The sequence below is a fragment of the Gymnoscopelus braueri genome (assembly GCF_963280865.1).
Source record: "Gymnoscopelus braueri genome assembly, contig: SCAFFOLD_199, whole genome shotgun sequence".
NCBI classification, from domain to species: Eukaryota; Metazoa; Chordata; class Actinopteri; order Myctophiformes; family Myctophidae; genus Gymnoscopelus; species Gymnoscopelus braueri.
In genome coordinates, this window is record NW_027660559.1 from 67298 (window position 1) to 122754 (window position 55457).

Here is a 55457-nt window from a genome sequence, read left to right on the forward strand (position 1 = left end):
GGGGGTCCCCAGCAAAAGGTGTTAATACATTTTCACCCCTTTATCCATATTGTATACGTTGGCTATTCAAAAATAGCAGTTGTACAAGCTCACAGCGCGGCACGAAGTGACGCGCTGTGAGCTTGTAGATCTGCAATTTTTGATTTTTTTTCGAAGAAGAATTTTGGAGAGTTTTTTTTTTTTTTAACACGAATCTTCTCTTGTGGGGGTCCCTGGCACAAAACATTTTCAGATGGGGGTCCGCGGAAAAATGTATATCAATTTAGGGGTCCTTGGCATGAAAAAGGTTGAAAACCACTGCTCTATCCACCTGTTTCCGCGGGAATTTACTGGAGCAAAAATCCTGTGTGGGAAACATCCTGCGGGGGGACCGGAAGTAGGAAATAGCGGCTCAGTGTGTTTACATTTGCCAGCAGAACGTAGCTGTACGGGCCTTTTGCATGTAGTTGAAGCGCAAGGGGGCGGGGGGGGAGAGAGTCAGCGCACTGAAGTCAAGGCACAGACTACTGTGTTGTTGACGGACAACGGATGCACGCTTATGAGAAACAACACAAATAAAACCTGGCAAAACAGTTGCGTGCATTAGCGCAAGATGAGGATAAATGAAACATTCAGTCTAAATGTCCAGCAACTACTACCAATACTTTTGTATTTGAAACCTTACATTTCTCTAAATATTATAAACTCTTAGGACAGCCTAATACAAATATAATTTATGAAAAGGCTACTATAGGCTACAGTGAAGTCGGACTGAATGACTGAAACGTTTTTTCTTTTTTAACTCTCTTGGTGATTATCTGGCACAGTAGTTGTGGATTAGCAAACTGGACATTAATGTTTCCTTTTCGCGTGCGAATTACTGGACATTTAGACTGAATGTTTCCTTTACCCTCATCTTGCACTAATGCACGCAACTGTTTTGCCATGTTTTATTTGTGTTGTTTCTCATAATAAGCGTGCATCCGTTGTCTGTCAACAACACAGTAGTCTGTAGTGTGCCTTGACTTCAGTGCGCTGACTCTCTCCCCATGCACCGCCCCCCCGCCCCCTTGCGCTTCAACTACATGCAAAAGGCCCGTTCGCCAGCTGCGAACGAGCTACGTTCTGCTGGCAAATGTAAACACACTGAGCCGCTATTTCCTACTTCCGGTCCCCCCGCAGGATGTTTCCCACACAGGATTTTTGCTCCAGTAAATTCCCACGGAAACAGGTGGATAGGATTTCACCTGTTCCCCTTTTTCCTTATGGTAGTTTTCCCACGGTAGATGTACAGTGAGACGGTGAGCAGGTAGGTCAGCGGTGTTCAGTATCGCTCTTCACTTCACAACTGGACACACGTGACATCGGAAACGATTCCGCCCTACTCCGCGCGTCAGCAGTCAGGGGTTCGTTTTGGCCGTCAATCACGGCACGTCTTTTCCGGGACTTGTCAGAATCTAGTCGTATAAAAAAATATCCCATAATATTTTTATATACGATTAGATTCTAGCCAATTCCCTTAACACATTGACCGCCGGAGGTTAATCTCATAATGTACTCACCAGTGCCAACGTTTTATTGTTGTTTTTTGTTTTTTTCACGTCGCCATAGACCTCATTAAAATCCTTAAAGGGTCTACACCATGAAAATCAATTTTTCTTGTTTTTTTGTATTTTTTGGGGTCCCCAGTGTCTCTTGTACCCAAAAAAACGTTTTTTTTTTAAATTCAGTCATTCCTTCTCATTTCATGGATTTCCAGAATGGGCGTGTCTGAACAGGCGATCTCAGAATGGAAATGTTGATGATGTCACAAACATTTTTGATGGCAAACCCAATGTTAAATGAAAAGTGCCCGAATCGCTCCGAAACTTTTTCTACCCCCCCTAAGTGGGGGTCTACGAACAAATACTTCGGGCTCGGATTTTGGCTCCGCCCCCCGGAAGTGGGTGAAACAGGCACCTCAAACACTTGGTGGAATTGTTCAAAAATGTTCAAAGTGTTTTTTTTTCTTAATAATTTTTTAATAATTTTTAATAATAAAACAGACAGAATTGCTCAGTAGCCCCCCCCTGCCCAAGAGGACGTTTTGGTATTGCAGCTGAAAGTGCTGTATAAGCCAGAGACAATTGACTTGGGATGAGTATATCTGAGTGATGATTTAGGCTCAAACCTTTTGAAAAAGGTTTGAGGGACATACACCATATGATATTAAATATCAAATATTTTTTTTAAATTCATGGTGTAGATCCTTTAAGATTGAGCTGTGCACTGTTGTGTTTGTAAACATCGCGGAGATCTCCCTGCGTCTACCAGTGAAAACCACGTGTCAAACGGAGCCGCCATGTTGTAGTTAGAACGGTTTATGTTAAACAGTGATCAGCGAGGAGAAAAACTACAAACGAGAAAATGGCGTTATAGTGTGCGCTTTAGAATGGAGGCCGACGGGATCGGCAAAACGTGATCCCGAATAATTCCGTTTCCGGTGGTGTTACAATGAAATGTGCCGTATAGAAAATTGAAAAAAGTTTTTTTTTTTCGAAAAAAAGGAAAAAGCACCACAGCCCGTAGGCTACGGGATCGGCGCTATACGGTTGGATTTATCGGCCCGTAGGCTACGGGCCTGGCGGTGGTAGTGTTAAAAGACGCGCCGTGAGTCAGGAAGCGTGCCTTCCCAAATATGGCGGCCCGCGATACAGACGCCCCCAGAGTCGGAGGAGGCGTCTACCTTTATATGTCTATGTCTCTAACCGCCAGGTCCTGGCGAACTGTCTCCCACCAGTGTTGCCAGATTCTGTGAGAGAAACAAGCAACCAGGTCTAGGACAACCAGCCCAAAAGAAGCGACTATGGGCCACATGAGCACTTTAACATATACCTCAGCTATTTGAAAATAGCCGATCTTACAAGCTCACAACGCGTCGCGATGCGACGCGTTGTGAGCTTGTAGATCGGCTATTTTCAAATGAAATCTTGCGGGGAAATTATAATAAGCAGATCTGGCAACCCTGTCTCTCCCCCCCCCCCACTCCTTCATTTTCACCTAAGCGTTTTATGCCAGAGGTCGAAGCAGGGCACCACGTGCAGGCGCACGTACTTGCAGGGGCGGATTTAAGGATCTGGAGGCCCTAGGCGAACCAGAGAATGAGGCCCCTATAATATGTGACTCTCTACCTCCCCCTACAGGCTGGTATTATAATATGTTACTCTCTACCTCCCCTTATAGGCTGGTATTATAATGCTACTCTCTACCTCCCCCTACAGGCTGCTATTATAATGTTACTCTCTACCTCCCCCTACAGGCTGGTATTATAATATGTTACTCTCTACCTCCCCCTACAGGCTGGTATTATAATATGTTACTCTCTACCTCCCCCTACAGGCTGCTATTATAATGTTACTCTCTACCTCCCCCTACAGGCTGGTATTATAATGCTACTCTCTATCTCCCCCTACAGACTGGTATTATAATATGTTACTCTCTACCTCCCCCTACAGGCTGGTATTATAATATGTTACTCTCTACCTCCCCCTACAGGCTGGTATTATAATATATAACTCTCTACCTCCCCCTACAGGCTGGTATTATAATGCTACTCTCTATCTCCCCCTACAGACTGGTATTATAATATGTTACTCTCTACCTCCCCCTACAGGCTGGTATTATGATATGTTACTCTCTACCTCCCCCTACAGGCTGGTATTATAATATATAACTCTCTACCTCCCCCTACAGGCTGGTATTATAATATGTTACTCTCTAACTCCCCCTACAGGCTGGTATTATAATATGTTACTCTCTACCTCCCCCTACAGGCTGGTATTATAATGTTACTCTGTACCTTATAATTCAGGCTGGTATTATAATATGTTACTCTCTACCTCCCCCTACAGGCTGGTATTATAATATATTACTCTCTACCTCCCCCTACAGGCTGGTATTATAATATGTTACTCTCTACCTCCCCCTAGAGGCTGGTATTATAATGTTACTCTACCTCCCCCTACAGGCTGGTATTATAACATGTTACTCTCTACCTCCCCCTACAGGCTGGTATTATAATATGTTACTCTCTACCTCCCCCTACAGACTGGTATTATAATATGTTACTCTCTACCTCCCCCTAGAGGCTGGTATTATAATGTTACTCTACCTCCCCCTACAGGCTGGTATTATAACATGTTACTCTCTACCTCCCCCTACAAGTCTTGTTTCCATTGGGGTCCTTGGTATTCATTTCATAGACATATAGAAACTAAACAGTTCAAATATCAACACAAAATACAAAATAAATACAAACAAAACAAAAATGCAGAAAAAGGGAAAAATGATTCTCTCTCCTTCATTTTGAGGGACATTGCAGGACTCAGGAGATAGCTTAGAACAGTGGTTCTCAAACCATTTCATGTCAAGGACCCCAACTTGACACTATATTACCAAAATATTAATTATCATTTGTTGTGTAATTATTTCTCAATAATGCATGTGCATGATCAATTTATGAGAATACATTTTCTTCAGAACAGTCAAAGGTACTGCCTGTTATTAGGTAAAGACCCTTCATCATTTCCTTCATCACCATTGCTGTCGTCGTCGTTGTCAGCATCATCATCATTGCAATCATGGAAAGAGGTGTCATCACCACCACTGCTATCATTACCATGATAGGCTCTAATTTCAGTTTCATCAAAGGCACTACTAGTACTAGCATCTGCACTAGTTGACACTAAGTTAATGTTACAAACACCAACGTTTGTGGCACTAGCAGCAGCACTTAAGCTGGTTGTTGTTGTTGCTGCTTTAACAACAGGTGTGGGGGAGGAGGGCCCAGGGGAGGTGAAAAAATTGAATGAAGTTAATTTCGGGAGTTTATTTATGAACTTCTTATTTTCCTCCTTCTTCCTCCGTTTTTGTGCACCACTATCAAAGCGTTTTTTCATCATTTTCCACAATCGGCCAGTAAATCTCTCACTTTCTGTGTCTCTCTCTCTGTAATCTGAGTTCCCAGAAGTTTTCACCAGCTCTGGCTGCGAGGAACACTCTCTCTGTGCTCCACTCTCCAACTCACTGAGTGACTGACTGCAGTCAGTGAGCGAATGCGCTTATTTCCTTCCTACCTAGAATGTGACCATGTGACCTTGTGTTGCCATGTCCATTTATTATAAGCACATTTTTTTAAAGGTATTTTCTGCTAAGTTGCTTGTAAATATTAATAGGTTGACGTTTTTTCCTGGTTGCTTATCTTCTCTTCAATCTGGCAACACTGAATGTAACGTCACTTTCTGGGCAGCTCGGCTTGCAATTGGCTGGCATATGGAATAGACCATTGTAGTGTGAACTGAGGGGGCGCTCAGAGTGAAATGAAGTGAAGCTTATAAAATAAGCGGTCTTGTTGTGGTATTTTCACACGGGATTTTTGAGGGGCCTCAAAAGGAATGAAAAACAGTTTATTTATATTTAAAAAATAATAATTTGGGTAAATCTCATGAGGCCTCCTGACTTGTGGGGCCCCAGACGGTCGCCTAACCTTGCCTACAGTTAAGACCGCCAGTGCGTACTTGTGGCCGCCGGAGGTGCACTCCAGGCACCCGTAGACCGTCTCCCGCTTCTGGTTGCCCATGCCGCAGAGCGCGCAGGCGCCCTTGGGGATGTTGTGGTTGAGGAGGTTGACGCGAGCGTGCGAGCTGCTGTCCCTGCCGTAGGTGGAGGAGAGGTCCGTCATGCTGGCGGCCTTCTCGTAGTAGTCGGTGACCACGTCGTCCATGTAGGTGTCGGAGTGGGTCAGCTCCTGGAACGTCTGGTCGTCTGGGGGGCCGGGCGGGAGGCGGGGGGGGGGGGGGGGCGGGGTAAGTACATTTTATTTATATAGCCCTTCTCACATGAGATAACTCACAAAGTGAGTTATCTCATGTTGAGATTAAAAACAAAACAATGTCTTAACCCACTAAGACCTGAAGCCGATTCTACAAATGGCTTCTAAATCCCAACAGTGTTCTTTCTATGTCAGCGGTGCTCAAACTTTTTTCATGTCAAGGACCCCCCCAAAACGATATGAATTTGGCCGCGGACCCCCATCTCAAAACGTTTATTTCCAGGGACCCCCCAGAAGCAAAGATTTGAGTTTAAAAAAAATAGCTTTAAAATAATGTATATTCAAAGATTTGCACACATTTTCACGATTTTTCTAAAATAGCAGATCTACAAGCTTGTAGCGGTGTACTTTTGGCTCCGCCCCCTCAGCCAAAAGTACACCCTGCGTATGTCACTGATCACATGACCTCAATTAATTATCCAGTTCTAGGCAACATAGAGGGGGGGGGGGACTTTTTTCTTATTTCCACACAACAGCTCTAAGGTGTATTAAAGACATAGTTCAACGTTGAAAATGAGTGGTATTCCCCTTTAAGAGGAGTTTTTTGCCTCGCTAATAACAGGGCTCCATGGATAGCCATGTCGGTCGCACACAGCATATCTTGGAAAGTACTGGCTGGATTCCCGTGGGATATGCTGTGCACCTCCACGCTCGGTGGAGGATCAACCTGACCATTTGAGTGACCCCATGACCTTTCCCAGTGGTGGAAAAAGTACTCAAATGTTTTACTTAAGTAAAAGTATCAATACTGCAATGTAGAAGTACTCTGTTACAAATAAAAGGTCTGGAATTAAAATTTTACTTGAGTAATAGTACAAAAGTATTGATATCAAAATGTACTTAAAGTACCAAAAGTAAAAGTACTAAAATGTTTGAAAATAGCCTAGGTATAAAATAGGACTAAAATGGTTAATGTGTGTTTTATAGTGTAATAATTTATATCTGCAAAGTAACTAGTAACTGAAGTTTTCAAATAATTGTAGTGGAGTGAAAGTACAATATTTGCCTCTGACACTGCGCAAAAAACAAGGTTTCCGGCTATGAAAACAGATGAAAATTAGATGTAAATTCAGTGAAAATTCCTGTATTTACATGAGCTAAACCACTCGGAAAACTCAAAGTTTTCTGAGTCAGTAAAGACTGGTATCGTACCAAATTAAGTATGCGTGACCCCCTGCTGGGGCTGCTGCCAGAAAATCACACCTTCAGCCCTAACCTGGATTTCCACAATTTGGGAGGGGGGAGATCTCCTAGCCTGGTAAACACCCCCTCCCTCCGGAAATCTCATGCATTGCATTGCATTTGGTTTCAGGAAGGAGGGTCTGGGATTGCTCACAGAGTAAAGCTGCCCGAACCGCTGCGCATACGAACCAATCAGCGGCTGCTAGGGGCGGGATCATCCAATCACCTGCCTAGTAGCTTGAAAAAATTAAACTCCGTCTGTCATCGATTCTGCGCCCGGAGTCTCAGATGCAAGTACGCTGTGAAACAAAATGTGTGTCGCAAGCTTCTTCCATTTGACGGAGTGAGGTTAGAGATCTCCCCCCTCCTCCCTATCTAGAGTAATGCTACTGAGCATGTGCAATAAGCCACCTATGATTGGCTGTGACCTATACTAGGTGGGCAATCATCCCTCCCTTATTTTGGGGGTCACATTGTGAGGGGGGGGGGGGATGGGGGCTCACAAGGTGACCCCCCTCCTAGGGATCTAGGGGGGTGGTGCCCCCCCTTATTTTATTTATATATATATATATATATATATATATATATTTATTTATTTATTTATTTAGTTATATACACACACACACATAATATACATACATGATTCTGAAAACAAATAGGCAACAATCTCAGTCAGGTAAATTGTGTTTATTGATAAATAAAAAAACAGTATACAGTATACTTTGGCTATTCAAAAATAGCAGATCTACAAGCTCATAGTGTGGTACTGAGTGCAGCGCTGTGAGAATGCCCGACTTGCGGTTGGAGTTAGTACAGAGGCCTTGATAGGGTACAACCAAAAAGGTGTATTTATTTTGATTGTTCACCGACAATACAAACAATACATGAACACAGGAAGCTCGCCACACAGGTGACATGGTGGTGTCCAGCTCTCATCCTACCACCCTCTGCCCTTCTAACTTGGTCCAGCCCAATTACTCTGGCCACAGGCACAACTTACAGGGACATGTTAAGCTTTCAATAATCACCCAGCATTCCCTATATTGCACTACTCAAACATATTGCTCTCTTATCACACTCATACCCATTACACATTGCACTTGCCCTTCATGATTATAATTCAATAAATACTTAAAATCATTGTGCAAAATTCAACTGTGCAAAACCTCAGTAACAGAGGACCTCAGAACAGAGAGATGTTACATTTCCTCTCTCCTCTCTCCAAGCTCTTCAATCCTCATGGTGCTGGCCAGGCTATGGGAGAATCTCAGTCACAACAGTCCTCTCCTCTCCAAGTTCTTCAATCTTCTGGACTTGAACAGGACACTCTCACACTTTCCCCCTCTCAGGCTATGGGAGGAGGAATGCATATAAATACACATATATTACCCCTCTCCTCAAGACCATGGGGACACTCGCACCCCCCCCCCCCCCCTCTCTCCAAGCTCCTCAATCAACATGGGCTTGGTAGAGGCTCTGGGAAACATCTTCACACTTGGTTGTAGTTCTTGTTCACTTTAGTTCATAGAGTCAATGTCCATTAAAATAATATTAGGCACGTGCTGCTGGTGAGCGGGGGAACCAGGCAAACTGCCCACTCATCTGTCCTGCTGACATCCAGTAGGCCTATGTGCAATTTGCTCAGATGTGCTCACCCATTGTTCAATGTCATATTGTGTGGCGATAAAAGCAGCCTGGGCTCTGTGGAGTGGTGGCTCCCCACCCTGGTCTCCTCAGCTCCTTCTCGACACTGCTCTCGACACACGGACTCTCTCCCCATGTGCTGGTCTTTGGCTGCCCGACGAGAGGATTCTTTCTCCATGGGCTGGTCTCTGGCTGCCCATGTCTGGAGTGGACCACAGACCTCCACATCTCGGCACGCTCCTCCAGCCTTCCCTCTGGCTTCGCTGCTGCCATGGCCCCTGGTCAGCTGATGAGCCCACTCTGTCCTCTGGCACCTCCGGCTTGTCTCCCTCCTCTGAACTTCTTAGCATGGCCTTTCTCCATCAGTCTCCAGACATGCAGTCCTGGTGGTCATCAACTGTAAAACATAGAATAGCAATTAAATTATGTATTAAATTACCATTATTACAGGAACACAGAATGTAAAACAAAAAACATCTTACAAACAGTTCCATATAACTTAGCCTCAATCTTCTCTGTCGGCTCTTCATTGAGGCATTCATCTTTTTCTTCTGGTCATTATTCTCTGGCTGGTCCAGGCGATGGCTTCTTTTCAGAGACTCAAGTGAGTCCTGCAAGCAGCTAAAATACAAGGAAAATACAATTAGGATCTATTTAGTTGTTTATCTACACAAACAACACAATTCCACATCTACACTGCTCTAAAAGAGAACTTACATGTGACTGCAATTTTAACTGGCCAGTTGCAGAGTGCAGACTGCAGCCACCCCCATTTGGAACTCACACCTCCACCCCCGTCCTGTTCAAAGCCTATATCAAACCCCACCTTCCCCCTCCCCCTAATTCAAATCTCCCTTAGTCTTAGCTTAATGTTTTCTTTTTAGCCTTTTTAAGAATTTCTCTCCTGATAAAGTTGTTTGTTTTGTTTTGTTTTGTTGTAAAGCGACTTTGGGTACTAAGAAAAGCGCTATATAAATGTTATGCATTGTTATTATTTAGCTGGGGTAAATTACACAGTGATACAAACAAACAATTCATTACCTTTCTTGTGAATCAAGTCTCAGGGCATTGTTTTCAGAGTTGTGTAAACGGCTCACAGTCTCCTGCAAACAGAATGATTCACAAAGTTAGTTGGGACTATAAAAGCATAAAGGCCTTCTCTCCTTGGGTGGACACACACAGCATGCATGAATCAGTGGAATTCTCAGTCCTTAGTTCTGAAGTAGCCTAAAAACTAAGTAAAACCCAAAGGAAATGTATGTATTAACTCAAAGATAACAAAGGGGAAACTGTAAACTTAATACATGTAACAGAGGATTTTTTCTTTCAAAAAACAAATAATCTGACAACTCTGCAGACATGTAATTGATAAATGCAAATTCAGTTAGTTTGCAAAAACAAACAAATTTCACAATTACGACATAAAGTGTTCCAGGTTTCCTGCTACAGTAATCCATGGCATATAATATTATGCTCTTGTGATACTAGTGCAATACAATATAATGTATCCTACTAACAATTTATAAATACGTCATGTAGGCTTGAAGCTTACCTTAATTCAAGTATGTTGAGTCAGTCAGCTAGTCAAGTCAACTGATTTTCATCTGGCTGCAGTGGATGGCAGTTAAGATTTCAAAAATGTGATAACCTGATTGGCCAAACTGAGAAGGAAAGTCATTGGTTGTGAATGGCTGTGCTGTAGAGAGACACTGCAGCATTCACATGATAATTAGCAACTTTGGTCAAAGCTGTCTGGAATGGGAAATGTTGTTATACTTTATAACATCTCAGAGGCAACTATTGCACTTTTTACTACAATGTAATTAATTAAAAACTTTAGTTAAGATACTTAGATTTAGATTAAGAGTATACATAAAAAAACATAGATTAACAAATTAAGCCCTACATTATACAAAGCATTGCAATGTGATTTTTTTCAAAAGACCATAGTTAAGATTTAGACAAGTTAAATTACTTTTTAGATTTAGATTATTTAAAAAACATAGATTAACAAAGATATTGAAAAAAAATTATATAGTTTTGTTCCATTTTTGCAACGTAAACCTGCCAAACCTGTGTTTTATTGCTGATTAAGCTCATTTGGGGAGAGAGAGAGAGAGAGACTCTTTATATGGCAACATTCCAACAGCAATACACATCTTCATGTTCATTAAAGACAAAACTAAGTGAACCCAAAAAAAAGAGGACCCAGCACAGCGAAGGAACCCAAAGTCAACACTCTGCACCAATGTTTTAAACCTGAAAATCTCTTGCTTGATAAAACACCCTCTTCCTGTTAACCTGTCCTCATCACCCCTCATCCCGACATCTACATTACTATTGTATTCTTGGGAACAGATATGGGAAACGTTCTTATTCACTTAGATTATACAAAAAAAAAGATTAACAAATTAAGCCCTTAACAAAAATATTGAAAATTATATTTTAGTTTTGTTCAATTTTTGCTTTGGCAATGGGGAGAGGGAGAGGGAGAGGGAGAGAGAGACCCCCTCTTTAAACAAAGAGTTAATTTGGATGTCAAAGGAAATGGCCAGTCTCCTGCTGGGTCTTTGTCTGGCAGAGGAACGGTAAATCACTGATTTCCAAATGTATATAGACAAATTTCACAGTAAACATTTTCAACTGTAAATTTCCAATGACATACAAAAACACCAGCAAACTGCGGGTTTACTGAGCAACTGCAATTGCCAGAATTTGCCCATTAATGCCTCTTTTCATGCAGTGTGAGATGTAGTGGAGTAGAAGTACAAGTATAGACAATTGGAAATAATCCTGTAAAGTCAAAGTACCTCAAAATTGTACTTAAAGGGACACTTCACCCCAAAAAAACTTTGTTTCAATGGATTAGTCACCCCATGGAGACTTGAATTCATGGATATTTTTTTTGTTTTTTGTCTCATTCCTAAGACAATAATTTGATGACCGGCAGCGGTTCCGGTAGGAGACACAACGAGTCGTTGTGTCTCCTACCGGAACCGCTGCCTACCGGTCCGCTGGTCATCAAATTATTGTCTTAGGAATGAGACAAAAACTAAAAAATATCCATGAATTCAAGTCTCCATGGGGTGACTAATCCATTGAAACAAAGGGTGAAGTGGGGTGAAGTGTCCCTTTAAGTACAGGACTTGAGTAAAAGTATTTAGTTACTTTACACCACTGACCTTTCCTCTAATGCCACCTTTAGATCGAAATGTCAAATAGCAGATCTACAAGCTCGCAGCGCGGCACGAAGTGACGCGCTGTGAGCTTGTAGATCTGCTATTTTTGAAATGCCAACGTACACAAGTATTAACGTACACGTACACGTGTATTAACATCTTTTGCTGGGGACCCCCTGGAACCCCCTCGAGGAGACCACTGGTGGTCCCCGGACCACTGGTTGAGAACCACTGCTTCTAAATAAAGATCTGGAGGTCAGAAAAAGCAGTCTGTGGGTGCATAAGCAGATGCAGTACCATACCTGCCCTGAAGGGGTTGCCGTAGACGATACCGGAGAAGAAGCGACGGAGGCGACCCATGGAGAATCGCCCGATGAAACCTCCCAGCTGCTTCCTGATCTGTTCCTTCTCGAAGCCTCCGCACGACTCTGGGGCCACGCAGATGTCTGGACAAGGAACCAGTGGTGGAAAAAGTACTCAAATGTTTTACTTAAGTAAAAGTATCAATACTGCAATGTAGAAATACTCCGTTATAAAGTAAAAGTCCGGAATTAAAAATGTACTTGAATAAAAGTACAAAGGTATTGGTATCAAAATGTACTTAAAGTACCAAAAGTAAAAGTACTCATTATGCAGAATGTCCCATTTCAAGTTTTCAAATGTATGAAAGTCTTTTTGAAAATAGCAGATCTACAAGCTCACAATGCGTTGCGATGCGACGCATTGTGAGCTTGTAGATCGGCTATTTTCAAATTGCCGAAATGTATATAGGGCTGAAGTGAGTAATGTATGTTTTGTAATAATAATCAAAATCTACAAAGTAACTAGTAACTTGTAGTAACACTAATTATTGTAGTGCAGTAAAAATACAAAATTTGCCTCTGAGATGTAGTGGAGTAGAAGTAAAAGTATTGGAAATTGTAAATACTCAAGTAAAGTACAAATAACTCAAAATTGGAACCGATGGATTAATGGATCAATTAAGGGGAAAAAAACAAATCAGCAAAGCATTCTATAATTTATTCTGTCTGTATATGTCGTCTGTCTGTCTGTCTGTCTGTCTGTCTGTCTAACCTGCCTGTTAGTCACTCAGTGCATGAACAAATTAACCACATGAACCCTAGCGTCCATATATGTCCTAAGGGCGCGCTCTCACCGCACTTTTATTTAACCTCTGGGGCAGAATCTTCCAATGCATTGTCAATGTAAATGCGTGGATTAGGGCATTCACAACTAATGATTTTTACCAGTCGACTCATTTGACCACGTAGTAGTCGACTAGTCGAAATGTACATTAAAAAAAAATGGGGGGGGCATATAAAGTCAGGAGGATAATAATAATAGTAAGATGGGGCATTACTATGGCATTAAAACAAATTACTATATATATATATTTTTTTCAACTATTCGACTAGTACCAACAAAGTCGACTAGTGGTTATACTAGTCGACTAGTCGACTAGTTGGTGAAAGCCCTAGCGTGGATTCACGCAAGAGCGGATTTTTCCGCTTGTCGCGCAGACCTTGCGCTTATCTGCTCTACGCGACTTGTCCATTGGAAGCATATAACTGCTGCACTGTAAAAAAAAAAAATGTAAAAAAACAGGAAAATACTGGCAGCCGGGTTGCCATTTAAATTTTGTTAAAAATACAGAAAAACTTTGTAACTACTTTACAACACAATCCTGTAAAATCATTTTACAGTATAAAACGGTTTTATTTTACATTATTAACCAGTAAATACAACAAGCCTTTTCTGCTTAATTCAACCAATTATTAAGTAGCTTTTACATGCAGTTGTTGTAGATTTTGCATTATAAAATGTCTCAATTAACTTTTTTTTCTAAGAAATTTTAGATTTTATAGTGGTAAATACAGTAACTTTTACATAAAGTTCTTGTAGATTTTACATGAAATCCCATTAAATTACAAATAACATTTTTTATCTGTAAAAGCTGCATTATAAAATGTCTCAATTAACATTTTTTTCCTGCAAATAGTTAAAATAAACTTTTTTTTCGCAGCAATTTTTTGTTTTTATAGTGGTAAATATAGTAACCTTTACATGCAGCTGTATTTAGAGTGGTAAATACAATAGCTTTATTCTGCAGAAATTGCATTATCAGGGTGCTTTTACACCAATTAATTCATTCATATTTACATGCCGCTGTCGCTTATTGTACATTTAGTTCCATTCAATTCAATAACAGTGCTCAACTGTAAAAGTTGTATTAATGACACAGTGAAAACAAATTGTAAATACTGCAATAACTTTATTTTCAAGAATGAGCTTGAACTGCTATAAACATATACATTTTATGTACTTACAAATTGTGAAAATGTTGTAATGTAGCCTACAATATAGGCTAGGAATAACATCATTCCTTACAAGGTCTTAAAGATAGGTGCTGTAAATTCTGATGATTAAATTCTGATTATTATAGTGTATCAGTAACATGGGGTCTGACTGTCTCTCCACCTAATTAGCAAGACATTTTTCCCAGAACATTTAGACTGCTTGTACGAAGACAAATAAAAAGTATATCAAAAAAGGAGGGCAAGCTCCTAAACATGTCTTACATGTACTTTCAATTCAATTTTTCAATTTTATTTAAGTGTCAAATTACAACAAGTTGTATAAACAAAAATGTTATAAACTTAAACCCTAGCATATACTTTTGTGTACATCAAATCCAAAAACAAAAAAACAAAAAAAAGATTGGAGGGCGGTGGTGCAGTGTGTGTGTGTGTGTGTGAAGACACATCTGTGTGCACTGCATATTAAAGTTTAAAGGTTCCTGGAGTCAAGTTTCACGTGGGGGGGGGGGGACGACGACGACGTTTGTCTTCTCCACTTTATCTGCATTGGTTGATGGATGACACCTGGGAAAATATAAGAAAAAATATATTAATAATGGGTGTGTATATCTAAGTACTGTGTGTGCGTGCGTGCATCACCCAACATCCACACCCGTTCTAACTACGAGTGTTAATGTAGTCGGTGCAGATTTAGAATGCATTTTGCAATTCTGTGGCTTCGTGATTGATCACAATCAACAGGAAGGCACTACTGCCGATGTAGTCTATCGGCGACTGGCACCTGACCGTCCCTCCCGTGAACAGCTGCCGGGGAGAGGCAAGTGGACCTGGCGGCTTCCCTGCGGTGTGTCCATCCGCCGTTGGAGCAGCGGTGGGTGGACTTCCAGGCCCTGGAGGTCCATAGGAGCGGTTGCGGAGGGCACTTTGTCACCGGGCAGACTGGGACTCGGAACTATGCCTTCTCTGGTGGTCCAGCATGGGACATGCCCAGACTGGTTGTTGGAGGGTTTTGACAGCTTGGGCAAAAGGACTGGCGAAGTGTTGTACCGTCTCTGCCACCATATATGGCGGAGAGACTGCTGAGTGACATTCTTGTTGTATCGTGAAGACATGTGCCATGAGATTGTGAATGTAACCTAACTGCACCTGTAATGTTAGTGTACTTTCTAATCGTGTGGACATAAAATGTCCGTTAATGAGCGTGTACTTACCATATGCATGTACATCTATGTACGCATCTCACTGTGTGTTTGTGTGTGTGTGTGTGTGTGTGTGTGTGTGTGTGTGTGTGTGTGTGTGTGTGTGTGTGTGTGTGTGTGTGTGGCCAACAATCTTACCATTCAAACATCACGCCACTCATGGTCCGACAGAGCCTGGATCAAGGTAGACACCCTAGGATTGACACTGAGACGTGCTTTTTTGCTCTCCACTTTAGTGCCTTTCTCTGGGTTGATTGAGAACATACACCTGCAGTCACAGAAGAAATGCATAGATTATAAAACAGCTATGTAAAGAAAAAACAAAAGTTGATCCTTTTTCTATTCAAGTTATTATATTAAAGCAACTTCATATGGCAAAGATTTTAATCAGGCAGCACTACTTTCTTTCGTTAAATTAAGTGAAAATGCAGGAAAAAGCAAACCAAAAAATACACACCTCTGAAGAAACTCCAGGGTTGATGCCAGCGCTGATGGGTAGTGGATGTTGAAGCAATAGTAGCTTCCAAACATCATGCACACTGCTGACACGAAGGTGGGAATGTTGTCATGTACAATGACTTGGTCAACACTCAGCATATAACGTTTTGCTGAATAGCAGGACTTCCCTAAAAAAGGAGCAAAACAAAAAAACAAGTAATATTCAAATAAAATGTAACACAAACACATTGAGACGTTTTTAGATTTTAAAATGTGTGTTTTACACAATAGACAGAACCGTAGAATGAAAAAAGAAAAAGAAAAAAACTTACCACACACAATGATGGCTGGAGTCAAGGGAACATTGTCCATCTGAACTTCCCGTGCCAGGCATGTTTGCTCCACATAACGGAACATTTCGTCCTCTTTCTCTTTAAAGTAGGCCATCAGAAGGAGCACCATCTCTTTTACATCATCAGACATACCACCCTGCTCTCCCCTCATCAATTTGTACTTTGTGTGGGCGTCCATGTACCTTTGGCTGATCTTTAGAGGATTGCGGTTCAAGTACTTCAGGAGACGTTCTCCCTTGACTTCCAGATTCCGTCCGAAAACCTCTTTCAGCTCAATTCCAGTAAGATTCTGGAAATGGACCACCATGCCAAGTTCCTGGAACCACAATGGCCACTCTGCCAGAAGGTCCTTGATGCTTTTCCCCTGGTTTACCTCTTTTCGTTGTGTGTAGAAAGTCGCCTTCATTAGACCTTTGACTTTATCTCGATCCACATCAGTTTGCTGATCCTCCATCATCTTCATTTTAGCTTTCTTCTGTAGCTGGCTCTGTGTGGTCTCTCCTAGGGGCAATAATTTTTGCTGCCAGTTGATGCACCCATATGTGTCCTGGACTGCTGCTCTTCGTTCAGGACTGACTTCGTCTGTGGTAGAGCCAGAATCAGATTCACCAAGCTTTCGTTTCCTCATGTGGGGAATCTCAGGTCGCCTCTGATTATTTATCCTACATATCAATTGTTTTTTTATAGAGTCATATCCTGTCCCAGGGACATCTCCTGCTATTACATCTTTCAGAGATTTGGGGTATTTTTCCACCATTTTTTTGGCAACTACCTCTGCGTGCTTGGACCCTAACTGAGAACATTTTTTCTTCATTGCAATGACCAGAATCCGGATCATCTCCTTTCTCAGTTTACTTGATGGTCCTTCTCCTCTCTCCAATGAGTGGATAAGTTCATCTGGGAACTGATCCCACGGTATCATGAAGCTCTCCACCCAGTCTCTGTCAGGACTTCGGAAGATGATGGAATCATTTGATGATAAACTTCTTGGTGAAAAAGACTGACAGGATGCAGACAGTCCTGATGATGCACCAGATGATGCAGCTGCACGAGATGATACTGATGCCAAAGATGACGGACCGGGCCATTCTGGTGAAGCAGCACTAGCTAAGCATCCGGTTTCAGGAGTCTGGTCTGAAAAACACATTCATACAAAGGCATACACATAAAGTTACACAATATGAATGTTTGTATATCACCGAATTACTTTGGCACTTGCATCCTGTATTTCAAAAGAAACACTCAAAGTGTGTACCAGATGATATTGACGCCCCAGATGACGGACCAGGGCATCCAGGTGAACCACCACTACCTGAGCAGCTGGTTTCAGGAGTCTGGTCTGCAAAACACACATACATTTCATTTATATTAATGCATTTTACTGTGCGTCTTCATTTCAATTTACTGTATGTGCACATACAGAGACATACGTTTCCTGTGTACGTATATGTGCGCGTGCTATGGAACATAAATCAAGTTTAAGCCATATTTACAATGCAATAATTTACTTACATTTCTGCTTCCAAGCCTCAAGGAGCTTTCGGGCTTGAATTGGCCTCAATGATGACAGCAAATCGTCTTCTGAAAGAAACTGAAAATCATCAGATGTCTCCACCCCCAATTCCTGTAATTTCTCTTCTAGAATCTTGACAATGACCTCTGAAAGGTCAGGTAGGACCGCAGTAATGGCGTTGTGTAGGAATGTCTCCTCCATTGCTGGAATGGGAAGAAAACATTACATTTTTCAAAAGCATTAATGACAAGACTACAGTAATTTGACAATATATATCATATATGTACACACACACTGTATATGCATTTTCTTTTTTTCTTGTGCATGGCCTCCATCACAGTGTCTTAGATAATGTTTATTTCGACAACACACTGTGTTTCAGCGGAATGACTTGGTGCCCGTTAAGAATGTATGATGTTAAAGGATAAAAATCTACCAAGTCATTAATGTAAAGACATTGTAACTTTGTACTCGGTTTTCTCACTGAGTATAGATGGTATTCAGAATAATAGTGAGATTCATGGATTTCCATCACAAAATAAACAGTTGCATCATTTTGAATTAAAATCATGAGCAGTTCTCCAAACTCCATGGACTCATCATTTTGTGAGACAAGGAAATGCCCTTTTTTATAAGATGTGCCTTTATACAGTATGTCAGTGGAAACAATAGTATTGTTTTCTGAAAAACAAAACTCTCTCACTGCATGTTGAATTGTCTCACTGTAGAGATTTTGATAAAACCTACAACTGTCTTTAACTTGCAGAATTAATCCTGGCCGAGCTATGATATATGAATGAAACAGCTGATGTCGTTCAGATAAAGTTTGGCAGATGTTCTTAAAGTTTTTCAAATGCCTGGCACATCTCTTAAAGTAACAGTGTTTACTTTCAAAGCGCATCGTCCATAATCTTATCAAGGGTCCAAATTTCAAAATTAATGCCGGATAGTGGCGCAGGTAATGGTGTTTTGGTTTTAGTTTATTCTTAGGAAACAAAGTCTTTCTTGAATCCAAATATTCCTGTATTAGAATTTCAAGATAGGCTACCTCTGCTGACGAAATCTTTTGTGCACATATAAATTCAACGATATCTTTAAGCTGGAGAGTTAACTGCCAGACTTCATCATCTGGGTTTTTCACTTTGTCACCAATTAATACAGGCAACAACCGTAAAAAAATCCAATTCTGGACGGCTTGACCTGAAAGCTTGAATACCTTAGAGTTGACAACACAAGGCTTTGTCAAAGCATCCGACCCTTTGTATTTGAACTGCTTGATACGTCGGTTCAAATCTGAATAAGTAAGCCATTTCTTTTGCTTAATTAGATACTTCAAGTACAGTGCAACATCAAATGATAACACACCCTCAAACATGTCATGGCCTAAACAAGGTGGTAGACCTGGCTGGCATACATGATAAGATTTTAGTGCATTGAAAACAGAGTTTACCTTTATGCCTTTGATGTGCTCACTGCCTCCTGCTTCTAGGTCACCAACAGTAGTGTCATAAGATTCAGGTGTGCGCTGTGGACCAAGAACATTTGGGTCATCACTCTGAAACTCTCTTAGTGTGATTTCACAATACCTGCAAAAGTACTGGGCTTTACTGAAGTTTTCAACAAATCCACCAATGCCGTGTGAACCCAAATTATCCCCAAGAATACTAAACAGGGCGCCTTTTACTGTATCACCACCTACAATGATTCCATTTTCTTCCAAATCTTTTAAATCCACCAACAGCTCTGAGAAAACTTTAGCACTTTTAAATGTTTTCAAGTCACTTTCTATACAAAGTTGCACAAGGGACATGTGATCAGTATTGGATCTCAAATGAATAGGTAAATTAGCCAGAGTCACATAGACTGCAAGAATCTTGTGGTTTTTTTTTGCAGAGCCCAATGGATTGACTATTTCAAAAGCATCTTGGTACAGAATTAATTTTAGGCATCCAGGGTTTTTTATAAAGAACGGGTTGGACTTAAAAGTTTTTCCATCACTTACGTCATTAAAAACATCTGAGTCTGTTTCACAAGATTGCTGTTGTGACACTGAATGCTTCCATAGTTCTGATTCTAATAAGCCAATTAGTGTTTGTTTCACAGGTACATAATAAGCAAACCGTGGAATCATATTTTCATCAGTTCCTAGTGGTATTTTTTTAGGCTCCACATAATGAAACATGCTTTTGAATGCCTGGCCTCTTGAATATATTGTCCTCAGTGGTCCCTTATGACAGACAGAGAACAGATCTGACTGCTTCACACAGTCACTGATTTTAGTAATGACATCATCTGTTAGACACATGTCCTTTTTTAAAAGTGAATGTAATTTACTTAAAGTGTAATCCTGTCCCAACTCATACACATTCTGCATCTCTTCGACAATTGTCTGTATTGTTGAAGCTGGAAGAAGGAGTTGCCCTTGCAATTTTAGGTAGAATAGAGACATATTTCTAAGATAAGCCTCATTGAAATTATTTGGTAATTCCATGCTATCAATTGCATCATTTGAGCTCTGGGGGGCAGCATTCCCATTGTCACATGCTGACTCAGCAGATTCAGAAGGTAGAGATTCTGTAAGCATACTGTCAAACGTATATCCTTTGTGTTTCCTGGACATATGAGCAGTAAATGATGACTTCACATTAAATGTATTTTTACATCCAGTAACCGGACATGTCACAACTCTTCCCTCCAGCAAATGCTGTTTTAAGTGTGAAATATATTCTTTCACTGTCTGAAATTGACAGTCACATAGTGAAATAGAACATTTGAGATGTATATCAGTGGCTTTGGGAGTAAAAGAGGATGCAGGGACATTATGATGGCGGTAAAAATGACTTCTAAACGATCCATAAGTTGTAAATGTCCTCTTGCAGCCAGGGCCTTCACATTTGAATAAGCATGACTCGTTTCTATGTATTTTACAATGCAAAATATAGCCACGCAAAGTCTCTATATTAGAGCTGCAAAAACGGCATGTGATCATTTTGAGCTAAATAGGGTTTTACTGTACCTTGCTCAAACGTTGCCAAACATCCAGAATGGAAGGAGAAAACGTCAGCAGAATTAACACCTGTTTGTGTTAATATTACAGCAAATGAAGAGAATGACAGTTCACTAACAGTTAGTTAGTTAAAGTTTTGACAAAACAAACTCTTAAGAAAAATAAATCAACAGGTGCGTTGTCTAGGCTTGTCTGTGCTTCACTGCTTGTAAGCTAAGCACAGAATGGGCTGCAACCAGTTACTTCCTTCTGTTTGTTCTGTCTAAACCTCCCAGGTGTTTCTGATTGCTCTGCTCTGTGATTTGAGGAGGCAGTTTTTTGAATTGAACAGAGGAGGGAGGTTATTTTTACAGGAATGTAAATTGAATGGAAATCATATTAAATTGAAAATGGCCTCAAAGCACATGTATCAAATGACATTATTCTGTAATGGCAAAACTGGAACTATTCCTTCCATCATTTACAATTGATTAACAATTAATATAATGCCAAACAATAAGAATACAAAAAAAATTACAGCTATAGGCCTATGGAACAGATTAACCAAAGTATTGACCTGATTATTTCCATAATATGATACTCTACATCTCAGAGGCAAATATGTATTTGACTGGTTTAGTCACTAGTTTGTTTGCATATTCAGATTATTAATACAAAGTATAAATGATACATTCTATGTATTATTATAGGTTAATCCCCCCAGCAGCACATCAAGTAATCAGACACACTTTTACCACCTAAAAATGTATTTATTTAATTACAATGATGAAATGGGCCTCTCTGCATAATAAAGTATTTTTTTTATCTTTTGTACTTTATTTTGAGGACAATACCTTTTGACTGCAGGATGGATGGATGATAAACAGATACCACTTTCAACTTGGCATCTCTATTTTAGACCTGATCACTAAGCTTACAACAATCAGCTTGTAGATCTGCTATTTTCGCTGTGTAACAGTCTATGGGCCTCTGTGTCTGAGATGGCTTGGGCCTCCCACACATGCAGTATATAAATGCCACAACCAACCAGCCACCCAATGAATGTGCACACACTACACAACTGTCTGTTTTTATTTACAGGAAACCAACACTGTTACAATGCATAATTTCCATATGACTGAGGAGATAACATTGTCATGGAAAAAGTAATCTAAACTATAAACTGGCTTATGGAACAACACAAAACACATATTGACAACAAATGCCCTTCTTACCTACAGTGTAAAAGGGACTGGGCAACAACAAACATCCAGTATAGAATCATCTCTGGATGATGTTATAGTTAATGACAGGGGGCTAGGGTTTAATCGCGTTGTGAGCTTGTAACTCTGCTATTTTGGGTGAATGTTCCACCCAGAATAGGGATGCTGGAGTGTTTGTCAAGTATGAAGTTATTTTCAATCTGTCGTAATGGAAACTACTATTCTCTTAAGTTTTCCTTGTGACACATAAAGTATCTTAGGGGAAAGATTTACATATTTACGTAGCAATATGATATAAAATAAGGTTCTATAAAGTAACAATGTAATGCAGTGGTGCCTTAGATGAAAAAGTTATTTACAGGGGTGACCTGAGACAAAAAAGTTTCAGAACCACTGCTGTATCTGTCTGTCTGCCTGTGTCCCAATATATATTGAGATCTCTGTATCTGTCTGTCTGCCTGTGTCCCTTTCATGCACATACATGGAGATGTCCATGTCCCTTTTATGCCCATACGTATATGGAGATCCCTGGTTAATAATGCCCATATATGAGCATACCGGGGGGATCGGCGGTTCTGGAAAGTCCTTGTGCAGTGTCTGTGGAGAATGTGTGTTGAATGTCTGAAGAGTGCAAACTGACTGTGAAAAGTGGACTAAGTAATCAGATGGCAGGTGTAGGGAATTCAACAGGTGTAGGGAATTTTGCAAATCAAGCTTAGGGGTTGGCAATCAATGGACTCCAATGAGCCCTCTTGAACCTAAGGCTCTCAGATTTGCCTACTTTGCCTGTTCATGAAACATGCCTCTCTATACACTGACCTTTGGGCCCCTGGACCTGGGCCTAACAGGTCCAATCAGGGAAATATGGCTTAAAGGGGAACATCTTTTGCACATATTGGTACACTTTTATTTGACACACAGGCACAAAACCAACTCAACACCAAGGGTCAGTTAGAGCAGTGTTTCTCAAAGTGGGTGATGTGTCATTATTCCGACAGCCCATTTAGTCCGACCCCATTATAACTAACCCTATCCCTAACCCTAACTGCACGCAAACCTAATGGTCGGACTAATGGGATGTCGGACTTATGGGCAGTCCCCATGCACCTTAGGGTGCCCTGACACAAGTCCAGGGGTGCTGCAGAATACTTTGATAATATTTGGAATGTATCAATATCACTTCAGTTTAACGACAATCTACACCAAATCTCTTCTCCAAAAATAGCAGATCTACAAGCTGACGCGTTGTGAGCTTGTAGATCTGCTATTTTTGGTGAATGTTCTACCCTGAATATGGATGATGGGGCTCAAGTGGTTAAACGTCAAATATAAAGTTATTATCGGTCCTATATGGAAATGGATATTCTCTCAAGGCATACTCAAAGACATACTGTATATTAAGGGGAAAGATTTACCTATTTGCGTACTGTAATATGACATAAATGTAGGTATTTAAGATGTCCCTTGTGCTACTTTGTACAGAAAATGACAAACTATTTGGAAGTGCCAAGGTTTTCTCAGATGTCAGTGGATTTAAAAGATTCTAGGTGTTAAAAGATTCTAGATGTTTGAGGGTGTGTTAACTTATCATATGATGCTGCACTGTAATTGAAGTTGGAACTGCTTTGGATACATTCAACTCCATTTATATTTTACCAACCTGTCGAGAGAGAGAGAGATGAGTGAATCCTTGTACTTACTTGCCTGTCTGTCTGTCTGTCTGAATCCCTGTGGGGGGGATAATGGTTAGATTTATTTCACTATGCATACACCTTTACAACACTCATACTTCCTATCTTTGTTTTGAGCTAAATAAAACAATATATTAACTTATCTGCTATAAATACTGAATATGAAAATGAGAGAAATGTATCTTTGGAGAAAAAAAAAGAGAGGGAACTTACCTTTCTCAGGTCAATCTCTTTACAGCAGTATTTAGATGTTGCTTTCACTGTAAAACTCTTAATAAAAAATGGCCGCAGTGCAAACACCTTTGTATTTCCTAAGCTTGTAATAGGGTTTATTTTTGGAAAACAATAAATAAATCAGTTTCCTTAGCTGCTTTTACAGCTAAACGGCGTTAGTTGACCTGTATTTGTCAGTGGAATTGAGTGGAATTCAATGTCCAAAACACAACAACTGCTTGTAAATGTTACAGAAATGTTAGTTTTATGCTAATTCAGCAGTAAATGGTTGTTGTATTTACACGTTTAAAATGTAAATCTTGCAGAAACAAACCATTAATTTACAGACTTATATTGTGGATTTTACAGTAAAAAATAAGGAAATTGTTAGGTATTTTTCAGTGAAATTGAAAGGGATTCAATGTATAATATACGACAACTAATAACATATTAATTAGTAAAACGTAATACAGTTTATTTCTGTAAAAAGATATCTACCTGTTATAACATGTTTTTTTTACATTGTAATGGTGTAATTCTTACTATATTGTATAGTTTTTTCAAATTACAGTTTTTCAATGTATATATTACAATAATCTGTAAATTTACAGAGATGTGTTGTTATTTTAACAAAAAAACACTATAAAATGCTTTTACGTACACATTATTTTAATTTATAGAATAACACTGTAAATTAAACATTTTTTCATAGTTTTTTTAATTTACAGTTTTTCACTGTATAATTTGCAGCATTTCCATGCTTTTTTACAGTTTTTTTTTACAGTGTGGAGGCAGGAGCTGATTTTCTCACTCTGTCCAATCGGGTGAGTCGAAGGCGGACCGTCCCAAGACTCAGGAAGCAACATGGTGCTCTCAGTGGACCAACTTGAATGTGAGTGACAGGTGCGTCACAGCGTTTTTTTAGAATCCGCTGGCTGCAAAAAACTGTGGCCGCGCACAACCTGCGTTCAACAGCGGCCAGCCAACTTTTGGTGAGAGCGCGCCCTAAGACAGTAGGTGAACATTCTACGAAAATAGCCAAATACAAACTTTGCGACGCATTGCATCTCCTTTGTGTTGCATTGCATCGCATTGGGGGCTTGTAGTTGTAAATGGCCTATTGTTGCTATTTGACGTACAACTAAGGCTACACAGTAACTAAGCTATAGGGCAAGTGGTTAAGGAAATAAGTTTAACCCATTAAGACCTGAAGCCGATTTCTACAAAATGTCTCCTAAATACCAACAGTTTTCTGAAAAACCTATGTTTCTATATCAGCGGTTCTCAAACTTTCATGTCAAGGAGTCAAGGACCCCCAAAATGATATGTATTTGGCCGCGGACCCCCATCTCAAAATATGTTGTTCCAGGGACCCCCAGAAGCAAAGATTTGAGTTAAAAAATTTCGCTTTAAAAGAATATAAATATATTAATTTGCACACATTTTCTTGATTTTTCAAAAATAGCAGATCTACAAGCTCGTAGCGCGGCACTCGGTGCCGCGCTATGAGCTTGTATATCTGCTATTTTTTAATAGCCAAAGTGTAAAATAATGCTTTTTAGCTCAAATGAAAAAGTGACACAGATGCTTCTTCAGGTCTCAATGGATTAATCAATCAATCAATCAATCAATCAATCAATCAATCAATCAATCCAACCAACCAGGCCAATTAATCATTGATTTTAGTTAATGGTGAAGTGATAAAAGCCACCTCTCCATTACCCAGGGTGCTGTCTGGGAACACTATGGGCGTTAGCAACGCACTGCTGCACACTTATAGTGTTACACACCTGCTGCCTGCCACCTGCCACCTGCCCATAACCATCCCCCCCTCACACAGTAATATGTGTGTGTGTGTGTGTGTGTGTGTGTGTGTGTGTGTGTGTGCGCGTGTGCGTGTGCGTGTGTGTGAGCGTGTGCGTGCGCGTGTGTGCGTGCGCGTGTGTGCGTGCGTGCGTACCATGTCTTAAGTAACCTAGAAGGAGTAGTTCACCCCGAAAAAAATCTCATTTTCTACTATATTCTATCACCCCAGCCTAGAATTCACGGAGATTTTTTTGTTTTTGTCGCATTCCTAAGCCAATAACTCGATGACAGAGTGGCTGCTCACTAGGAAAGAGTCTCCTACTAGTGGTGACTCCTCCGGTCATCCAATTATAGGCTCAGGAATGTGACAAAAACAAAAAAAAACTCTCTCTTAAGCCTGACGTATCCATCAAATGGCGAAGTATGAACCAGGCTTCCCGCGAGTGATGGAGGTGTTGTCTTTGTCGTCATTAACCCATTAAGACCTGGAACGCATCTGTGTCATCTTTTGATTTGAGCTAAAAAAGCATTATTTTACACTTTGGCTATTCAAAAATAGCAGATCTACAAGCTCATAGCGCGGCACCGAGTGCCGCGCTACGAGCGTGTAGATCTGCTATTTGAAAAAATCGTGGAAATGTGTGCAAATCTTTGAATATGTATATTATTTTAAAGCGAATGTTTTTTAACTGAAATCTTTGCTTCTGGGGGGGTCCCTGGAACAACATATTTTGAGGTGGGGGTCTGCGGCCAAATACGTATCATTTTAGGGGTCCTTGACATGAAAAAAGTTTGAGCACCAGTGATATAGAAACATACGTTTTTCAGAATATTGTTGGGATTTAGAAGACATTAATTACATTTTGTAAAATCTGCTTCAGGTCTTAATGGGTTGACGTATAGGCGCCACTGTGACAAAATACTTAGCCAGACTGCGTACCAAGCCGCCCGTCCAGGCGGACGAACAGCTCACAGATGCTGAAGGCGATGGTGGTGTGGGCCGGGATGACGATGGCCTTGTCTCGGCCCCTGGGGTTGCGTCCGTCGTCGATCTGAAACTGCAGTGTGAGTGGTGAGTGTTTTGTCTTTTGTCTTTTTAATACAATGTCATTTAGTCAGTCTAGTTTTAGCTAGGACTGAAAGAACGAGCCCAATCGATGGTCTTTAAGGGCGGATCCAAACCCAGCCGGCGGATTCCTGCGGCGCTTCCTATTGCTTCACCAATCTATGTCCACCGCCTCCCCCCCCCCCCCCGGCCTGTGCACGGAGCACGCTGACGTCACCAAATTTAGAGCGACGCCCCTCTGCACTCTGATTGGTTAGGAGATAACAAGGTCCTATAAGACCAGTGTTCCTGCACGGTTTGCCCAGCCTTTTTTTCTTTTGAAACAAAAAAAAAAGGCTTGGGTTTCCGAGGCTAAGTTTTAGCTGACTAAATATAAGATTCTATTCAGTGGTGGAAAAATAACTAAGTACTTAAGTAAAATGTTGAGGTATTTTTTACTCTGCTGGAGTATTTCCAGTTTTCAGTACTTTTACTTCTACTCCACTAAATCTCAGAGGCAAATATTGTACTTTTACTCCACTACAATTATTTGAAAACTTTAGTTACTGGTTACTTTGCAGATATAAATTACTAGTACTACATTATAAAACCTGCATTAACCATTTTGCCCTATTTTATACCTAGGCTATTTGAAAATAGCCGATCTAGAAGCTCACAACGCGTCGCATCACGGCGTGTTGTGAGCTTGTAGATCTGCCATTTTCCAACCATTTTTGTACTTTTACTTTTGGTACTTTTTTTATGCCAATACTTTTGTACTTTTATTCAAATAACATGTTGAACACAGGCCTTTTACTTGTAACAGAGTATTTTTATATTGCGGTATTGCTACTTTTACTTAAGTAAAATATCTGAGTACTTCTTCCACCACTGATTCTATTCGACTAAATCCACAGTTGATTTTGTCGACAAAAATGTCGTAATGGCAGATTTTACACTTGGTTGTATGCTGAAAATAGCCTATCTGCGATGATCTATCAGCTTGTAGATCTGCTATTATCAGAGCTATTACCCGAGCGCAACCAAACATAAAATGACATAATGTCTTTTAGTTCTACTGGATCTCTTCTCCACTCGTCCCTCCCTAATATTTTTGTCTAGTTTTTATTTGTTGACAAAATTGTCAATATATTTAGTCTTAGTTTTTGTCATCATAGCTTAGTTTTTATTTAGTTCGTATTTAGTTTTCGTCAGTGAAAAAAGGTAGGCGACGAACATGTTTCGTCATAGTTTTAGTCGACGACATTATCGAGTGAGCGGCCGTTAATTTCGACTGATGTCACATGTAGTCGAGGCCATCAAGCATTCAGCCGTTACCCCCTAGTCTACGACGAGGCTAATGGAGAGTCAGGTGTCAAAGATGCCTCGTTAATGAATGTATGACGTGAGGGGAGAGAGATGGGGGGGGGGGGGGGGGGGCAGAGAGAGAGAGAGAGAGAGAGAGAGAGAGAGAGAGAGACTGAGAGAAAAAAATTGCTTTTATAAGAATAAACTAAAAAGAGAGAAATGCCTTTCAGCTGGGGCAACAGAGAATCAGGAGTGTGCCGCGCTGCGAGCTTGTACATCTGCTATTTTTGAACTTTTGAAAAATCTTGAAAGTGTGAGAAGAACTACTGATTTAGAAGGCAATGTGTGTGTGTGTGTGTGTGTGTGTGCGTGCGTGCGTGCGTGCGTGCGTGCGTGCGTGCGTGCGTGCGTGCGTGCGTGCGTGCGTGTGTGTGTGTGTGTGAGTGTGCGTGTGTGTGTGCTTACCCTCATGGTGGTCCCTCTCATCCCAGCGTGCACGGTGAGAGAGCACTGGCGCGTGGTGCGGATGCTCTCCATGACGATGCACAGAATGCTCCGCCCACTCTCCCTCGACTGACGAATCAGACAGTGATCCATGTCCACCTTTCTACCGGACAGAAAGTGGGGGAAATGGAACGGAAGAAGAAGAACAATAATAAGAAGCTGTTTACATGGCGTTTTTGAATGTTCTCAACGTCTGGTTTGGGGACCACCAGGGGTCCAAATGGACGCTTAATGGGTCCGTAACTCTGAGAGAGTGCAAATGGAAATAGCTGATCTACAAGCTGACAAGGTGTGGCAACCATAGACCGTAAAAAATATGGACAGTGTTACGCCCATATAGACTCTATACAGACCGTAAATGAAGCCGATTTTTCAGCAATTTCAAATCCGCCATCTTTCTATATCCTATGCACTCGGAAATTAATGCTATTGGTTGGGACCAGCCCATGGGAACATGACAGTGATGACACTGTTACCGTATGCCCTTGACGTCCTTCTCCCCGACGATGAAATAAATAATTCATCAAAAAATAGATCATTTTTCTTGATCATTAAAAAAACATCAGCACAGCACAGGACTGGCTGAGCTTACAGTCAGCCAATTAGCCTTGAGTGATGGAGGTATAGGCTGAGTGATGGAGGCATAGGCTGAGTGATGGAGGTACAGGCTGAGTGATGGAGGTATAGGCTGAGTGATGGAGGTATAGGCTGCGCTGATCAGATGAACAACGCCAGCCAGACGGTGTCGTCTGGACGCTAAGACGAGCATCAGATCAGGCAGATAGCAAGTTGCCATGTCTGCAGGGTCGACCGTGCAGAAGCAGGTGTCTACTAAAGCAGTGGTTTTCAACCTTTTTCATGCCGAGGACCCCTAAATTGATATACATTTGGCCGCGGACCCCCATCTGAAAATGTTTTGTGCCAGGGACCCCCAGAAGCAAAGATTTGAATTAAAAATGTGCTTTAAAAGATATATTATACTCAAAAGATTTGCACACATTTTCAAGATTTTTCAAAAATAGCAGATCTGCAAGCTCATAGCGCGGCACTCGGTGCCGCGCTATGAGCTTGTAGATCTGCTATTTTTGAATAGCCAAAGCTAAGTGGATAAAATGATTGTGAAGCTATGTTAACTCTGGCTGTCATAGAAGTTAAGAATCAAAGTAACAGGAACCATTGTATTCACGGATAAATTGTGAATGAAATGCACTAGGCAAACAATAAACATACCAGCATTTCTATCCACTGTTCACAACAGAAGGTTCTACTACCCGGACATACCAATGTCTGTATGTTCTGACACAGTGGTTCTCAACCAGTGGTCCGGGGACCACCAGTGATCCTTGAGGGGGTTCCAGGGGGTCCCCAACAAAAGGTGGTAATACATTTTTCACCCTTTTATCCATATTGTATCCGTTGGATATTCAAAAATAGCAGATATTATTATGCTCAGAGCGCCTCACTTTGTGCCGTGCTGCGAGCTTGCAGATCTGTTATTTTTGAACATTTTCCAAAAAAAATGAAAGTGTTTGAAGGAATTTTGCACTTTTTTAACACAAATCTTCTTTTCTGGGGGTCCAGCTGGCACAAAACATTTTGAGATGAGGGTCCGCGGTCAAATATATATCAATTTAGGAGTCCTTAGCATGAAAAAGGTTGAAAACCACTGTTCTAACAAAGTCACGAAAAACAATCCTACTGTGCTAGGCGACTAAAGGTATTGTGGCTCATCATTGTGGCTGACTGGTTAGGCTTCAGCAGTAAGCAGTGCAAATTTTGTCAGCAAATTTTGATTTAGTTCTAGTCATAGTGTTTTGAATAAAATTCCATTTTATATTGTATATATTGTACCTGGAGTTGAGCTCCCGCAGCAGGATGGGCACCTCCACCTCGTGCTTAGTGACGATGCCGAAGGAGGCCTTGACCGCCACGGAGTCGGAGCCGTCGATGTTGAAGCCCACGTCGTGGATGAGATGGTTCCCCAGTTTACCGTTAACGGCCACGTCCGACTTATCCTCATAGTTCAGGAGTTGATAAGAGGACACCCCTGGTGTAGAGACAATACATTGCGATGAAGTTTTGTAAATGAAGATATAGGGAAAACACGCACCAAATATCTTAATATTGAATCATACTAGACCTATACCCGTCGGCGGGGATATGAGCACCCAAAGTGCGTCATGGTTCCGTTTGTTTCACGGATGGTCCGCTTGTTTCACGGATGTGGCAACACCGGCGCTTGTTTCACGCACATGATTTGGCAACCCGGGAGCCAGGAACACAAAAATGCTAATAAACAGCTGACATTTGGGGAAAGCGGGAAACGGGCTTTGGTGTTCCATGCACATAGTAATGGTCAATGGCTGGGTGCAAATGCAGCTCAATTGCTCCAGCCACTGAGGAGAACCGGGCAGATTACATACCATATTTAATAAATACCCTTTTTTTTTGCGGCTTTCAAATATCTGTTGGCACAGAATCAAATGTTTTATGGTCATGACTCACCAGGAGCCTGGAGGGCCGCCCGCCACTGCTATGCCCTATTCTACAACTACCACTATATTACAGTGTTGGAAAAAAGTACTCAAATGTTTTACTTAAGTAAAAGTATCAATACTGCAACGTAGAAGTACTCTGTTACAAGTAAAGTCTGGTATTCAAAATTTACTTGAGTAAAAATACAAAGGTTTTGGTATCAGAATGTACTTAAAAATGTACAAAATGTACTTAAAGTACCAATAGTAAGTACTGAAATGTTTGAAAATAGTAGATCTACAAGCTCACAACGTGTCGTGATGCGACGCGTTGTGAGCTTGTAGATCGGCTATTTTCGAATAGCCTATGTATAAAATAGGACTATTTATGTTTTATAATGTAATAATGTATACAGTATCTGCAAAGTAACAAGTAACTAAAGTTCTCAAATAATTGTAGTGGAGTAAAAGTACAATATTTGCCTCTGAGATGTAGTGGAGTAGAAGTAAAACTATTGGAAATTGGAAATACTCAAGTAAAGTACAAATACCTCAAAATTGTACTTAAGTACATCATGTACTTAGTTACTTTCCACCACTGCTATTACTACTGCAACAACTACTACTACTACTATAACGCTGACTGTCACTAGCCTACTGCTATAACTATTACTACTGCTGCAACTACAGTAGGCTACCACTGATGTCACTGGGCCTACTAACATTTACCACCACCACCAATGCTACTACTACAGTACTACCACCACAATTACTCCTACTACGACAGCCATTACTACAGTACCAGCTATAACTAATGATAATATTACTAACTATTCACATGCAATAAAAACAAAAGAAAACGTAATCAAAACACATTAAAACGAGAACAAAATAACAAATGGAACGTGGAATTAATACCATAATAATTAATTATACGTTTCCATTCCTGAAATATGACTGATGTAGGCTGGGTTTTACCTTGACCTTTGACCTATTCAAGGGCCAATAATCTCTTCAGGGCAACCTACTGACATTTCCACCATGTTTTCATGAAAACAAGACCAGGAGACCTGGTTCTGCCAGACCCAGAATAAGTACTTTATAAGATCAGAGCACTACGTCACCGGACTTCACATGACGTGTCAGCCTGTGTCTATGCCCATGTATGGACGAAAGGGGGACAGACCTTTTTGGCTGGGGCCGGAGGACAAAGTGACCATGCCCATGTATGGACGAAACAGGTACAAAGCCTCATGTAAGCCCGACCCCTTGGGTCTGGCAAAAAAAGTTATTGTGTTCCCAGATATACACAGTGGTGTAAAATAACTAAGTACAAAGGCTACTTAAGTACAATTTTGAGGGATTTTCTCTTGAAATGTTTTTAACTTTTTACTTTCTTCAGTATTTACAATTTTCAATACTTCTACCCCACTACATCTCAGAGGAAAATATTGTACTTTTACTCCACTAAAATGATATGGTGCATCCACGTGACGTTTTTTATTTATAGTTACTCTATTTATAGTGGCTCATAGGAATAGACTATGTGACAACCAGGAACAGTCTGGTGACCACCGTAGAGTCGGTTGACAGACGGAATATAGACGGCACCCAGGAGCAGTATGGGTTGGCGCCCCAGCCTGTGTCTTCCGTGAGAAAGAAGCCCAAAAAACCCACAGTGAGTCCCTCCACGTGCCAGAGCCTCCCCCGGTCCCGGCAGAGTAGTTCCGGAGAAGCGGATTGAGTGGCCCTGTCTTGCCCTAAGAGGACTGACCGTGGGTAGATACTGGGACGTAAGTCGGGGCTTGATCAACCCCGGCTGGGTCACCTGGGCGAGGGTGTATGTTGCAAGACCCGAAACACCCGAAGACCCCAGGCTACGACACTGATGATACGTCCCAGGTGCATCCACGTGATGTTTTTTATTTATGTAAAACTATGATAAGCTCTTTCATTTTAGATTGTTTTACCCAATAAACACCTGAACATTCAAATACTGCACTACTACTGTAACAGACACATGCCCTCTAATGAGTCAAACAACATGCAGGTTCACTGGGTCCTAGGTGCCCTGGCTTTGTGTTAGACTCATTTTAACGATAACAGTCATTATCAAATTGTATCTTCTATACCCTTGTAGCCTAGAACTAGCCAAATTCTATCAATAAACAACTTTTTTGATCAACATTATAATGTCAAATTCTCACTGCATTACTGTACCTGCGGTGATCTCCTTCTCCCCGACCAGGATGTCCTTCAGGGAGAAGGCGCTGGACGCGTACTTGACCTTCTTCCAGAAGTGCTTCTTCCTCCTCCGTGTGACCAGGCTGAGAGGCTGGTAGTGGTCGGCCTCGCTCAGGCTGGGCACGGGGATCAGCCTGCCCGTGTCGCCCACCTGCTTCACAAAGTTCTTAGTCGCTGCGGCAAACATTTCATTTGTAAGTGTGTGTGTGTGTGTGTGTGTGTGTGTGTGTGTGTGTGTGTGTGTGTGTGTGTGTGTGTGTGTGTGTGTGTGTGTGTGTGTGTGTGTGTGTGTGTGTGTGTGTGTGTGAAAGGTTTTTATACTGAATAAAACAAGTGAATAAAGCTACAAAAAAGAGTCACTCCTCGTGTCACACAGTCTATTCCATCAGATGTGGTACATGTGTCTCCCTCAGCGATATGGTGCAAGGTGTGTGTGTGTGTGTGTGTGTGTGTGTGTGTGTGTGTGTGTGTGTGTGTGTGTGTGTGTGTGTGTGTGTGTGTGTGTGTGTGTGTGTGTGTGTGTGTGTGTGTGTGTGTGTGTGTGTGTGTGTGTGTGAACCTGATCTCCCATATAGTCCTCCTTGTACATGTTCCAGCTGTCACATGACATCAATTACAGGTGAGGTTGTCAACATTTGACTTGTCTGTCTTAAAAAACCTCAACCAGGAAATTACATTTTCCAAGGGATTATCCGTTAACGAGACCTGAGGCCGATTCTACAAATGCCTTCTAAATCGTTATCACACTTTCAAATGTTTTCAAAACATTTCAGCAGCGCTGTGTGAGCTTGTACATCTGCAATTTTTGAATAGCCAATGCAAAAATCTGAAATGTATACACAAATGCTTTCCCTTTTTTAATGGATTAAAACCTCAACTAGGAAATTACATTTTCCAAAAGGTGCCGAGGCATTATATCTTCTTTTTTTATTTTTTACTGCAAATGATTATGTCTGGTTGTGTATGTTAGATGTTGGGCTAATGTTTATCTTTTTTTTAAGTTGATATATTTTACTGTATGTGCATCTATAATAATTCTATATTAGATTCTATGAGCTAAAGAACAAATCATTTTCTGTAATTATTTTGCAGGCAAAAATAACACCAGTATAGCTAGTACTCGTGTATAATAGTCCAGGGTGCCCAAACTTTTCAGGCTGCGAGGGCGACCCCCCCAAATAATCATACCTGAACAGGGGACCCCCCCACCCTGACAAGCACTTGGAATTGTAGGCATTACATTTAGTTTGACTCGGTTCCACAGATAAATATTGTGAAAATAGCCGATCTACAGCAAGCTCACAACGCCTTGTAGATCGGCTATTTCTTTTTTACAACGTTTGCCTCTTTCTTAAGTAATATTTCACAATCAGGCCATTTTCGTATTTAAAGGGTCGTAAATCATTACGTTATTAAATTGCAACTTTAGAAATGAGCACTATACCAGGCATGCACTTATGCTGTATGTTGGTTTGTTTACTTCTTCTCCTTCTTATCGTGTCCACAAGTCAAGACAGTCAGTTACAAGGCTTGGTTCACCCACAGCTGAACACATTTGCTGTCCCTTCTCATTAAACTCTAGCCTGGTAAACCCTCCCTCTGGAAATCTCATTTCCATTTGATTTCACTCCAGGAATCAAATAGAAATGAGATTTCCGGAGGGAGGGTTTACCAGGCTAATTAAACTCTGCCAAGTCCGATGCTGTGCAGGGTTGCTCCAGCAGGGGGCATATCAGGAGGTGCTGCATGGTTTGTGGTTCAATGCTAGCTGTAGAATACAACTCTCGTAGACGTATTTATGATTCTGACGTTTTCAATCAACGAGAGTTGTAGGGTTCACCCCCCATGGACACAGGGACTTTCAGCACTATACACCGTAGACACTCCAAACATGTACAAATTTAAAATAAAGGTGCTTACCCCCACGCTCCAAATGTTAACTCTCGCTACGGGGTAGTAATTTAGTGTAATAATCCATATATTTCAATAAAGAAGTGTTTTAATGTCGTCTGTGGCCGAACGCCATTTTTTCACCCTCGTTTACTTCCTGTTTACATTGAGTGTAATTCCGGGTTTCACCAGATGGGCAGTACCGCCCCATGGGAACTTCCGACAGAATCGGCCAAAGACGGCATTAAAACACTTCTTTATTGAAATATATGGATTATTACATTAAACTACTAGCCCGTAGTGAGAGTTAACATTTGGAGCGTATTGGTTAAGCACCTTTATTTTAAATTTGTACATGTTTGGAGTGTCTACGGTGTATAGTGCTGAAAGTCCCTGTGTCCATGGGGGGTGAACCCTACAACTCTCGTAGATTGAAAACGTCAGAATCATAAATACTTCTACGAGAGTTGTATTCTACAGCTAGTTCAATGCCGCAGTCACACACAACGTCCCCGTCATTTAGGTATCCCCTTTTGGCGAGCGTTGCTTTTGCACGTCCAACACCAGATCTTATTCTGTTTAGGCATTTCCACACTGCGTAGTTGGTGTAGACTGTTGAGTTTCGATTGATTGATGTAGTTTATTTAGTAAGACATGAGAATAGTACATGACAGTACAACAGTACATGGAAGTACAAATTCACAATACAAGGTCTACTAAACTGGAACTCTCATTAAGCACTAAGCTTGTTTAAGATGAGAACCCCATGCACACAAATCATGATGAAATATAAGAGGCAGGCAGATATACACACTACTATACAGAATGTCATACAATCAGCTTTCAGCTTACTGGTATGAAGAGAGACAAATATATATATATATATACAAAAGAGGAAAATGAAGGAGGGGGGGGGGTAGGGGGGGTAGGTTAAGACTTAGACAGGGGCCATTTTCGAATTGCAGCCTCCTGAAGGTGTATCTTTAGGGCAGTTTTGAAAGTGAGTAGGGTTTTACACTCCTTTACTCCTTTTGGTAGGGCATTCCACATTTTTGATGAATAGCATGAGAACGAGTTCATTCCCTTAGTTGAGCCAAATCTGGGTTGAACATGATTTGTGGAGCTGCCTCTGGTGTTATGATCATGGACTGCATTAACATTTTGGAAGTATTTTGACAAATACAGGGGGATCCCAATGTTGTGGTGTATCTTGAAGACCAGGCCCATAGCAAGTTGCTGTACTCTGTCCTCAACCCTAAGCCATCCAATCCTAGCAAAATGAGCAGGGGTTAGATGGGTTCTGTGATTGAGGCCAAGAAGTAGCCTTACAAGTTTGTTTTGGGTTTTTTGGAGCCTTGTTTTTAAGGCCTTGGAGGTGTTGTGATACCATGAAGTGCATGCATAATCATAATGACCTTGAATGAGGGCCCCTGCAAGAATCTTCAGAGTATTCTTACTGACTAGGCGGTCAATCCTCCACAAATAGCGTGTTGTTTGGTTGACATTTTTGATCACTTTTTCGGCGTTTTTGTTACCAGAGAGGTTTGCCTCCAAGATGGAGCCCAGGTAGGTAATTTCATCCTTTCTTTTGATGACATCATCACCCACTTTGATCGTGAAACTCTCTGCCTTGCTAAGGTTAGGACTGGACCCAAAGAGGATGGATTCAGTTTTACCCAGGTGTAATGAAAGTTTGTTGTCAGAGAGCCAGATGCAGATCTTGTTGAGTTCGGAGCTGAGAGTTTTCTCAACCTGCAGCCTGTCTCTGTCCGAGACTAGCAGGGCCGAGTCATCTGCGAACAGGAACAGTTTGCAGTCGCAGGCCGATGACATGTCATTCACATATATCAGGAACAGTAAAGGGCCTAGTATACTTCCTTGTGGGACACCACAAGTCACAGGGAGGGGGGGGACTGGGTGCCGTTTACTTCCACCACTTGCTCCCTCCCTTCCAGGTAGGATCTCATCCAGTTCACTGACGTATCATCAAAACCTATTGCTTTGAGCTTATTGATCATAATTGGGTGATTGACGGTGTCAAAGGCCTTCTGGAGGTCCAGCATGACCATGCCGCAATATTTGCCCTTGTCGACATCTTGTTTGATAGAGTCGTTCAAATAGAGAAGGCATGTGTCAGTGGAGTGGTTTGTTCTGAAACCAGATTGGAATTTGTAGATTAGATTTTCTTCGGCAAGATACTTATCGACCTGTTCATAGACTATTTTTTCCATGACTTTCGAGATGGAGCTAAGAATAGAAATAGGGCGGTAGTTGCCAGGGTCTAATTTGTTTCCTTTTTTGTACAGAGGGGTCACCCTTGCTTTTTTGAAATCGTTAGGGACCCGTCCCTGTATGATGGAGAGGTTTATTATGTGGGTAATGATTGGAGCAATGGAGGCGGCCGAGTCTTTTCGAAATTTGGCGGGGATATTGTCGAGGCCTGTGGCTTTGTGTTGATGAAGAGCACTCAATTTTTTAAACACCTCTTCTGTTTTCACAGGGGAGTTTAAAATCATCTTTGCGTACACCCTGTTTTTCGTAAAATGAGTCAACATGCTCTTCACCATAGCACCCAGAGTGAGGGGGTAGTTTTTCAACCAAATCTGAGGTTATGGTCGTGAAGAATATGTTGAGGATTTTACTCACTTCATGTTTGGATATGACGAGAGTGTCATTCACCTTGAGGCTTATGTTAGTAAACCTGGTTTTCAATTTCTTGCTGCAGCCTAGTAGGTTGTTGAATAGCTTCCAAAGCTCTCGTGGTTTGCTTTTATTTTCCTCAATTTTGTCATCGAGGAAGCTTTTTTCTGCTAATTCGAGCATGCCATAACCTTGTTTCTTAGCTTGTTTCTTTCTTTTACAAGTTTAGCTACGTAATGAGTATTTTTACTTTTGGTACAGCATAAAACAAATACATATTAAAAAAGACAATCATTAATTAAAATAAATTAAATATAGCAACAGCAATTTATCTTTATTTTTTGACTAATGAAATACAGAGCCATATTAAAATAATACAAACTTTCCCAAAAAATAACAAAAACAAATCTTTAACTTATGAACTTTTTGAAATGTGGTTCTCTGCAAGAGACAGCAATCTGTCCCGACTCCTGTCTCTGTCAACAAGGTAAAGGAGTTCCAGTTCCACACTCTTTGATTACATCTGATCTGATAGTGCACAATCTGGGAACCCATCGTCCAAAAACAGCGCCCTCTGCTGTCGCAGCTCGGAATCTGTTCTTGAGAGATTAGATAGTGAGAGACAAATCAATGAATAACCAATTATCTCACAGACATCATTCACTTGGGTCAGATGAAATCATAAACTATCAAATATCAAGGTACTGTACATTTTTAATGACAATATTCCTACCAAAGGACAGAAAAGAAGTTGGAACAATCATCATTCCTTGGCCATTTAAACACAGATGTTAGCAGGTCACAGTGGTTCTCAACCTGTGGGGGTCCCCACATGATTTTTTTTTTTTTTGGGGGGGGGGGGGGTGGGTCCCCAGATGACAGTGAAGAGACAATTTAAGGACTTTTAATACCTTTTAAAAAAAAGAAAAAAGAAAAGAGACCATTACTGTGTCAAAAGTAATCAACAAATATACTATAAATATACAATATAAAAACTGGTCAAACATTGGTCAAATTGTCAAATAAAATAAGAAAGAGGCAAAAAAAAAAATGAAAATAGCCAATCTACACGCTCACATTGTGAACTTGTAGTTCTGCTATTTTCACAATATTTATCTTTGGAACCGAGTCAAACTAAATGTAATGCCTCCAAGTGCTTGTCAGGGCGAGGGGTCCCCAGTTCAAGTATGATTATTTTTTACATCACACAAAGATTTGGCGGACCCCCTGTAGTAACTCCTAGGGGTCCCGGACCCCCTGTTGAAGACCCCTGGTATAAATGTCTTCTGGAGGTTTTCAAGTGCCCTCATGTCACAGACCTCCAAACTGAATTTAATTGGCCCGCGGACCCTCCATTTTAAATGGGTCTGTCTTGGGGTCCCTGATATGAACAGATGTTTTGGTTTACATTACATCATCTGAATGTCATAATTGTACATGAGGAATAGATTCATAGCGATGATATTGAAACATGTTTTTAGAATAGTCACTCATACATTTTTGTATTGTGATATTGTCAAGAGAATTGAATTGTAGTTAAATTAAACTGCTAATTTGTCTCTGGGCCCGTGGAACATCCTCAAGGACCCCTGGGGGGGCCAGGACCAAAGCAATTATGTCTTACAGAAATTCAACAAAAGCAGCTACAATGAGTGTGAGATATCCACAAACCAGAACTATAGTTACAATGTCTGTGGAACCAGAACAAAAATATATTTTTACTCTTATATGTACACAAGACAATAAAGAAACCTCCAAACTTGAACATTGAGTTTCTTTAAAATCTTCATTGCTTACATTAGGGGGTGGTAACAACAGGATAACTTGAAAAGGAAAGAAGCAAGCACTCATGAGACAAGTTTTCGAAGTACAAATGTACTGGGTGCACACGGTTCAGGCGGATACAGTTCAAGAATACCAGCACTCACTAAAGTCCATTTAGGCTCTTATTTATTTTAGGTCATAGCTCCCCCCCAGCAGCAGTGTCATCCGGACGTTTTCGGCCCACAGGCCTTCCTCAGCGTATACAACAGTCCTTTTACAACAAGGTCACTGTATACAGGCCTAATAAGAAAATATGATCATGTAATTGTTAGCGGTGTTGTTACACTGCATAAAAGTGTTCTTCACATCTTGAATAGAAGCCTGTTCAGCACTGACATCACATTTTGGTCTGATGCAGTTTTCAGTGGTCATCTGTCTACTGTCTCCACCTGCATGGTAAACAAAGAATCCGTTCAAATCTAATGAACCGAAAAGTTTTAGGGTCTAAAAAGCTTGTGACACCTGTTCCAGCATCAATTTACAAATATCCATTCATCATATTGAAGTGACTCATTAACGGCTTGGTCCAACTTTTGTCTTTGCTTATTTATTTGTTGACACACTTTGTTAGCAGAAAAAAGCTAACCTAATCTTTATGTTGGTGCAACAGCATAGTAGGAGTGTCCGTGTCTGTTGAAGCATTTGTAGGAGCAGAGAAGAACCCGCACTGGGACTGTCAAGGAGCTCCTCATCTTCATGTCCTGAGACACACACACACACACACACACACACACACACACACACACACACACACACACACACACACACACACACACACACACACACACACACACACACACACACACACACACAGGTTAATTTATGATTAATACAGATACAGTATGTACAAAAGAATATAAGTCCTCACAATAGTGCCTGTACAGTGCCCTATTCCTGAAGTCTTTAGTTCACTTTAAAACACAGAAAGAAATCCGGACTTTTACTTGTAACAGAGTATTTCTACATTGCAGTATTGATACTTTTACTTAAATTAAACATTTGAGTACTTTTTCCACCACTGCCCCTATACCTTCCTCCTCAGGTGGATGAAGTGCACACTCTCCAGCCAGGTGGAGAGGAAGGGGCCCAGGCAGAGAGCACAGCGCCCCCTGTCGTCCAGCATGGAGGTTAGACCGGGGTAGCAGCCTAGGGGAGGGCCCGATGGACCAGTGAGTACTTATTCCTGTCCTCCAGCAAGACAAATCTGGCAACCAGCTCCTGGAGGAGTTCACACAGACTGTTGTGACTCTTGAGCACACCGCACCATATAAAAAGGAGACAAACTGTATTACACGCAGGGGTCAGCAAGACAGCAACCTTTTTGACATGGAGTGCCATGTTTTTATTTTCTTGGTCAGTGTGCCTTATCAACATTAACACATTAAAACTTTCAAAAATAGCAGATATACAAGCTCATAGTGCGGCACCGAGTGCCGGGAGCTTTTATATCTGCTATTTTAGACACATTTGTGCAAATCATTGAATATATACATATATACTGCTCAAAGAAATGTAGGGAACACTTTGATCCCTTAATTATTTTTGAGTTTTCATGAACTGTGTACATACTGCTAACAAAAACTGCTCAAAAGAATGAAGGGATCAAAGTGTTCCCTTAATTATTTTGAGCAGTGTATTTTAAAGCAAACCTTTTTAACTCAAATCTTTGCCTCTGGGGGTCCCTGGAACAAAATATTTTGAGATGGGGGTCCGTCGCCAAATACATATCATTTTGGGGGTCCTTGACATGAAAACGTTTGAGGACCACTGATATTAGCAGAAGGGGGAAATCACCCCTCAAGGGTCTCTGCCAGAAATATCCGCCCACACAGAGCCCAACCCCTTGCATCCAGCAGCCCAACCCATTTCCTGCAGCAGCCAATAGAATCAAACTACGCTTCAGCCAATGACATGCCGTTTTGGGTGTTTTTGTTTTTCCCCTCTTTCTGCCCTACCTACAGTCTGCTGCCTGCATGTATGTGCTGCCGTTTTTTTCTTCATTGCACATTGGAATTATATTTTTGCTTCATTGTTACAGCTTGCTGCCTTCCTTCATCATTGGTAAGTAAATATTTGGACAAATGCTAATGTAAAATGATTTAAAACATTTTAGGAAATGATTTAAAATGTTGAAATGTTGGTGATTATCTTTCTGTCTCAAGGGATAATGCTGTTAAAACTACCATATTTTTGAAGAAATCCTTGTGATGTTAGGTATTCTCTTTCTGTCTGAAAGGTTAAGTTAACTATCAAGTTAGCTTGCTTGCTAAATACTTGCAGAAAATGCTCAGTTAACATTTGTGTTACCCCTTAACAGCTGAGGATACATGTAAAGTGTTTTATCACTGGCAGCAACTAAGATAAACCATATTTTAGTGCTTAGTGATGTAGAATATAATAATGTCAATTTTCTTTCTGCCACTGTGCTTCTGTAAGAAAGGATTTTGCATTGCTCAATTAGTGTATAGATAATGATATCTGCGTTTCTGTCAGAAATTCTATAGCATATATCACTTGTGTTTCTGTCAGAAAGACATTCAGTACACTGCATTTCTGTCAGAAATACATTAACAAGACTGTATTTCTGACAGAAATGCATTAATCAAATTGTATTTCTGTCAGAAAGAAATGCATCACACTATATTTCTGTCAGAAATGCATTAATCAGACTATATATCTGTCAGAAATGCAGCAATCAGATTGAGAAAGCCATGCATCACACTGTATCTCTGACAGAAAGGCACATATATTTCTTCTTTTCTGTCAGAAAGACATGCATCACACTGCATTTCTGTCAGAAATACATTCAGCACTCTGCATTTCTGTCAGCAATGCATTAATCAGACTCTATTTCTGTCAGAAGTACAGTGTGATGCACGTCTTTCTGTCAGAAAGACATGCATCACACTGTAATTCTGTCAGAAATACATGAACCAGACTGTATTTCTGACAGAAATGCATTAATCAAATTGTATTTCTGTCAGAAAGAAGTGCATCACACGCTATGTCTGTCAGAAATGCATTAATCAGACTATATATCTGTCTGAATGCAGCAAACAGATTCTATTTCTGTCAGAAAGACATGCATCACACTGTATCTCTGTCAGAAATACATTAACCAGACTGTATATCTGACAGAAATGCATTAATCAAATTGTATTTCTGTCAGAAAGAATGGCATCACACGCTATGTCTGTCAGAAATGCATTAATCAGACTATATATCTGTCAGAAATGCAGCAAACAGATTGTATTTCTGTCAGAAAGACATGCATCACACTGTAATTCTGTCAGAAATACATGAACCAGACTGTATTTCTGACAGAAATGCATTAATCAAATTGTATTTCTGTCAGAAAGAAGTGCATCACACGCTATGTCTGTCAGAAATGCATTAATCAGACTATATATCTGTTAGAATGCAGCAAACAGATTGTATTTCTGTCAGAAAGACATGCATCACACTGTAATTCTGTCAGAAATACATTAACCAGACTGTATATCTGACAGAAATGCATTAATCAAATTGTATTTCTGTCAGAAGGAAGTGCATCACACGCTATGTCTGTCAGAAATGCATTAATCAGACTATATATCTGTCAGAAATGCAGCAAACAGATTGAGAAAGCCATGCATCACACTGTATCTCTGACAGAAAGGCACATATCTTTCTGCGTTTCTGTCAGAAAGACATGCATCACACTGCATTTCTGTCAGAAATACATTCAGCACTCTGCATTTCTGTCAGAAATGCATTAATCAGACTCTATTTCTGTCAGAAATGCATTAATCAGACTCTATTTCTGTCAGAAGTACAGTGTGATGCACGTCTTTCTGTCAGAAAGACATGCATCACGCTGTAATTCTGTCAGAAATACATGAACCAGACTGTATTTCTGACAGAAATGCATTAATCAAATTGTATTTCTGTCAGAAAGACATGCATCACATTGTATGTCTGTCAGAAATGCATTAATCAGACTATATTTGTCAGAAATGCAGCAAACGGATTGTATTTCTGTCAGAAAGACATGCATCACACTGTAATTCTGTCAGAAATACATGAACCAGAATGTATTTCTGACAGAAATGCATTAATCAAATTGTATTTCTGTCAGAAAGAAGTGCATCACACTGTATGTCTGTCAGAAATGCATTAATCAGACTATATATCTGTCAGAAATGCAGCAAACAGATTGTATATCTGTCAGAAAGACATGCATCACACTGTAATTCTGTCATAAATACATGAACCAGACTGTATTTCTGACAGAAATGCATTAATCAAATTGTATTTCTGTCAGAAAGAAGTGCATCACAAGCTATGTCTGTCAGAAATGCATTAATCAGACTATATATCTGTCAGAAATGCAGCAAACGGATTGTATTTCTGTCAGAAATGCATGCATCACACTGCATTTCTGTCAGAAATACATTCAGCACTCTGCCATTACTGTCAGAAGTGCATTAATCAGACGGTATTTCTGTCAGAAATGCAGTGTGATGCACGTATTTCTGTCAGAAAGACATGCATCACACTGTAATTCTGTCAGAAATACATTAACCAGACTGTATTTCTGACAGAAATGTATTAATCAAATTGTATTTCTGTCAGAAAGAAGTGCATCACAAGCTATGTCTGTCAGAAATGCATTAATCAGACTATATATCTGTCAGATTGTATTTCTGTCAGAAAGCCCGACAGAAAGGCACATATCTTTCTGCATTTCTGTCAGAAAGACTTGCATCACACTGGCTTTCTGTCAGAAATACAGTGTGTTGAATGTCTTTCTGACATAATTACAGTGTGCTGAATGTCTTTCTGACAGAAATACAGTGGGATGCATGTCTTTCTGACAGAAACACAATCTGATTAATATATTTCTTACAGAAATGCACCATTCATCACACTGTAGTTCTGTCAAAAATGCATTACTCAAGCTGTATTTCTGTCAGAAATCTATTTATCATACTGTATTTCTGCCAGAAAGGAATTCAATTCGGTAAAAAGACTTAGTATCATTATCAGTTATCAAGCTAAGTGGCATTGGCCGGGTTTCCCAAACGAATTTCAGCTCGTGCGTAGCCTAGAAGCTGCGTAAGAGCCTCCACCCAGCTGCGCAGTAGCAACCCCGCTACGCTCTATCTTCATTAGTAGCAGCTGGTTGTGCCCTACGTGCCATCTAAACTGGCTTCGGGAGACACCATCGTCGTAGGTTCTCGAGTGCACGGCGTTACGTGTGTGCTAAACTAAATTCGGGAGACAGCACGCACGTAAAGACCTCCTGGACGAAGCCTACGTAAAGCCTACGTAAACTACGTAGTGCTGTCTTACGCTACACAGCAGTTTAAACACCCTTTGCGAATATATACAGTGAAATGGATCATAAAAATACCAGAGCCAACTGTCAGATGTCCTGAAGCAGTCCACTCCAAATACAACTTTTGAATAATATATTTATGAATAAAATTACAGCGGTGAGGTGACATCTGCAAGGTAAATAAAACACTAAAGTGTTCCCATTATGCAAGTAAATTAAATATACTTAAAATACCAAAAGTAAAGGTATGCAGAATGTCCCATTTCCCAAAATTTAATATGTATTAAAATCTTTTGAAAATAGCAGATCTACAAGCTTGTGAGGCGTTGTGAGCTTTTAGATCTGCTATTTTCAAAAGATTTTTGAACCATTCATAAACATGGCGAGCGCAACAGCTGTCACTTTGTGAGAGGAACTGGGGACTTTCATCATAACGTTTAACTATAAAACTTAGAAATTAAGGAAACATGTTTAGCTCAGCATCATTTATATACATTTAGTTAACTTGGCATATGCTTAATATTTTTATCAGATGATCGGATCATCCGTGGAGTACAATTTGTAAACTTCGGGTTCATACATAGAGGACGAAGCAGCGCAGCCAAAAGAACAGATCTGCAAGCTATCGACACGGCATGTTGCAGTGCGTTGACAGCTTGTATGTCTGTTTTTTTGGGTAGGCATCGCACGCTACGCACCGGCCCGTTCTTTTTAAAAAAAAAATATATATATAAATTATATGTGCGTGTGCGTGTGCGCGTAAGCGTGTGTGTGTGTGTGTGTGTGTGGTCGGTCGGTCGGTCTTTTCATAGATCTATTTAGCTACGATGGGTGTTACGAGCGCCCCAGGGCGCTCGTAACAAACTGCTGCGTAGGACAGCACTCAGGGCTACAACCACTCCCAGGAGTAGGAGGAGTAGGATACGTGCATGCTGTTTCCCGAATGTAGTTTTAGCAGACACGTAACGCCGTGGACTTGGAAACCTACGACGATGGTGTTTCCTGAAGCCAGTTTAGATAGCACGTAGGGCACAACCAGCTGCTTCTAATGAGGGTAGAGCGTAGGTTTCGCCCAGTCCCAGCTGTGTAGGAAGCTCTTACGCAAGCTGCGTAGGCTACGCATGACCTGAAATCTTACATGCCTGCTAAGGTACTGCGCAGCCTGTGTGGACGCACGTAAGACCCGTCGTAGGACCTGCGCAGCATCTCTACGCAGTATCTCTACGAATCTCTTTGGGAAACGCGGCCATTATCAACGTGATTAGAGAATCAACAGCCTCTCAGTTAACAAGAAAACAATCTGTTTAACTTATTTACAGTTTTCATCTGTATCACTCTTCCACGGGCCTGTCGTCCTGCCTGCCTGCCTGTTTGTCTGCCTCCTGTCCTTCGGCCTGTTTTCCTACCCGACACTTGGGTCCACTTGCCAGACATTAACAATTATAGGTGCATCAATTGTCAATGTAAATATACCCCCTCTGCCAGACAGACCATTTTTGACCTCATACTGTTTGTCTAATTTGTCAAAAATAATTATTTAACTAATTATGTCCCCTTTTATTTCAGTGAAATTGAGTCTCACTGGCGGCAGGCAATCGAATGCTCTCTTCGAAAGGAACGAAATCAAGATGTGAAAAGGACAGTCCACTTCATGCCTCAGGATGAGACTTTGGATGAGTTTATAGAAAGACAACTGATGGAATTAGAAAGCAACGGCACTGAGAAATTCTCAACTGTTAACAAAAGGGGAGCAGGTCAGATCCAATTCCGTTGTGAAAGAGCAAACAAATGTAAAGGGAAGTCTACTGGAGATCCCACAGCTACAAGGGCCAACAGTTGTGGAGCCTATGTGTCCTTTACATTTGAGAACAAGAACACCTTCAACAGCTGCATAGTGCGCCTAATGGACAAGCACTCTGGACATGATATCAGAAATCCCCAGGAGGGTCGTATTAATAGAATCAACAGTGATCTGCTTGCCTACACGTACACCTGTAAAAATAGCTGATCTACAACCTGGACATAATAATGAGGCTACAAATGTTTTCTTGTAGTTTATATGCGCTATGCAGTACATTTGCATTCATCAAATTAACTTAATCTGGGAAGTCTGATTATTCATTTTTATTTTACCCTATTGTGCAAACTATGCAAATTGCCAATCATGGATAGGGTTTGGGTTAAAAACTTGCAGAAACGAAGTTGAATTACATCCACTAGGCCTATGCATAACATTTCTATCATAAAAGTTCAGAGTGAACACCATTTCTGGGGCCATGCAATTTCAAGTAGACTATAAGTGTTGTTGGTAGGAAGGGTTGGGGTTAGGGATGAGGATCACAGGGATAAGGGAACCTATGCTGTGTTTTCCACTGGAACGCTTTCAGCAGCCTCATAACCAAAACTATAATGTGCATCTTATTTTAATGTTGTTTTATGATTGCTTGATGCTTTTTTTTGCTTTATTGTTAAATTGGTTGTAACTGTAATTGTATTCTTGCTCTGTAAAGCACTATGAGCTGCATTTAATGTCATGAAAGGTGCTAAAGTTTATTATTATTGTTATTATTATTATTATTATCTATACTTTCCTAGTGCTACACAAGTTTTTTTTAATATGTTGAAGCTCTATATTCTTTTAGTACTTATTGCTAGTATACTGTTTAGTAGCGGGTCACTCCAGCCTAGTAAACAGAATACATTCACACTCAGGAGGCAAAAGCCATTTATCAGCTTCAGCATTAAAATGATCCAGTTTATCTGCGTGTTTACAATTTCATCACTTACGATTTCACCTAGTTATGCTCTATCCAGTGAGTTCTCTTCTGAGCGGATGTAATTGGTATTCTGACCAGAACATGTATTTTCGGCTTAAAGAGCTAACTCTGCAACATGGGGTCCGGGACCCCTCGGGTGTCCTCAGGGTTAATGAAGGAGGGCTGCCAAATCTTTGTGATAGAAACCTTTTCTCACATGAACCCTAGCATCTCTATTCAGGGGGGAACATTTGCAGAAAATAGCCAAACTACAAGCTCACAATGCGTCGCAGTGCGATGCATTGTGAGCTTGTAGAAGGGCTATTTTCGGTGAAAGGGTTTGATGATGGAAAAAATTGCAGACCAATACAGAGCCAAAGGTCAAGTTAAGTATAAAGGGTTTAAGTGGTTACATATCTGAAAATACACATGGACATGAATCTAACATGTTAATAGACAAGATAATGTGAAAACAAAAAAAACACATGTACACAACACTGATAGTGCTGTCAAGCATTTCTATGAAATCTATTAAAAGGTTTAATCTACAACACATTTTATACAATATGTAGTCGGGGTCCCTGCTTCATCTCTCTCTCTCTCTCTCAGCTAAGGGGTCCATGGCCTGAAAACCATTAAGCACCCCTGCTGTATGCGATTGCTATTGCAAATAGAGCTTTTAAAACCTATAAAAGAAATTTACTATTTCACTGTTGCTCTGACATTCATGTGCACAGCCTGAACTAATATCTACTGTGTCTTTACATTAGGAAGTACAGCAACCACCATCTTGTTTCAGGTGAAAACTACCTATAATAAATCAAAGGCGGTACAGGTCTGAGCTCCACAGGAATAGTGCAAACATAAAGAGGACTTCATCAGAACTGAAGTGGAGCAGAAAGAGAACTCTGTCCTCTGCAGTGAACTGACAATGTGAACACAAAAGTAACTCAGTTCAGATCATTTTAAACGGTCCATTTGTGAAAAGGCCAACTCATTTGTTCTGTTATTTGTCAAAGTCATGGGTACGCCTGTGTAGCATGAAGGGCATGCATCATAAAAACAACATTGAATCAGAATCAGTTTTTATTGTCACTTCCACAATACAAACAGGCATACAGGGGAGCAAAATACCATTCTCCACAACTCATGGTGCTTCACATTTAAAAACAATAGACACATTAAAAAGAGGCAAGGCCGTTAAAAAACATTAAAAAGTAGAGAGACTAGTAGAGAGTAGCAGACAACATTGGTAAAATTAAAAAAAAGTGCTGAAGCATTCAGCAATTCATTGCAATATAGATACAGTACTATTCAAAGTGCTATTCATCTCTCAAGATGTTGAACCAGATATAACATGCTATAATATCTTTCTTAGTTTTAGGGAAACATCAATCAACTGGTTGTCACTTTCCTGAGGCAAACAGTCCTGCCGTTGTATCTGTGAAAGTCTGAAGCACACCCACATTTCTTTAAGGCTATTAACTAGAAATGTGCACTGTTTAGCTTCCACACTAACAACCTTTAAGTCTGATGTTTGATGATGTTTTCCATCCCATTCATAATGCTTTGTTCAAAGAGGGACCTTGCTACCTCTTTTCTGCGTTCATCTATATGTACAGTATGTCCATTTCTTGGTATGTTTCTTGAGCCGGAATAATGTGCTTGTACAAATTACCTCCAATGGACACAGTACACTGACACTGCATTGAAATGACATTTTCAATGACAATGATCATTTAGTTTCATCAACTTCAGATGGAACAGAATAAAGTCCACTTCCTTCAGAAAAAAGTTGTGAAGCAACCCTGTACTCCTCATCCTGGATGCAGCTTCCATGGGGTCATGTGTCTTGGAGTGTGGAATCCATTCAGCACTGTGAAGCTCTTCCAGGTACCTTTCGAAGAGAAAAAACATTGAACATTACAGAATGTGGAAATTACAGCAGATACCAGTGTCTGTCTGAGAGTGAGGAGAAATACCCATGTGATGTGGTGTTGGGTAAACTACCCAATAGTGAGGTGTTTAATCATTTGGAATGAAGACCATATACTCATATGTAACTACATTACAAGTATACCTCAACCACCAATGTATCCAAGAGATCCTTTATTTTACCTTGTTGAAAACCGGTGTGGGCTATCAGGATCACTGCAGTCTAGCGATCCGGCTCCGTAGGCGAGACTTTCGGGGTTTGTCGGTGTGATGGTCTCGGGGGGTGTGGATGTTTGGCCGCCGTCTAGCGATCCGGCTCCGTAGCAGAGACTTCCGGGGCTTGTGGGTGTGATGCTCTCGGGGTAAGGACACATAGGCTCCACAACTAGCTGTGGGATCTCCAGTTGACTTCCCTTTACATTTGTTTGCTCTTTCACAACGCCATTGGATCTGACCTGCTCCCCTTTTGTTAACAGTTGAGAATTTCCCAACGCCTTTGCTTAGTCATCCCAAGTCTCATCCTGAGTTATGATGTGGACTGTCCTTTTCACATCTGGATTTAGTTCTTTTCGAAGAGAGCATTCGATTGCATGCCGCCAGTGAGACTCCATTTCACTGAAATAAAAACGGTCATAATTAGTTAAATAATTATTTTTGACAAATTAGACAAACAGTATGAGCTAATTCAAAGTTTAAATAATAAACTTAAACTTAAATGATCTGACTGGCAGAGGGGATATAAGTAATGATAATTGATGCACCTGCACCTGTAATTGTTCATGTCTGCCAAGTGGACCCATGTGTCGGGTAGGAAAACAGGCCAAACGACAGGAGGCAGGCAGACAAACAGGCAGGCAGGCAGGCAGGCAGGCAGGCAGGACGACAGGCCCGTGGAACGGTGATACAGATGAAAACTGTAAATAAGTTTAACAGATAGATTGTTATCTCGTTAACCGATAGGCTGTTGATTTGCTAAAAACGATGATAATGCCACTTAACTTGATAACTGATAATGGTACAAAGTATTTTTACCGTATTGAATTCCTTTCTGGCAAAAATACAGTATGATGAAAAGCTTTCTGACAGAAATACAGTGGGATGCATGTCTTTCTGACAGAAATGCACCATGATGAATGTATTTCTGACATAAGTAGTGTGTGATGCACGGCTTTCTGACAGAATTACAGTGTGATACATAGCTTTCTGACAGAAAGGCAATCTGATTAATGCCTTTTTGAAAGAAAGGCATTGTGATGCATAGCTTTCTGACAGAAATGGAATCTGATTAATGGCTTTCTGACAGAATTACAGTGGGATGCATGTCTTTCTGACAGAAATGCACTGTGATGAATGTATTTCTGACATAATTAGCGTGTGATGCACGGCTTTCTGACAGAAAGCCAATCTGATTAATGCATTTCTGACAGAAATACAGTGGAAAGCATGTCTTTCTGCCAGAAATGCACTGTGATTAATGTCTTTCTGACAGAAAGGCATTGTGATGCATAGCTTTCTGACAGAAATAGAATCTGATTAATGGCTTTCTGACAGAAATACAGTGGGATGCATGTCTTTCTGACAGAAATGTACCATGATGAATGTATTTCTGACATAATTAGCACGTGATGCATGGCTTTCTGACAGAATTACAGTGTGATACATAGCTTTCTGACAGAAATACAGTGGGAAGCATGTCTTTCTGCCAGAAATATACTGTGATTAATGTCTTTCTGACAGAAAGGCATTGTGATGCATAGCTTTCTGACAGAAATGGAGTCTGATTAATGGCTTTCTGACAGAATTACAGTGGGATGCATGTCTTTCTGACAGAAATGCACTGTGATGAATGTATTTCTGACATAATTAGCGTGTGATGCACGGCTTTCTGACAGAATTACAGTGTGATACATAGCCAATCTGATTAATGCATTTCTGACAGAAATACAGTGGGAAGCATGTCTTTCTGCCAGAAATGCACTGTGATTAATGTCTTTCTGACAGAAAGGCATTGTGATGCATAGCTTTCTGACAGAAATGGAATCTGATTAATGGCTTTCTTTTTTTTTTTTACAAATCTCTTTATTATTTTTTTCAAACAATAAACAGGGGCATCATGACAATAAAAATGAAAACAAAGAGGTCTGATTTTTTTTACAAAACAAAAACAAAAACAAAACAAAACAACAATTAAACAATACACAGCACAACAAAACAAACAGTAAAATGGATACAGTAATCAATGTAAATTTAAAACGTGAGACATAGAAAATAATAATAAAGTAAACAGACAGGACAAACAACAGACAAGACACTCATTCATACCAGGGAACAGGAGGGGGAAAGAAGGGGGGGGGGGGGGAGGGGAGGTTGTTTCTCTGCACAGAACATTAATTTATGAGTTATTTTTCATAGTAGGGAAGTCAATGAGGTCCAGAAAGGTTATAAAATTTAGTGGAACATATTAAGAAGTCATCGAGGGAGAACCAATGATTAATGGCTTTCTGACAGACTTACAGTGGGATGCATGTCTTTCTGACAGAAATGCACTGTGATGAATGTATTTCTGACAGAATCGCATTGTGATGCATAGCTTTCTGACAGAAATAGAATCTGATTAATGGCTTTCTGACAGAAATACAGTGGGATGCATGTCTTTCTGACAGAAATGCACCATGATGAATGTATTTCTGACATAAGTAGCGTGTGATGCACGGCTTTCTGACAGAATTACAGTGTGATACATAGCTTTCTGACAGAAAGGCAATCGGATTAAAGCATTTCTGACAGAAATACAGTGGGAAGCATGTCTTTCTGCCAGAAATGCACTGTGATTAATGTCTTTCTGGCATAATTAGCGTGTGATGCACGGCTTTCTGACAGAATGACAGTGTGATACATAGCTTTCTGACAGAAAGCCAATCTGATTAATGCATTTCTGACAGAAATACAGTGGAAAGCATGTCTTTCTGCCAAAAATGCACTGTGATTAATGTCTTTCTGACAGAAAGGCATTGTGATGCATAGCTTTCTGACAGAAATGCAATCTGATGCACAGCTTTCTGACATTACAGTGTGATGCATAGCTTTTTGACAGAAATACAATCTGCTTAATGCATTTCTGACAGAAATACAGTGGGATGCATAGCCTTCTGACAGAAAGCAATCTGATGTATGCATTTCTGATAGAAATAGTGTGATGCATAGCTTTCTGACAGAAATGCAATCTGATTAATGCATTTCTGACATAATTACAGTGTGATGCACGGATTTCTGACAGAATTACAATCTGATTAATGCATTTTTGACAGAAATACAATGGGATGCATGTCTTTCTGACAGAAATGCATTGTGATGCATGGCTTTAAGACAAAAATACAATCTGATGAATGGCTTTCTGACAGAAATAGAGTGTGATGCATGTCTCTCTGACAGAAATAGCGTGTGATGCATGTCTCTCTGACAGAAATGCACTGTGATAAATGTCTTAATGACAGAAATGCATTGTGATGCATGTCTTTCTGACAGAATTACAGTGCGACGTATGACTGAATGTATTTTGGACAGAAATGAAGTGTACTGAATGTATTTCTGACAGAAACGCAGCTATCATTATATATATACAGTAATTTAGCAATGCAAAAGCCTTTCTTACAGAAGAAGACTGCATGCAATAGCTTTTCTGGCAGAAAGCAAATGTACTTTATTATATCCCACATCACTAGGGTGTCTTAAAAAACATACGGTTTCTCTTAGTAGCTGCCAGTGATAAAACACTTTTAATTCAGCAGACTAAATTAAAAGTCTGATGTATCCTTAATTCAGCAGAGATTGAATTAAAAGTCTGATGTATCCTCAAAAAGGGGTAACAAAAGTATTAACTGAGCAGCATCTGCAAGTATATAGCTAGCAAGCTAACATAACATAGTCAGCCTTGAAGCAGATTCATCTTTCAGACAGAAAGCAGAATTGACTAGCATTTCTGCCTTCAACTGCTGAGGGGCTAATGTTAGTGTTAGATTAGCATTTTTTCAAACAAGCACTTACCAAAAAATGAAGCTTGTAACGTAGAATAACATTCCAATGAAAGGAGCACATCTTCAAACACTGACCAAACGAGCAGACTGATAAGGGATGCCAGACCAGCTGAGTGAAAACATCAAAACGGCATGTCATTGGCTGAAGCATAGTTTGATTCTATTGGTTGCTGGCGGAAAAAGGTTGGGCTGCTGGATGCAGGAGGTGCGGCTCTGTGTGGGCGGATATTTCTGGCAGAAACCCTTGAGGGGTGATTTGCCCCTTCTGCAGAGAGCAAAGAGACGAGATGCCGGTGATAAGAAGCGAGTGAATGAATGGAAAATATATATAAAAAGAAACGTGACAAGCGGTTTTGTGTTGGACATTCTTATAGTCACAAGTGTGATGACATATCACTGAGAAGACTATAAGACTGAACTGTGGAGTGCCAGTATCTTTCAGCAAGATTGTGACTGTCGTTCTTCAGCGAGTGTTTGTTTAGCAGCTAGCTAGCTAAAGCTAGCTGCGTTCTAGATTGGCCCACAGTGTTCGCATAGCCGGCTAGTTAGCCACAGCTAGCCGGGCTGGCGTTGCTAAACCAGCAAGCAGCTGGTTTTCAGAGGAGAGAGCGAGGACCCTGTACATCCAAGAGAAGGATTATAAGGACTTATTCCATCCTACTAAAAGACTGTGGAGCTAAGTTTGGAAACTTTAGACTCGTCGTCGGAGCATCACGTCTGCCTTTGGAACTGTGTGTGGAACTGTTTGAAAAGAACGTCTCACTGTGAGTAATCATTCCGTGCGCGAGGACGCCATCTTATGGACACGACGGTGAACAGGCCTGCAACGTGGGGTTGGGTTTTGTTTTGTTTTCATTTAGATGCCGGCTTAGGTTATTAAGTAATTACAGTGCACTGAGGTATTTATTTGGTGAAACATTGAATGTGATTATTTTTGGTTATTGTGAAAAGTAACTTGAGGGTTGTTCTATTTGCTTAGATAAGCTGAACTGTATTTTGTTTTTGCACTTTAACGTCCTTTTTGGACAAAGGCCAATTTGTATTTTACTTTATCCATTCCCCTTTCCCTAAACTCAATTCCCCTTTCCCTCAATTAATTCATTTACTAAAACCTTTAAAATTCATGTCCTGGTGTCTGTCAAGTTACTTCAGGTATAATTCATGTAAAGTGCTATTTGGGATTAATTACTTTAAAAACTCAAACTAATAGAATTACAAAAGAACTTGGAACCCTTCTCTATATTTCATGGGGATCAGATGGGCTACATATATATAAATATAAAAAGAACAGCTTTCCAATCCATTCGAGGCCCTTAAAAAATCCAACATGGGGCCTCAAACAGTCAGGGGGCCTCATGAGAACTCCTGATTGTTTGGGGGATTTAAAAATAATTAAATAAAGAGGCAGTTTTCCATTCCATCCGAGGCCCTTAAAACACACTCTGTGCAGTGTGTGTGCATTGGTTCAGGAACTACAGGGCTTTAGGGGATGCAGCCCCCCCTGGTGGTGGAGAGGAGAATTATTTTTAGTTGGTAGAATTATTTTTTGTAAATAAAAAAAGATGTGTAATTTTTTTTAAGTGTATATACACACACAGGGGCGCTGGCATGGTAAACTACACAGGGGGACCTTAATGTGGGTGTGGTTGACAAGGTGGGCGTGGTCAGACGGTGACATCAGGAAGTCCGCTGTCAGATTAGACAGCTCCAGTAGTGTACAAAATAATATAACCGAATGGACTCCTCTGTGTTTAATTAACTACAATAAGCATGTGTGTTATGTGTAATGTGTTGTTAGAAGACAATTGTAAACAGCTCTCTGGACAAAGTCCACATAGTAAATGTAAATGTCCTGAGGTTTCCTAACCACAGATCTACATTCTGTCCTGT

At 40.5% G+C, this 55457-nt stretch overlaps 2 protein-coding genes across 2 annotated transcripts; both read right to left on the bottom strand.

The window, feature by feature from the left end:
• Nucleotides 1-3014: 3014 nt before the first annotated feature.
• Nucleotides 3015-33355, bottom strand: LOC308081439 (pejvakin-like; the record flags this gene model as incomplete). Its single annotated transcript, XM_080457806.1, has 7 exons — nt 3015-3071; nt 5534-5781; nt 12156-12299; nt 26534-26651; nt 28412-28553; nt 30302-30497; nt 33145-33355. The coding sequence occupies 7 exons, from the start codon at nt 33353-33355 to the stop codon at nt 3015-3017; spliced, it is 1116 nt and encodes a 371-aa protein (XP_080313932.1).
• On the bottom strand, nt 14656-17875 carry LOC308081440 (uncharacterized protein; the record flags this gene model as incomplete). Its single annotated transcript, XM_080457807.1, has 6 exons — nt 14656-14735; nt 15509-15638; nt 15828-15996; nt 16141-17295; nt 17417-17500; nt 17674-17875. The coding sequence occupies 5 exons, from the start codon at nt 17873-17875 to the stop codon at nt 15512-15514; spliced, it is 1737 nt and encodes a 578-aa protein (XP_080313933.1). The 3' UTR covers nt 14656-14735; nt 15509-15511.
• Nucleotides 33356-55457: the final 22102 nt, after the last annotated feature.